Consider the following 72089-nt stretch of genomic DNA (forward strand, 5'->3'; position numbering starts at 1 on the left):
ATGTTTATTCTGCACAAGGTACGGACAAGTCCTGTGGGATCCCTGCCTGGTTCATTTTAATGAACACGAGCTTGTCCACATTGGCTGTGGACAGGCGGCTGTGCATCTCTTTGATAGCCCCCTCCTGCCGTGCTAAAGTGTTCCCGACAATACACTGGCTGCAGGGCAGGCCAGCACCTCCAAGGCGTAATGGGCAAGCTCAGGCCATGTGCCCAATTTGGAGACCCAGAAGTTGAAGGGGGAAGACCCATCAGTCAGTACATGTAGGCGTGTGCACACATGCTGCTCCACCATGTTGCGCGTTCCCCTGATGTCCACGATCCAATTGGATATCTTCTCTATTAACTTTTGATGTTCTTTTATGCGCCTACCATGGTGATCACGGGTAACAGGTTATCAGGGTTCAATGCCGGAGAGGGAGCATGAGAAAGGGATATGACATTCAAGGGAGGTCAATGGCTGAAATGTGATCGAGCGGAAATGTGGGACAAGTTATTGAAGAAGAAGTATCCAAGTAAAGGAGGGGGCCCGCGGCAATTACCCACTCCCGGCTCGGGGGGGTAGTGACGATAAATAACAATACTGGACTCTTAAGATGCCCTGTTATTGGAATGATTAATAACAAGTTACAGGGAATGTCACTGGGGTATTTTGGATTTGGAAACTTTAGACAGGAGAGACGGGGTTCCATGCCGGAGAGGGAGTGTGAGAAAGGGATACCACATCCAAGGGAGGTCAATGGCTGAAATGTGATTGAGCGGAAATGTGGGATAAGTTGTTAAAGCGGAAGAATCGAATGAAAGGAGGTGGCGAGCGTCAATTAAAGACGAATTTTAGAAATGTAAGTCCCTGTCACCTATGCAGAGCAGAGGTTTTTCATCGGCAAAAATGGGTTAATGTCACCCATCAATGGAACAAACGATTTTTAAAAATTTTGGTCCCTGTCAACTATGCAGAGCAGGGGTTTATTCACGCCAAAAATGTTAAAACTTCACCCAGCAATTGAACAGATGATTTTACAAAAATGTATTCCCTGTCACCTATGCAGAGCAAGGGTTTGTATACGGCACAAATTATAAAAAGGCACCTGAGAATGTGACAGACCATTTTTTGAAATTTAGGTCCCTGTCACCTATGCAGTGCAAAAATTGTAAAATGTCACCAAGAATGTAACAGACTCTTTTGCACCCTGCTCTCTCTTTTGCTATGCTGGTGCCTCTGTGCGACCACCGCCTCTTCCTCTAAACGTTTCACGTCACTCGTATGACCTTGATTCCATGTGGGGTCTTGTACCTCATCATCCTCCACATCATCCTCCACCGACTCTTTACCCCTGCCATCCCTGTCGGTCTGCAGACTGTTGGCACGTGTGTTTAATCATCATCCAAGACATGCTGCCGTGGTCCTCCCATGTACTCATCCTGAACCATAAGTTGTTGGGCATCAGTGAACTCAATCTCTTCCCCTTCTGGGGCAGGGCTATGTGGATGGCGCTGGAAAACCCTGCTAGCAGAGTCATCAAAAAGCAGAAGAGACTGCTGCATGACTTGGGGCTCAGACTGCTTGGCTGATTTGCAAGGGGATGAGGTGAAAGATTGATGGACATGGGCTGCAGGTGCCAACTCGGATCTTCCAGCAGAAGACTGGGAGACAATGTGAAGGAACTGGAGGCACTGTCAGCCAACCAATCTACTATTGCCTGTACTTATTCATAGAGCCGATTTCGACCCTTACAAATAACGCTAAAGGTTCTGTTGCCTACTCGCACCTGAGTAAGGGGTTTCACTTGTGTGTGTAGCTGGCACAGATCGACTACGTCCTCTCCCTGCAACATGAGCTCCACCAGCAGCACCACGACCGGGGCCACGTCCCTTATTTGACACTTTCCTCATTCTTTGCATTCACAAACCAAACTAACAGATGGTTTATGTCAGGGGACAATGTAACAGCCAATAGTCAACAATTAAATTCACTGACAGTAAGGGAGTGTAGGTGTCATAAAGGGGAAAATTTTTGTGAGGTCACACAACAGTGTGACATGCGAATTTTATGCAATTTCTAAGCGGTCACGCAAAATGTTAATTTGTCAACAAACAATGTAACAGCAGTATTGACTGGTTGTATTGGACTGTCACAAATGCAGCAAAGGCCCCAAATGTAGTATCTTGAACAAAATGGGTGTTTTTTTTTTAAACCAGAGTATAACAACAATACTTAAAGCTTGTATTGGACTGTCACAAATCCAGCAAAGGCTGCAAATCTAGTGTCTTGCACAAAGTTGTGTTTTTTTTTAAGCCCAGAATATAACTGCAGTATTTAAAGCTTGTATTTGACTGTCACAAATGCAGCAAAGGGTGCTAATCTAGTGTCTTGCACAAAATGGGTGTTTTTTTTTAAACCCAGAATGCAACAGCAGTATCTAATGCTTGTATTGGACTGTCACAAATGCAGCAAATGCCACAAATGTAGTGTCTTTCACAAAATGGGTGGGTTTTTTTTGAACCAGAATATAATAGCAGTATCTAACGCTTGTATTGAACTGTCATAAATGCAGCAAAGGCTGCAAATGTAGAGTCTGTCACAAAATGGGTGTTTTTTAAACCCAGAAATAATTGCAGTATTTAAAGCTTGTATTTGACTGTTACTAATGCAGCAAAGGCCCCAAATGTAGGGCCTTGCACAAAATGGTTGTTTTTTTTAAATGGCTTCTGTCACCCCCCAAAAGTCATTTTTCATTTTTGGGCTAATTAAGATCCTTATAGTGCGATTATTCAATATATAGTGCTCTTACATTTTTCCGTGGCTTAGTTTCTTTAAAAAACACACTTTTATAATATGTTAATTACCTGGCTACCAGCAAGTAGAGCGGTTGCTTGCTAGTAGCCGCCGCATCCTCATAAAAAAAAAAAAAACGCCCCCTCCTCCTGTTGATTGACAGGGCCAGCGAGCGCTCTCCTCCTCCGGCTGCCCCTGTCTACGTTCCAAATCTCGCGCCTGCTCCGTACCAGACAGGGCCAGCCAAAGGAGGAGTAATTAACATATTATAAAAGTGTGGTTTTTAAAGAAACTAAGCCACAGAAAAATGTAAGAGCACTATATATTGAATAATCACACTATAAAGATTTTAATTAGCCCAAAAATGAAAAATGACTTTTGGTGGTGACAGAAGCCCTTTAACCACTTCAGCCCCGCTAGGTGAAACCCCCTTCATGACCAGAGCACTTTTTACACTTCGGCACTACACTCTTTTCACCGTTTATCGCTCGGTCATGCAACTTACCACCCAAATGAATTTTACCTCCTTTTCTTCTCACTAATGGAGCTTTCATTTGGTGGTATTTTATTGCTGCTGACATTTTTACTTTTTTTGTTATTAATCAAAATGTAACGATTTTTTTGCAAAAAAATGACATTTTTCACTTTCGGCTGTAAAATTTTGCAAAAAAAAACGACATCCATATATAAATTTTTCGCCAAATTTATTGTTCTACATGTCTTTGATAAAAAAAAAATGTTTGGGCAAAAAAAAAAAATGGTTTGGGTAAAAGTTATAGCATTTACAAACTATGGTACAAAAATGTGAATTTCCGCTTTTTGAAACAGCTCTGACTTTCTGAGCACCTGTCATGATTCCTGAGGTTCTACAATGCCCAAACAGTAGAAAACCCCCACAAATGACCCCATTTCGGAAAGTAGACACCCTAAGGTATTCGCTGATGGGCATAGTGAGTTCATAGAACTTTTTATTTTTTGTCACAAGTTAGCGGAAAATGATGATGATTTTTTATTTTTATTTTTTTCTTACAAAGTCTCATATTCCACTAACTTGCGACAAAAAATAAAAAATTCTAGGAACTCGCCATGCCCCTCACGGAATACCTTGGGGTGTCTTCTTTCCAAAATGGGGTCACTTGTGGCGTAGTTATACTGCCCTGGCAATTTAGGGGCCCAAATGTGTGAGAAGAACTTTGCAATCAAAATGTGTAAAAAATGACCGATGAAATCCAAAAGGTGCTCTTTGGAATGTGGGCCCCTTTGCCCACCTTGGCAGCAAAAAAGTGTCACACATCTGGTATCGCCGTACTCAGGAGAAGTTGGGGAATGTGTTTTGGGGTGTCATTTTACATATACCCATGCTGCGTGAGAAAAATATCTTGGTCAAATGCCAACTTTGTATAAAAAAATGGGAAAAGTTGTCTTTTGCCAAGATATTTCTCTCATCCAGCATGGGTATATGTAAAATGACACCCCAAAACACATTCCCCAACTTCTCCTGAGTACGGCGATACCAGATGTGTCACACTTTTTTGCTGCCAAGGTGGGCAAAGGGGTACATATTCCAAAGTGCACCTTTCAGATTTTGCAGGCCATTTTTTACACATTTTGATTGCAAGGTACTTCTCACACATTTGGGCCCCTAAATTGCCAGGGCAGTATAACTACGCCACAAGTGACCCCATTTTGGAAAGAAGACACCCCAAGGTATTCCGTGAGGGGCATGGCGAGTTCCTAGAATTATTTTTTTTTGTCACAAGTTAGCGGAAAATGATGTTTTGTTTTTTTTTCTCTTTTTTCCTTACAAAGTCTCATATTCCACTAACTTGCGACAAAAAATAAAAAATTCTAGGAACTCGCCATGCCCCTCACGGAATACCTTGGGGTGTCTTCTTTCCAAAATGGGGTCACTTGTGGCGTAGTTATACTGCCCAGGCAATTTAGGGGCCCAAATGTGTGAGAAGTACTTTGCAATCAAAATCTGTAAAAAAATGGCCTGCAAAATCTGAAAGGTGCACTTTGGAATATGTGCCCTTTTGCCCACCTTGGCAGCAAAAAAGTGTAACACATCTGGTATCGCCGTACTCAGGAGAAGTTGGGGAATGTGTTTTGGGGTGTCATTTTACATATACCCATGCTGGATGAGAGAAATATCTTGGCAAAGACAACTTTTCCCATTTTTTTATACAAAGTTGGCATTTGACCAATTTTTTGTCAAACTCGCCGTGCCCCTCACGGAATACCTTGGGGTGTCTTCTTTCCAAAATGGGGTCACTTGTGGCGTAGTTATATTGCCCTGGCAATTTAGGGGCCCAAATGTGTAAGAAGTACCTTGCAATCAAAATCTGTAAAAAATGGCTGGTGAAATCCGAAAGGTGCACTTTGGAATGTGTGCCCCTTTGCCCACCTTGGCAGCAAAAAAGTGTCACACATCTGGTATCGCCGTACTCAGGAGAAGTTGGGGAATGTGTTTTGGGGTGCCATTTTACATATAACCATGCTGGGTGAGAGAAATATCTTGGCAAAAGACAACTTTTCCTATTTTTTTATACAAAGTTGGCATTTGACCAAGATATTTCTCTCACCCAGCATGGGTATATGTAAAATGACACCCCAAAACACATTCTCCAACTTCTCCTGAGTACGGCGATACCAGATGTGTGACACTTTTTTGCAGCCTAGATGCGCAAAGGGGCCCAAATTCCATTTAGGAGGGCATTTTTAGACATTTGGATCCCAGACTTCTTCTCACACTTTCGGGCCCCTAAAAAGCCAGGGCAGTATAAATACCCCACATGTGACCCCACTTTGGAAAGAAGACACCCCAAGGTATTCAATTAGGGGCCTGGCGAGTTCCTAGAAATTTTTTATTTTTTGCATAAGTTAGCGGAAATTGATTTTTTTGGTTTTTTTCTCACAAAGTCTCACTTTCCGCTAACTTAGGACAAAAATTTCAATCTTTCATGGACTCAATATGCCCCTCAGCGAATACCTTGGGGTGTCTTCTTTCCAAAATGGGGTCACATGTGGGGTATTTATACTGCCCTGGCTTTTTAGGGGCCCTAAAGCGTGAGAAGAAGTCTGGAATATAAATGTCTAAAAATGTTTACGCATTTGGATTCCGTGAGGGGTATGGTGAGTTCATGGGAGATTTTATTTTTTGACACAAGTTAGTAGAATATGAGACTTAGTAAGAAAAAACAAAAACAAAAAAAAATTTCCGCTAACTTGTGCCAAAACACATGCGGACGTCTGAATGGAGCCTTACAGGGGGTGATCAATGACAGGCAGGTGATCACCCATATACACTCCCTGATCACCCCCCTGTCATTGATCACCCCCCTGTAAGGCTCCATTCAGACGTCCGCATGTGTTTTGTGGATCCGATCCATGTATCCATGGATCCGTAAAAATCATGCGGACGTCTGAATGGAGCCTTACAGGGGGGTGATCAATGACAGGCGGGTGATCACCCATATACACTCCCTGATCACCTCCTGTCATTGATCACCCCCCTGTCATTGATCACCCCCCTGTAAGGCTCCATTCAGACGTCCGCATGATTTTTACGGATCCATGGATACATGGATCGGATCCGCAAAACACATGCGGACGTCTGAATGGAGCCTTACAGGGGGTGATCAATGACAGGCGGGTGAACACCCATATACACTCCCTGATCACCCCCCTGTCATTGATCACCCCCCTGTAAGGCTCCATTCAGACGTCCACATGTGTTTTGTGGATCCGATCCATGTATCCATGGATCCGTAAAAATCATGCGGACGTCTGAATGGAGCCTTACAGGGGGGTGATCAATGACAGGCGGGTGATCACCCATATACACTCCCTGATCACCCCCTGTCATTGATCACCCCCCTGTCATTGATCACCCCCCTGTAAGGCTCCATTCAGACGTCCGCATGATTTTTACGGATCCATGGATACATGGATCGGATCCGCAAAACACATGCGGACGTCTGAATGGAGCCTTACAGGGGGTGATCAATGACAGGCGGGTGATCACCCATATACACTCCCTGATCACCCCCCTGTCATTGATCACCCCCCTGTAAGGCTCCATTCAGACGTCCGCATGTGTTTTGTGGATCCGATCCATGTATCCATGTATCCGTAAAAAATCATGCGGATGTCTGAATGGAGCCTTACAGGGGGGGGTGATCAATGACAGGGGGGGTGATCAATGACAGGGGGGTGATCAATGACAGGGGGGTGATCAATGACAGGGGGGTAATCACCCATATAGACTCCCGGATCACCCCCCTGTCATTGATCACCCCCCTGGTAAGGCTCCATTCAGACGTCCGTATAATTTTCACGGATCCATGGATCGGATCCGCAAAACACATGCGGACGTCTGAATGGAGCCTTACAGGGGGGTTATCAATGACAGGGGGTGATCAGGGTGATCACCCCCCTGTCACTGATCACCCCCCCTGTAAGGCTCCATTCAGACATCCGCATGATTTTTTACGGATCCATGGATACATGGATCGGATCCACAAAACACATGCGGACGTCTGAATGGAGCCTTACAGGGGAGTTATCAATGACAGGGGGTGATCAGGGTGATCACCCCCCTGTCACTGATCACCCCCCCTGTAAGGCTCCATTCAGACATCCGCATGATTTTTACGGATCCATGGATACATGGATCGGATCCACAAAACACATGCGGACGTCTGAATGGAGCCTTACAGGGGGGTGATCAATGACAGGGGGGTGATCAGGGAGTGTATATTGGTGAACACCCGCCTGTCATTGATCACCCCCTGTAAGGCTCCATTCAGACGTCCGCATGTGTTTTGCGGATCCGATCCATGTATCCATGGATCCGTAAAAATCATGCGGACGTCTGAATGGAGCCTTACAGGGGGGTGATCAATGACAGGGGGGTGATCAATGACAGGGGGTGATCAGGGAGTGTATATGGGTGATCACCCGCCTGTCATTGATCACCCCCCTGTAAGGCTCCATTTAGACGTCCGTATGCGTTTTGCGGATCCGATCCATGTATCCGTGGATCCGTAAAAATCATATGGACGTCTGAACGGAGCCTGACAGGGGGGTGATCAATGACAGGGCGGTGATCAATGACAGGGGGGTGATCAGGGAGTTTATATGGGGTGATCATGGGTGATCAGGGGTTTATAAGGGGTTAATAAGTGACGGGGGGGGGGGTGTAGTGTAGTGTGGTGTTTGGTGCGACTGTACTGACCTACCTGAGTCCTCTGGTGGTCGATCCTAACAAAAGGGACCACCAGAGGACCAGGTAGGAGGTATATTAGACGCTGTTATGAAAACAGCGTCTAATATACCTGTTAGGGGTTAAAAAATTCGGATCTCCAGCCTGCAGCGAACGATCGCCGCTGGCATGCTGGAGATCCACTCGCTTACCTTCCGTTCCTGTGAGCGCGCGCGCCTGTGTGCGCGCGTTCACAGGAAATCTCGCGTCTCGCGAGATGACGCATATATGTGTGACTGTGCGCCAGCCTGCCACCTCCGGAACGCGAATCTGCGTTAGGCGGTCCGGAGGTGGTTAAACCCAGAATATAACTGCAGTATTTAAAGCTTTTATTTGACTGTATCTAGTGTCTTGCACAAAATGGGTGTTTTTTGAAAAAGCAGAATATAACAGCAGTATCTAACGCTTGTATTAGGCCTCTTTCACACTTGCGTTGTCCGGATCCGGCGTGTACTCCACTTGCCGGAATTACACGCCGGATCCGGAAAAACGCAAGTGTACTGAAAGCATTTGAAGACTGATCCGTCTTCAAAATGCTTTCAGTATTACTATGGCAGCCAGGACACTATTAAAGTCCTGGTTGCCATAGTAGGAGCGGGGGAGCGGGGGAGCGGTATACTTACCATCCGTGCGGCTCCCGGGGCGCTCCAGAATGACGTCAGAGCGTCCCATGCGCATGGATGACGTGCCATGCGATCACGTCATCCATGCGCCTGGGGCGCCCTGACGTCACTCTGGAGCGCCCCAGGAGCCGCACGGACGGTAAGTATGCTGCTCCCCCGCTCCCTGCTACACTTTACCATGGCTGCCAGGACTTTAGCGTCCCGGCAGCCATGGTAACCACTCTAAAAAAGCTAAACGTCGGATCCGGCAATGCACCGAAACGACGTTTAGCTTAAGGCCGGATCCGGATCAATGCCTTTCAATGGGCATTCATTCCGGATCCGGCCTTGCGGCAAGTCTTCAGTTTTTTTGGCCGGAGCAAAAAGCGCAGCATGCTGCGGTATTTTCTCCGGCCAAAAAACGTTGTGTTCCGGAACTGAAGACATCCTGATGCATCCTGAACGGATTTCACTCCATTCAGAATGCATTAGGATAATCCTGATCAGGATTCTTCCGGCATAGAGCCCCGACGGCGGAACTCTATGCCAGAAGACAATAACGCAGGTGTAAAAGAGCCCTTACACTGTCAGAAATGCAGCAAAGGCCGCAAATGTAGTGTCTTGCACAAAATGGGTGTTTTTTTTAAACCCAAAATATATAAGCAGTATTAAAAGCTTGTATTTGACTGTTACAAATGCAACAAAGGCCCCAAATGTAGGGTCTTGCACAAAATGGCTGTTTTTTTTTTTTAAACCCGGATTATTTCTGCAGTATTTAAAGCTTATATTTGAATGCTTGAAATGCAGCAAAGGTCGCAAATCTAGTGTCTTGCACAAAATGGCATTTTTTTTTTTTTTTTTAAACCCGGATTATTTCTGCAGTATTTAAAGCTTATATTTGAATGTTACAAATGCAGCAAAGGCCGCAAATCTAGTGTCTTGCTCAAAATGGGTGCTTATTTTTTAAAACCAGGATATTTACCAACAATATTTACATCTTGTATTGGACTGACACAAATGCAGCAAATCTAGTGTCTTGCACAAAATGGGTGTTTTTTTTTTTTTTTAAACCAGAATATAACAGCAGTATCTAAGGCTAGTATTGGACTGTCAGAAATGCAGCAAAGACCCCAAATGTAGGGTATTGCACAAAATGGGTGTTTTTTGAAAACCATAATATAACAGCGGTATTTAAGGCTTGTATTGGACTCTCAGAAATCCAGCAAAGGCCCCAAATGTAGGGTCTTGCACAAAATGGGTGTATTTGTAAACCCAGAATATAATTGTAGTATTTAAAGCTTGTATTTGACTGTCACAAATGCAGCAAAGGCCCCAAATGATGGATTTACTTGGATTGCACTTTGCAGAAAAAAAATTGAATATTTCACCCCCTGGGTCCCTGAACTCACAGAACGATTCCCTAGATTATTTTGCCTTCCCCTGGCACAAATGCAGAGCAGGTGCACCTAAAAAAATGGGTATATGTTGCCCACTGAACTAAAAGATCAGGGTTAAATTATTGTCCCTGGCACATATGCAGAGCTGGTGCACTGAACTTGCACAAAATGCCTGCCGACGCCCACCTAACTAACAAACGGATGTTGCACTGCACCCACAAAACAAAATTGCTGCAGATCGCAGAGTTAACAAGTTCTGATAACAGATAAATTATTTCCTATTCTCTCCCTCACAGCAGCAGCACCCTATCCCTACACAAGTTAGAACAGAGTGACGTGCAGGGCTACGTGTCTCCAGCTTATATAGAGGCTGGGTCACATGGTGCACTGGCCAATCACAGCCATGCCATTAGTAGGCATGGCTGTGATGGCTTCTAAGTGCACAAGAGTTAAATGCTTGTTGATTGGCTGCTCTGAAGTTTGTACCCAATTCTAAATTGGTCAAATTAATTTGCTCATCTCTAATTTAAATTTCTGTTCTATTGGTGTTCAGTAGCCCAAATGGGTTGTTTTTCTCAGTGACAGCCTTCCCTATACCCACTTACACAGGGAAGTTTGTTAATCACTGATTAGGCTGCCCACATGGCTATTAAGCTCAGAGAAAGCAGAGATTCAAATTCATGCATTACAGGTTATACCTAATCTTTTCCTATAAAACTATGTATGAATCTGCTCATCTACTTCTGTTAAATAAAATGCTGCCTGCACATTTCACTGATTTTCATGGTGATAGGTTCCCTTTAACTCCTTTCCGCCCAGTTCTGTACATGTACGCCACTTACTGAGTTATTAAAGATGGATCCCGCTCACAAGCACCCAGACAACATAGCTTACAGGTGCTTGCTGTTTTAAACAGCAGACCCCCAGGCTAATGTCTGTGATCAAAAACCAACATGGTCAAATTTGACCATGGCATCTGGGAACTTAAAAACTCAGGAGTGTGCACTGCTAGGCTTGCAACGATTCCCCCTTGCAGGGATTGGGTTAGCTGGATACAGTGTGCAGCAGTCTAAGTCCTCCTAAATGATCCATGGCTGCCACAGATATGTCCCTATGCATTGGAGTCTGTGAGAGTAGCAAGCTAATTACTGCATATTCAAGTGAGAGAATTTTTACAAAGTGTAATCAAATGTTTTTAAAAAAAAAGAAAGCCACTTAATTTCCCCCCAAAAAATGAATTAAATGTGATCTAAAGGACACACACCCTAAAAGGGTATCAATGAAAAGTACAGATCATCCCACAAAAATGAGCACTCAAACAGCTCTGTACACATACCTAACAAAAAGTTATAGGGGTCATAATATGTTAATTAAGTTTGTTGAATATTAAAACACAAGAAAAACTATACAAATGGGGTATTGCCACAATCACACTTACCTGGAGAATGAAGGTAACTAGTCAGTTTTATATAACGCTGTAAAATCTAAACCAATAAAACAGTGAAGGAACTTTTGCCAATTCCATACCATTTGGATTTTTTTTCCGGTTTCCCACCACATCATATTCAATAGTACATGGTAAGTTAGAAAGTTCTATCATCTCACGTAACTTGCCAAATACAGAATCCCCCTCATTGCTATATTTTCAAGAGTGGGAAATGGATCTGGACATGAAATTCACAGACTTTGACCTACACAATATGTTATTAGCGACCAAGCTCACCTCGAGGTTCACCACCATCCAAGAGAATGCCTACAAAGTGTTGTCTAGGTGGTATTTAACCCCAGTCAAGCTAAAATGATATACGGATTAACTTCTGACCTATGCTGGAGGTGTAAAGTAAATTAGGGATCCTTCTTACACATATGGTGGTCCTGCCCCTTGCTGGTGACTTTTTGGAAAATAATCTTTGACAATATGAACCACATCTTAAAATTAGGCAACTCAAGACTCCCGATATGTACTAAAATAGCTTTACTATCTTTGTTCTTTGTTTACTTTCTTTGTAGTGTTACCTACATTTACACTGCTGGTTTACCAGACCCACTGTACTGTATACAGTGGATATAAAAAGTCTACACACCCCTGTTAAAATGTCAGGTTTCTGTGATAAAAAATAATGTGGTTGCATAAGTGTGCACACCCTCTTATAACTGGGGATGTAGCTGTGTTTGGATTTAAGCAATCACATTTAAAATCATGTTAAATAGGCGTCAACATACACCTGCCATCATTTAAAGTGCCTCTGATTAACCCCAAATAAAGTTCAGCTGATCTAGTTGGTCTTTGCTGAAATTTTCTTAGCCGCATCCCAGAGCAAAAGCCATGGTCGACAGAGAAATAACTGAAATAAAGTGGCCTAAATGGGAGGAAATTCTCAAAGCCCCCAAACACTGTGGTGTGTTTATAACCGGGGAAGCAATTCCTCTGCATGTGATCCGTTGCTAATGGCAATCCCCAGCAAAAATGCATACAATGGAGGATATCGGCAGCGGACCACATTCACAACAATGGCATCCTACACAAGATGGGATAAAGTGTGGATGCAAATGTACAAATACATAAATCACTGCAAAAAGTGCACTAATGTGGTGCACCTTTTGCAGTGATTTATGGTCCACAGAGAGTTTCCAAAGCATCAGAGGGATCTCATTGTTATAAGGTATCAGTCAGGAGAAGGGTACACAAGAATTTCCAAGGCATTAGATATATCATGGAACACAGTGAAGACAGTCATCATCAAGTGGAGAAAATATGGCACAACAGTGACATTACCAAGAACTGGACGTCCCTCCAAAAATGATGAAAAGACGAGAGAGAAACTGTTCTGGGAGGCTACCAATAGGCCTAAAACAACATTAAAGAAGCTGCAGGAATATCTGACAAGTACTGGCTGTGTGGTACATGTGACAACAATCTCTCATATTCTTCATATGTCTGGGCTATGGGGTAGAGTGGCAAGACGAAAGCCTTTTCTTACGAAGAAAAATATCCAAGCCAGACTACATTTTGCAAAAATACATCTGAAGTCTCCCAAAAGCATGTGGGAAAAGTTGTTATGGTCTGATGAAACCAAGGTTGAACTTTTTGGCCATAATTCCAAAAGATATGTTTGGCGCAAAAAAACACTGCAAAAAGAACACCATACCCACAGTGAAGCATGGTGATGGCAACATCATGCTTTGGGGCTGTTTTTCTTCAGTTGGAACTGGGGCCTTAGTTAAGCTAGAGGGAATTATGAAGAGTTCCAAATACCAGTCAATATTGGCACAAAACCTTCAGGCTTCTGCTAGAAAGCTGAAAAACTTTCAGCATGACAACAACCCAAAGCATTCATCCAAATCAACAAAGGAATGCCAGAGCCCAGACCTGAAATCTGATTGAAAATCTGTAGGGTGATCTGAAGAGGGCTGTGCATAGGAGATGCCCTCGCAATCTGACAGATTTAGAGTGTTTTTGCAAAGAAGAGTGGGCAAATCTTGCCAACTCAAAATGTGCCATGCTGATAGACTCATACCCAAAAAGACTGAGTGCTGTAATAACATCAAAAGGTGCTTCAACAAAGTATTAGTTTAAGGGTGTGCACACATTTTCAACCATATTATTTTATTTTTATATTTTTTCTTCCCTCTACCTAAAAGATTTCAGTTTGTTTTTCAATTGAGTTGTACAGTTTATAGGTCACATTAAAGATGGAAAAAGTTCTGAAATGATTTATCTTTGTGTCATTTTCTTACATCACAGAAATCTGACATTTTAACAGGGGTGTGTAGACTTTTTATATCCACTGTATGTCTTCTTTGTCGAAAATCAATACAAATATTTTGAAAAGAAAAAAAATAAAGTACAACTTATCCTGCAAAATCAAGCCCTAATACAGCTGAGCGAACAGAAAAAAATAAAATAAAATTATGGCCCTGAGAAGGCAGGGAGTGAAAAACAAAAACACAAAAATGGAAAATGCTCCAGGGTTAAAAGGGTTAAATAGTTAGCGATGTAAATTATTCCTTTTAGCTTGTGCTTAACTATACATCATAAACAGATACATGAACAAATCATTTTAAAAATGAAAAAGAAAATCATGAGTCTACACAAACATAATTCAGCATATTTGAAAGACAGGTTCATGTTAATTAGTGTTGAGTGAATTGAACTGCCCGAAGTAGACTTTCAGGGAAAATTTTATTTGCCACAAAGCCAAATTTCTTTGAGCTTTGTGAATCGATTTTCCCTTAAAAAGGGTAAAAAAAAAATCAGATTCACCTCATCAGTTTGGGCGTGAAGATCCCACGCAAAATCTCGGACGATGTTTTGATGTCATCATGTGCCGCACGATTAGTCAAGATGGTGGCGGCAGGCTCTGCGTCATCAAATGAATGATGTAATTATGATTTATTTTATTTTTATATATTTACAGGTGAAACTAAAAAAATTAGACTATTGTGCAAAAGTTTATTTCAGTACTGCAACTTAAAAGGAGTTGCATTAATGTAACTTAACATTAGAATATTCTGAAAAGGTTCAATATTCTAGGCCCAAAGTGTCACACTCTAGTCAGCTAAATAATCCATACCCCCTGAGCAAAGGGTACCTGAGATTGTGACTTTGGGGTTTTCATAAACTGTAAGACATAATCATCCAAATTCTAACAAATAAAGGCTTGAAATATCTTGCTTTGCATTTAATGAAACTATCTCATATATTAGTTTCACTTTTTAAGTTGCATTACTGAAATAAATGAACTTTACACAATATTCTAATTCTCACCTGTATTTATATTATAGACCTTACTATTGGTGCCATATGCTACGATCAACAATGATCCTGGCATCTGAAAGGGTACAATGACAGGGAGCGGCACAATCACTGTTCCCTGTCATTGTAACCACTAAATTACAAAGAAATGCACTTTTAGTAATTGGGCAAAGCAGCCAAATCAAATTCATTCATCTCTAATGTGAATGACACATTAAAGTACAATACAGATTATGGTTATGTTTGTGTGTGGGCATGTAAGTATTTTTATTTTATTTTACATTTGTGAAACTATTTTTCATTGTATATACAGTATTTGGTGTCAGTACATAGCAGGAGGTGAAAATATTTCAATTATCTGTCTGCAAGAAAACTAAAAGCAATTTTGGTCTTCCCATGTGGTCACTTGAGGTGCTTGTCATGTTCAAGCTAATGATATCAGGCACCCTCAGGTTCTTTAAGTATTCATGAAGTAATTAAATTCTCATTAACATATAAATAAAAAAAGCCAAAAAACAAATTTAGCATAAACCTAACATCTGTTCTAATATTTTTTTGTAGTACATCTTTTGGTCAAATAACCATATAATAGATATATTTTTAGAATCATAATCAAACCCATGTAAGACAATTACAATATTTATCATTGAGGTCTCATTTTACACCTATGATTAAAAACTCAATTTGTCAAAGTTTTTTTGATTAAACAGTTTTCGGATTTATATACAGTAGCTATTGTAGGTGCATCTCAATAAATTTCAATTTCATTGAAAATATAATTTATTTCAGTAATTCAATTTAAAAAGTGAAACTCATATATTATGTAGTCATTACTCACAGAGTTACCGTATTTTTCGCCCCATAAGACACATTTTTATTCCCTCAAAAGTGGGGGAAAAATACTCCTGCATTTTATGGGGCAAATACTAATGAAGGGCTTCCATTTTGGAAGCGCTCATTAGTAATGGAGGACCAGGAAGCAGTGAAGGCTCTGTACTCACTGCTTCCTGGTCCTCCGCTGTCGGCTGTGCAGGTTGTGCACAGCGTGAGGACGCTCTGTGACCTCACGCTATGCGCTCCGGGTCACAGCACAGCAGACAGAAGAGGAGGAAGACCGAGCGTGATGGAGGTGAATGGAGGCAGCGTCCAGGAGCATGAGAAGTAAGTGGGTTTTTATTCTATTTCCTCTGTGGCACGGGGGGCATCTGAAATGGCACTGGGGGCATCTGAAATGGCACTGGGAGCATCTGAAATGGCACTGGTGGCATAATAAATGGCACTGGGGGCTCATAAATGGCATGGGGGTCATAAATGGCACCTGGGCTCATAACTGGCATGGGGCTAATAATGGGGGCTCTTAATTGGCATGGGAGCTCATAATGGGGCTCATAAATGACATGGGGTGCTGATCTGATGCACGGGGGTCTGATATGAGGTCTTACTGGGGTCTTATTAACATTGGGGGTATGATCTGAGGTCTGATTAAGGGGCTTATTAACATTGGGGGTCTGATTGGGGCTGTCAGATGAGGTCTGATTAACTTTGGGGGTCTGTTTGCTGGCCTGATCTGAGATCTAATGAAAAATATTTTTTTCTTATTGTACTCCTGTAAAACCTATGTGCGTCTTTTGAGCCGGTGCGTCTTATAGGGCGAAAAATATGGTATCTGTTTCAACCATTCTTTAATGTTGATGTTTATGGCTTACAGCTAATGAAAACCCAAAAGTAAGTATCCCAGAAAATTGGAATATTATATCACCAATTAAAAAAAAGATTTTTAATACAGAAATGTTGGCTTACTGAAAAGTATGTATGGTATATGCATTCAATACTTGGTCAGGGCTACTTTTGCATGAATTACTGCATCAATACAGTGTGGCATGGAGGCAAACAGCCTGTGGCACTGCTGACATGTTATGGAAGCCCAGGTTGCTTTGATATTGACCTTCTGCATTGTTTGGTCTGGTGTCTCTTATCTTTCTTTTGCCAGTACCCCATAGATTCTCTATGGGATTTAGGTCAGGCGAGTTTGCTAGCCAATCAAGCACAGTGATACTGTGGTTATTAAACCAGGCGTTGGTGCTTTTGGCAGTGTGGGCAGGTCCCAAGTCCTGCTGGAGAATTAAGTCTGCATCTCCATATAAGTCAGTGGAGGGAAGCATGAAGTGCTCTAAAATTAACTGGTAGATCGTTCCGCTGACTTTGGACTTGATATAACACAGTGGACCAACACCAGCAGATGACATGGCTGCTAAAGATGAGTGAATTTATGAAAAGTTTGATTCAGCTGATTCATCAAATTTAACAAAATAAATTTGCTTTGTAACAAATTACTTCATCACAAAGTGCATTTTTTTGTAAGTTGTTTTTTTGTGCTGCTGAGCTGATTTCCATCCAGGTGAGGTCAAATACTGGACCGGTGTTTTAAATGCCGGGTCGGGTTTTGGCAGCTGGGCTCAGAAGCCATGTCTGTGTGCTGGGATCTGAGGCCTGTGCTGGGCTAGAGAGCGGAGACCTGTGTGTCAGAGGAACAGGCCGCCTAAGGGTACTTTCACACTAGTGTTTTTCTTTTCCGGTGTTGAGTTCTGTCACAGGCGCTCAATGCCGGAAAAAAAATGGTCAGTTTTATCCTAATGCATTTTGAATGGAGAGCAATCCATTCAGTATGCATCAAGATCCATCAGTTCAGTTCCTCTTACACTTTTTGGCAATAAAAAATACAGTTTTTCCAAATGACACCCGAGAGATGGATCTGGTATTTCAATGCATTTGTCAGACGGATCCACACATTGTTCCCCTTAAATGCCGCTTTCATACATAATCACATAATCCGAGTGTAAAAACAGTGTAAAATTAACATTAAATAAAAAATTCAATCAAACTTACCCCCTCCATTTGCTCACGACGGGCCAGCCGGTACCATCTTCCTTGAAGATCTGGCGCAAAATCTTATGTGTTGCAAGATTGCGTCATCACGCTGGCTGTGATTTCTGCAGAGATCATCAATCAAGAAGGCGGCCTGTGGGAGCAAAGCCGTCAGAACCCACAAAGCCACAATCCTGGTGCTCCACGTCCTGCCTCTTTCCCTTCTCCTCTCTCCTCCCATTTGTCCTCCACGCCACCTTCCACCATGCTGACATTACGTTCATGTGGCACAAGGCAGGTTTCCCAGGCCCAAATGTTTGAGCGTAAAAAAAATGATGACGCCGGATAATCCGCTTGCCCAACAGCTGACCGCTGGCTTGTCGGAACTGCTAGCCCGCCAACTACTGCCATATAAATTGGTGGACTCGGAGGCCTTTAGAAAATTTGTGGCAATTCGCACACCACAATGGAAGGTCCCTGGAAGGAAATATTTCTCCAAAAAGGGCATCCCAGAGCTATATGGCCACGTTCAGTGGCAAGTGAATGTATCTCTGGCACACAGTGTTGGTGCCAAGATACATCTGACCACAGACACGTGGTGTATCAAACACTGGCAGGGAAGGTACATAACTTTTACTGCCCACTGGGTGAACCTTCTGATGGCCGTCAAGCAGTTAACCAGCGGCACCCATGTGAATTTGGTGTAACCGCGACGGATTGCATGTGTAGCATCCCAGAGTATGTCACTAAACTCTGTCTCCCTGCTACAATATGTCAAGTGTATATGTATTGTCATTTGGTGTAATTTAACTGTGCATTTTCATCATATGTTCTTTCCAGGCTTGTATTATGTATTTGCTGTAATTTCCCTGTCCGCCAGCAGGTGGCAGAAATATGTAGCAGACCATAGCTAGGTTAGTATATCTAGTCTGGACAAGTCCATTCCAGTCTAGCATCCCCTGTGTGAGCAGAAGTGGGATGTTCCCATGTCCTGTCCATGAGGAGGAGAGGAAGTTTAGTTAGTGTACCAGCCACCCCTGCCAGGGGTAGGCTGTGTTGGTAGGAGCTCAGCTGGTGACAAGCAACAACCTCCAGAACTTCAGATCTCCAGGATGACATCATTCCCTGCGAGCAGTGCTGTGAGTACATATCCAGAGTCCAGGAGAAGCCAAATTCATCCTCAGCTAGTCAGGCCCACTACAAGCAGAAGATAGACAGAGCAGAAGATAAATACCTGCCAGATTCACTCACTATGCATATGATCACAAGCAGAATAGATATAAATTCCTGCCACATATTACCAATACCTGCTGGAACCCAAGACTATTGCTGTAACTCGTATGGATATCTGTTGCCATTAAGTAAATACAAGTTGGATTATATCTCCTGTCTGGATCTCAATCATTCCACCATTACTCCTACTGACCACACTCAATTTTATTGCAAGTGAGCCAGGATCCAGGAGTCCAGCCATACCAAGGTAGGAGACACCGTTGACACTACCATATCTGCTATACAGAGACATTATCCCCCTCTGGCATTCCTCACTTGGTACGTGAGTTACAACATCTTAAAGGGCCCTGCTACAGTCCCTGTGCAAGCTGCAGTTGGTGTCACAAACAAACTATAAACTATTACACATATCTATCCTGACCCACTGCATTGTACTAGTGTCCTGCTCATTGCACATGCAGGCCTGCCTCTTCTCCTCCTCCTACTCCATCCTCAGTCTCCTCCTCAGCTGTCTCCTCCTTTTCCACTGCTACCACCTATTCTGCTGCACCCCCCAAGCTCCCCGGAACCTATTTGACGTGCCAGGTGAGACGTTGCCATGCTGTGCTGCGGCTGTTATTCCTGGAAGCCAAGAACCACACCGATCCTGCACTGCTTTAACCTCTGTGGTCACTGTCCAAACAGTGGCTAACCCCACTCAGTTGGTAAAGTGGTGTGCGACAACAGTGCAGTGATTCATTTCCAAATACCCCGGGGTCCAGGACGTCTTGTGGCAAGGAAAATCTCTAGCCATTTTAGAAGATCTAATATGGCTATGGCTCGCCTTGCTGACGTTCAGCGGCGACACCACTTGCCCGTCAGACGTCTAATTTGTGACTGCCCGACGCGCTGGAACTCCACCTTGTATATGCTTGATAGGCTTCTCCAGCAGAAATTTGCCAATAACGACTACCTGTACAAATTCAGCAGCAGGACAGGTTCTGGGGAGCTTGGATTTTTTTCACTGCACCAGTGACTGCTCATGAGCGATGCATGCAGACTTCTGCGGCCATTTGATGAGATCACCTAACTTATCAGTCGCAGCCAGGGCGACATCAGTGACATCATACGTTACGCCTTCTTTGTGGAGAGTGCATCGCTTCGTGCCATTGATCAAGCCATCGAGAAGCAGGAAGAAGAGGAAGTCTCAATGATGAATGAATTCCCAGGGGGGCTACTCCATCTGAGACAAGTCAGTAGGAGTCTGAAGAGGAGCCAGAGAAGGATGTTGCGGGGGGGGGGGGGGGGGAGAAGGAGGAGCAAGAAGAGCAGGCTTTAATCTTTTCTGGGATCCCTGGTGTTGTTCGTGGATGGGGGGGAGGAGACCAAGGATGATATTCTCCTTGGCTATGAGCAGGAGCCAGGCCGCTCCACCGCTTCCAATTTAGTGCAAATGTGGTCCTTCATGCTCCAGTGTTTGAAGAGGGACCCCCATATAAAAAGCATAAAGGGAAAGGACCAGTACAGGGTTGTAACGTAACGTAACATAGAGCCCGGTACAAACACAAAATGTCCAAAAGAACGTTCAGAGCAGCAGAGGGGATCGTGACCAATAAGAGCACTCGCTTAGCTCACGACAGTATGGACTACCGCACATTTCTAACAATGAATGAGGCATGGATCTCCGAGGAATTCAACACCTGTGACGACCACGTTTAATAAAATTTCCTAATGACAGCCCACAAATATCCGCCACCACCCAGAACAAATAATGTTCCCTGTCTTAGGTAAATACACGGCATAAAAGGCCTTTTGGGTCCGGTGAATGCCTTGGTTTGGGACCTCGGAGTAATTCAACACCTGTGATGACCATGTGTTATCGAATTTCAACTATTATCATTTGGTTTTTTTTCAAGAGGAGGGATTTCGTTAGCTATGTTTTTAATCAAATTTTATATTTTTTTGTTCTTTTAAACATATGTATTTGACATCTATTTGTACTGGCCTGCTGTAAAATTGATATCTAATGACCGTCTAATATACTTCCAGCCACATAATCACTTGATCTTTTATGTACGGTGAATGCATATTTTTTGGGGCCTGTAATCTAACTGGCCAACAGTAACATTTTTATATGGTGACCGCCTAATGTACCTCCAGCCACATTATTAATTGTTCTTTTCTGTACTGTGAATTAATAATTTTGGGGGTCTTTAGTCCCCTGGCCTGCAGTAAAATTGATATCCATTGACCGTCTAATATACCTCCATCCACATAATCACATGATCTTTTCTGTACGGTGAATGCCAAATTGTTGGGGCATCTGAGGAATTTGACACCTGTGACGTTAACATGTTAACAAATTTCAACTATTATCATTTAGGGTTTAATTAAGAGGGGGGATTTCGTTAGCCATGTTTTTAATAAAATGTTATATTTTTAGTTCTTTTAAACATATGTATTTGACATTTATTTGTACTGACCTGCAGTAAAATTAATTAAATACAGCGGCATAAAAGGTGTTTTCTGTCCAGTGAATGCCTAATGTTTGGGACCTCGGACGAATTCAACACCTGTGACGACAATGTGCTATCGAATTTCAACTATTATCATTAGTTGTTTTTTTTCAAGAAGAGGGATTTCGTTAGCTATGTTTTTAATCCAATTTTATATTTTTTGTTCTTTTAAACATATGTATTTGATATCTATTTGTAATGGCCTGCGGTAAAATTGATATCCATTGACTGTCTAATATACCACCAGCCACATAATCACGAGTTCTTTTCTGTATATTGAATGAATAATTTTTATGGCCTGTATTCCACTGGCCTAAAGTAAAATTGTTATCCAATGACCGTCTAATATACCTCCAGCCACATAATCACTTGATGTTTTCTGTCCGGTAAATGACTAATATTTGGTGCCTGTACTCCCGTGGCCTAAAATAAAAATGTTCTAGGCTACAGCAGGCTACATTTTTGACAGTTTCCCTTTAAGACACATAAAAATGGCCCCTGATTAAAATACATATTTTTTGTGCGAATTTTTGCCATTGATCCCCCTCTGGTATGTCACTTTCCATGTCGTGGGACGATTTGTGCACTTTATGTAAGTATTTGGTGGCTGCAATAATGACCTGAAGGTTTTTCAGGTTCGCCTGCTATAATAGTGATTGGTGCCCATCGCGAACTTGCGGTTCGCAAACATTTGATTGCGTTTGCACGTTCATAAATCGTCCTAGCCGATGTTCATCCATCACTAGCCCTCACCCATAATGTTTTTAAGGGTCACCAGTAGGCCCTCATCCATATTGTTTTTGAGGGTCACGAGCAGGCCCTCAACCATAATGTTTTAGATGGTCAACTTAGCATCAGGCCCTTGCCCACAATTTTTTAGACAATCAGCTTGGCAGCAGACCCTCACCCCCAATGTTTTAGATGCTCAGTACAGCAAGAGATCCTCACCCCTAATGTTTTAGATGGTCAGATCAGCAGCAGGTCCTCGCCCCTAATGTTTTAGAGGGTCACCAGCAGGCCCTTGCTCGTAATGTTTTTGAGGGTCCCCAGCAGGTCATCAATCATAATTTTTCAAGGGTGTGTATGATGCCCTCCTTTATGTGTAATAAAGGGTGTATTGGAGTACCCCAATGTGAATGAGGCCCTCCTTTATGTGATATACAAGTTTTATTGGAGTGCCTCTACCTTGTAATTTTTGGCCACACTTGCGCTTTATATACAAGTAAATATACAGGAAAGAATGTTTTCTAACATTTTTTCCTCTAAAATCAATGTTATCTTTGGTTTGGTGGGTATTATTGTCAGTCTGTAAAATTGTCGTACTACTCGGACAACTTTGTTTCCCAGCAGCGACCTAGGAGTCGAAGTTGCATCCAGACATCCTCCCCATACTGTTGTCGAACCATTGATATGTTTCTTTTATATTATGGTTTTACATTTTAAATTTGGCATTGCATGCATGTTATTTATCAATAATTTCCAACATTTCTGAAGTAAATAGGATTCCTAATGATAGTTTGCATCATTAATAGGTTTATAATATGAACATTTTTAATACTATTGATTTTAATTCTGTCGCACTTGCTCTTTTACAATTTTACTCCCAAGTAAAATGACTCACCAAACAAACATGATTGTGTCTCCTTTACACAATCTAGCAGGTTCTTAGCAGCAGTGATCCGTGACTAAGAAATCATAAATTGATTGATGGCTGCCCACAGGTCAGATAATGACATTGTCTGCAATGAAAATACAATTCATTTGGTGTGAAAAATACTCAGATCCCTGGAGTCACTAGCATGTCAGGTGGCTACTACATCTGGGGAAAAATAATGCTTTATGGAAGCCTTAATGCCTGCCACAGTTAAATTTAAACTGTGACAACTTATTTATTATGGTCTTCAGCATTTTACATTATAGTAGCCATAAGCAGAATTTATAACCCTAAAGTAGGAGAGAACAAACTTTTAACTTAATTTAGCAAGTTTTAAAAATTAATGAGTAGTCTAGGGGATTATGATTTACTATCAGTCTACTTGGAAATGTCAGCATCCAAGAGCAACTTATAACAAATAACACATGGCAGAATTTTGCAGTGCTACAATAGTGAAAAAATAAACCTAAGAATTGTGATTTTGTATGATTGATTTCAAATATAAAAATTAGGCTTTACCTAAATGTGCATTTGAATACTTTAACAGGCACATTGTAGACATTGTTGATGTTGTAAACAGACTGACATTTTAAAAGCTGTTTAATATATTTATAATGAGCGCAAATATCGCTATTTTATGATAATTTGCCTATCCCTATAATGTTAAAATGAATATAAAATGCAATAAAAGACCTAATTGATCAATGTTTTACATTATTTATTGTACTTGCTTATAAAACACAAGTATATTCTGCAACAATTTCCCCACTGGAGCTCACAATTAGTGAATTGAAGTGAAACTAATTGAATTTAATCCGTATTTCAGGAAAACTTTGATTCACCATGATTCAGAGTTTCCTTTTGCTTAATTGTAAGGAATGAATTTTGTTCTAAAATGGCGGCTACATGTGTTATAAAGTGAAAGTAAGAAGTCCGGGAAGGAGATCTATAATGGCATGCAGCCAAGCAGATAGTCATCCCCTGTGATGTCACAGCCCTATAAAATGCCTAATCCCACCTGCTCTCCTCCACTTTACAGTGCACTTAGCATAAGGACAGATATGGCAAGTGCTAGGGACAGATTTTAATAAATCTTAAATTGTAGAATCTTAGATAGGGACAGTGTAGGGAGATCATAAGATCATAAGGAGTGTTTTAAGATATTGTAGGGATAACATAGGGAAAGCATAGGGAGACAGGGACAGTGCAGGCTCTATGTAATAACCCTGTGCATCTTGTTCTATTGCTGTGCCATTCATTCTTAATCTTTTTTGTTTATACATAGACTGAATGTGCATCAGACTTAGAAACAGACAATCTAATATACAGTACAGACCAAAGGTTTGGACAGACCTTCTGATTCAAAGAGTTTTCTTTATTTTCATGACTATGAAAATTGTAGATTCACACTGAAGGCATCAAAACTATGAATTAACACATATGGAATTATATATATCACAAAAAAGTGTGGAACAACTGAAAATATGTCATATTCTAGGTTTTTCAAAGTAGCCACCTTTTGCTTTGATTACTGCTTTGCACACTCTTTGCATTCTCTTGATGAGCTTCAAGAGGTTGTCACCTGAAATGGTCTTCCAACAGTCTTGAAGGAGTTCCCAGAGATGCTTAGCACTTGTTGGCCCTTTTGCCTTCACTCTGCGGTCCAGCTCACCCCAAACCATCTCGATTGGGTTCAGGTCCGGTGACTGTGGAGGCCAGGTCATCTGGCGCAGCACCCCATCACTCTCCTTCATGGTCAAATAGCCCTTACACAGCCTGGAGGTGTGTTTGGGGTCATTGTCCTGTTGAAAAATATATGATGGTCCAACTAAACGCAAACCAGATGGAATAGCATGCTGCTGCAAGATGCTGTGGTAGCCATGCTGGTTCAGTATGCCTTCAATTTTGAATAAATCCCCAACAGTGTCACCAGCAAAGCACCCCCCACACCATCACACCTCCTCCTCCATGCTTCACGGTGGGAACCAGGCATGTAGAGTCCATCCGTTCACCTTTTCTTCATCACACAAAGACACAGTGGTTGGAACCAAAGATCTCAAATTTGGACTCATCAGAGCAAAGCACAGATTTCCACTGGTCTAATGTCCATTCCTTGTGTTATTTAGCCTAAACAAGTCTCTTCTGCTTGTTGCCTGTCCTTAGCAGTGATTTCCTAGCAGATATTCTACCATGAAGACCTGATTCACACAGTCTCCTCTTAACAGTTGTTCTAGAGATGTGTCTGCTGCTAGAACTCTGTGTGGCATTGACCTGGTCTCTAATCTGAGCTGCTGTTAACCTACAATTTCTGAGGCTGGTGACTCGGATGAACTTATCCTCCACAGCAGAGGTGACTCTTGGTCTTCCTTTCCTGGGGCGGTCCCCATGTGAGCCAGTTTCTTTGTAGCGCTTGATGGTTTTTGTGACTGCACTTGGGGACACTTTCAAAGTTTTCCTAATTTTTTGGACTGACTGACCTTAATTTCTTAAAGTAATGATAGCCACTTGTTTTTCTTTACTTACCTGCTTTTTTCTTGCCATAATACAAATTCTAACAGTCTATTCAGTAGGACTATTAGTATCCACCTGACTTCTCCACAACACAACTGATGGTCCCAACCCCAATTATAAGGCAAGAAATCCCACTTATTAAACCTGACAGAGCACACCTGTGAAGTGAAAACCAATTCAGGTGACAACCTCTTGAAGCTCATTAAGAGAATGCCAAGAGTGTGCAAAGCAGTAATCAAAGCAAAAGATGGCTACTTTGAAGAACCTAGAATATGACATATTTCCAGTTGTTTCACACTTTTTTGCTATATATATAATTCCATAAGTGCTAATTCATAGTTTTGATGCCTTCAGTGTGAATCTACAATTTTCATAGTCATGAAAATAAAGAAAACTCTTTGAATGAGAAGGTGTGTCCAAACTTTTGGTCTGTACTGTATATTCACCTAGGTAATCTGCTGCGCCATCAAAAATATATTCATTTATGCATAGACGTTCGTCAACAGGCGGTGTAATATATAGGCATGTTTATATAGTACATCTGCTGGGCCATTTATACTTAATCTGTGCTGTTATACATACCGTAGACAGACTGTGCATCACACTTAGTCTCAAAAGCTGGTCTGATACGGTACATAGGCACGTGTACCTAGTTAATCTGCTGCACCATTAATAGTTAATCTGTTCTGTTAAACATACAGATGCAGCTGAGGTAAACTTGAAAGTTAATGAGTTAAGTAAAGAATGGCAAGAAAAAGTTAACTAACTTTTCAATGGATTTCAATGGCCTTTGTGATGAGATAACCAAGATAGAACTGTGACTAGAGATGAACAAATCAGAGTTGACAAAGTGGAATTCGATTGAAATTTCAGGAAACATGTGATTCATCCCGAAGTTGAATTTCCTTGCGCTTGGTGGTAATAAATCATATTTTTTCTAAATTGGCTGCTGCACATGTTGGAAAGAGGTAGTAAGAATCCAGGGAATGAGGCGTCATCCATAATGTCGTTCAGCCAGCCAATCAGCAGATAACCAGCCCCTGTAATGTCACAGCCCTCCTGCCTGGTCTCCGCCAGTGAACTTAATGCAGGCAGGCAGAGATGTTATAGGTACTAGGGACAGTGATTAGGAAAGACTATAGTAAAAAAAAAAAAAAACTTTTCAACACTTCAGGAACAGCTTACAGATAGGGATATAATAGGGATGCATCATCCACACTATAGGAAAGACAGCAGAGACCAATTGAACAGTGTAAAGCATGGCTAATAAGAGCTATTCTATTGCATGTTGCTGCACTAATGGGGGTTTAAAAGTGTTCTAATTAAGGATTAGCAAACCGATGGATGTTTGGGTTCGATGGGTTTGGCTGAACTTTGTTCCAAAGTTCGGTTTGGGTTCCCAAACATGGCCCGAACCTGAACCCCATTGAAGTCAATTGGGAGCCGAACATTAAGTCTGAAAAATGGTCGTAAAAAAGTTATAGAAAGGGCTAAAAGGCTGCAAAATTAACTAAAATGGGGAAAAGAGCAGGAAAATTGCCCTGCAAACAAACATGGATAGGGAAATGAGTTAAAATAACAGATTAGAAAACAACTCTAAATTAATCATTTTGAACCAGGAGGCAGAGGTCCAAGTGGAGTAAGAAGTTGAAGAGGCTGTAGACATGGCATTGTAGGTGAAAGAGGTGGAAGAGGAAGCCAACACTGTTATTGTGTTTTTATTTTTATTTTTTTATTTGTCTGTTAATTCTGTGTGTGACCTTTTGCCATTTTTTTGGGGTACGGGCGGTATACTTCTCTTCTCTGCCAATATAAGAAATAATAATCTTGAGCCAGGAGGTGGAAATCCGAGTGGAGGAGGTGGATCTGGTAGTGTAGGTGGAAGAGGCAGAAGAGGTAAACCACATTTTTTTTTTCTTTTGTTTTGTGGAGGCCCTAAAACATTGGGAAATGGCAAACAGAATGCACTGCTGGAGTATAGCAATGGCTGGGTGCGGCCAATATACCTCCATACTCTGGCCAAGGTACGGACAAGTCCTCTTTGATCCATGACTGGTTCATTTTAATGAATGTGAGCTTGTCCATGTTGGCTGTGGACAGGCAAATGTGCCTGTCTGTGATCACACTCCCTGCTGCACTAAACAAACGTTTGCACAATACCATGTGAGGAATTTGAAAACCCAGAAGTTAAATGAGGGCGACCCATCAGTCAGTATGTGCAGACATGTGGACACATACTGTTTCACCATGTTGCTGAAATTTTGCTTTCTGCTAAGATGGTCCATATTAGATGGTGGTGCTGGATGTTGTGGCGTGCTTACAAACTTTTTACATATTTCGGCCATGGTAACCCTCCCCTTTGAAGTGATGGTGGTGCCTCTGCTATCAGGTGGGAATACCATCAGTAGTGCATCTACCAGTGTGTGTTTGTACTAGCACATCTTCAGATCATGCTCCAATGACAGAAGTAAGGGTGGCACATTATCCTTGTAGAGAGGATCCAGCAGGGTGGATACCCAGTAATCAGCACTGGTAACAATGAGAGCTACTCGGTGGTCTTTGTGCAAGCACTGCAGCATATAGTCGCTCATGTGTGCCAGGCTGCCCAGAGGCAATGACAAGCTGTCCTCGGTGGAGGGTGCATTGTCTGTGTCCTTTGTATCCTCTCAGTCACGCTCCATTAATGCCCATGAGTAGAGTTGAGCGAACACCTGGATGTTCGGGTTCGAGAAGATCGGCCGAACATCCCGGAAATGTTCGGGTTCGGGATCCGAACCCGATCCGAACTTCGTCCCGAACCCGAACCCCATTGAAGTCAATGGGGACCCGAACTTTTCGGCACTAAAAAGGCTGTAAAACAGCCCAGGAAAGAGCTAGAGGGCTGCAAAAGGCAGCAACATGTAGGTAAATCCCCTGCAAACAAATGTGGATAGGGAAATGAATTAAAATAAAAATTAAATAAATAAAAATTAACCAAAATCAATTGGAGAGAGGTTCCATAGCAGAGAATCTGGCTTCCCGTCACCCACCACTGGAACAGTCCATTCTCAGATATTTAGGCCCCGGCACCCAGGCAGAGGAGAGAGGTCCCGTAACAGACAATCTGGCTTCATGTCAGCAGAGAATCAGTCTTCATGTCATAGCAGAGAATCAGGCTTCACGTCACCCACCACTGTAATAGTCCATTTTCATAAATTTAGGCCCAGCACCCAGGCAGAGGAGAGAGGTCCCGTAACAGACAATCTGGCTTCATGTCAGCAGAGAATCAGTCTTCATATCATAGCAGAGAATCTGGCTTCCCGTTACCCACCACTGGAACAGTCCATTCTCAGATATTTAGGCCCCGGCACCCAGGCAGAGGAGAGAGGTCCCGTAACAGACAATCTGGCTTCATGTCAGCAGAGAATCAGACTTCATATCATAGCAGAGAATCAGGCTTCACGTCAGCCACCACTGCAACAGTCCATTGTCATAAATTCAGGCCCAGCACCCAGGCAGAGGAGAGAGGTCCCGTAACAGACAATCTGGCTTCATGTCAGCAGAGAATCAGTCTGCATGTCATAGCAGAGAATGAGGCTTCACGTCACCCACCACTGCAACAGTCCATTTTCATAAATTTAGGCCCAGCACCCAGGCAGAGGAGAGAGGTCCCGTAACAGAGGATCTGGCTTCATGTCACCAGAGAATCAGTCTGCATGTCATAGCAGAGAATCAGGCTTCACGTCACCCACCACTGCAACAGTCCATTTTCATAAATTTAGGCCCAGCACCCAGGCAGAGGAGAGAGGTCCCGTAACAGAGGATCTGGCTTCATGTCACCAGAGAATCAGTCTGCATGTCATAGCAGAGAATCAGGCTTCACGTCAGCCACCACTGCAACAATCCATTGGCATATATTTAGGCCTAGCACACAGGCAGAGGAGAGAGGTCCCGTAACAGACAATCTGGCTTCATGTCAGCAGAGAATCAGTCTTCATATCATAGCAGAGAATCAGGCTTCACGTCAGCCACCAATGCAACAGTCCATTGTCAGATATTTAGGCCCAGCACCCAGGCAGAGGAGAGAGGTCCCGTAACAGAGGATCTGGCTTCATGTCACCAGAGAATCAGTCTGCATGTCATAGCAGAGAATCAGGCTTCACGTCAGCCACCACTGCAACAATCCATTGGCATATATTTAGGCCTAGCACACAGGCAGAGGAGAGAGGTCCCATAACAGACAATCTGGCTTCATGTCAGCAGAGAATCAGTCTGCATGTCATAGCAGAGAATGAGGCTTCACGTCACCCACCACTGCAACAGTCCATTTTCATAAATTTAGGCCCAGCACCCAGGCAGAGGAGAGAGGTCCCGTAACAGAGGATCTGGCTTCATGTCACCAGAGAATCAGTCTGCATGTCATAGCAGAGAATCAGGCTTCACGTCACCCACCACTGCAACAGTCCATTTTCATATATTTAGGCCCAGCACCCAGGCAGAGGAGAGAGGTCCCGTAACAGAGGATCTGGCTTCATGTCACCAGAGAATCAGTCTGCATGTCATAGCAGAGAATCAGGCTTCACGTCAGCCACCACTGCAACAATCCATTGGCATATATTTAGGCCTAGCACACAGGCAGAGGAGAGAGGTCCCGTAACAGACAATCTGGCTTCATGTCAGCAGAGAATCAGTCTTCATATCATAGCAGAGAATCAGGCTTCACGTCAGCCACCAATGCAACAGTCCATTGTCAGATATTTAGGCCCAGCACCCAGGCAGAGGAGAGAGGTCCCGTAACAGAGGATCTGGCTTCATGTCAGCAGAGAATCAGTCTTCATGTCATAGCAGAGAATCAGGCTTCACGTCACCCACCACTGCAACAGTCCATTTTCATAAATTTAGGCCCAGCACCCAGGCAGAGGAGAGAGGTCCCGTAACAGACAATCTGGCTTCATGTCAGCAGAGAATTAGTCTGCATGTCATAGCAGAGAATCAGGCTTCACGTCAGCCACCAATGCAACAGTCCATTGTCAGATATTTAGGCCCAGCACCCAGGCAGAGGAGAGAGGTCCCGTAACAGAGGATCTGGCTTCATGTCACCAGAGAATCAGTCTGCATGTCATAGCAGAGAATCAGGCTTCACGTCACCCACCACTGCAACAGTCCATTTTCATAAATTTAGGCCCAGCACCCAGGCAGAGGAGAGAGGTCCCGTAACAGACGATCTGGCTTCATGTCAGCAGAGAATCAGTCTGCATGTCATAGCAGAGAATGAGGCTTCACGTCACCCACCACTGCAACAGTCCATTTTCATAAATTTAGGCCCAGCACCCAGGCAGAGGAGAGAGGTCCCGTAACAGAGGATCTGGCTTCATGTCACCAGAGAATCAGTCTGCATGTCATAGCAGAGAATCAGGCTTCACGTCACCCACCACTGCAACAGTCCATTGTCATAAATTCAGGCCCAGCACCCAGGCAGAGGAGAGAGGTCCCGTAACAGACAATCTGGCTTCATGTCACCAGAGAATCAGTCTGCATGTCATAGCAGAGAATGAGGCTTCACGTCAGCCACCACTGCAACAATCCATTGGCATATATTTAGGCCTAGCACACAGGCAGAGGAGAGGTTCATTCAACTTTGGGTAGCCTTGCAATATAATGGTAAAATGAAAATAAAAATAGGATTGAATGAGGAAGTGCCCTGGAGTCCAATAATATATGGTTATGGGGAGGTAGTTAATGTCTAATCTGGACAAGGGACTGGACAGGTCCTGTGGGATCCATGCCTGGTTCATTTTTATGAACGTCAGCTTGTCCACATTGGCTGTAGACAGGCGGCTGCGTTTGTCTGTAATGACGCCCCCTGCCGTGCTGAATACACGTTCAGACAAAACGCTGGCTGCCGGGCAGGCCAGCACCTCCAAGGCATAAAAGGCTAGCTCTGGCCACGTGGACAATTTAGAGACCCAGAAGTTGAATGGGGCCGAACCATCAGTCAGTACGTGGAGGGGTGTGCACACGTACTGTTCCACCATGTTAGTGAAATGTTGCCTCCTGCTAACACGTTGCGTATCAGGTGGTGGTGCAGTTAGCTGTGGCGTGTTGACAAAAGTTTTCCACATCTCTGCCATGCTAACCCTGCCCTCAGAGGAGCTGGCCGTGACACAGCTGCCTTGGCGACCTCTTGCTCCTCCTCTGCCTTGGCCTTGGGCTTCCACTTGTTCCCCTGTGACATTTGGGAATGCTCTCAGTAGCGCGTCTACCAACGTGCGCTTGTACTCGCGCATCTTCCTATCACGCTCCAGTGCAGGAAGTAAGGTGGGCACATTGTCTTTGTAGCGTGGATCCAGCAGGGTGGCAACCCAGTAGTCCGCACAGGTTAAAATGTGGGCAACTCTGCTGTCGTTGCGCAGGCACTGCAGCATGTAGTCGCTCATGTGTGCCAGGCTGCCCAGGGGTAAGGACAAGCTGTCCTCTGTGGGAGGCGTATCGTCATCGTCCTGCCTTTCCCCCCAGCCACGCACCAGTGATGGACCCGAGCTGCGTTGGGTGCCACCCCGCTGTGACCATGCTTCATCCTCATCCTCCTCCACCTCCTCCTCATCCTCGTCCTCCTCGTCCTCCAGTAGTGGGCCCTGGCTGGCCACATTTGTACCTGGCCTCTGCTGTTGCCAAAAACCTCCCTCTGAGTCACTTCGAAGAGACTGGCCTGAAAGTGCTAAAAATGACCCCTCTTCCTCCTCCTCCTCCTCCTCCTCCTCCTGGGCCACCTCCTCTTCCATCATCGCCCTAAGTGTTTTCTCAAGGAGACATAGAAGTGGTATTGTAACGCTGATAACGGTGTCATCGCCACTGGCCATGTTGGTGGAGTACTCGAAACAGCGCAACAGGGCACACAGGTCTCGCATGGAGGCCCAGTCATTGGTGGTGAAGTGGTGCTGTTCTGTAGTGCGACTGACCCGTGCGTGCTGCAGCTGAAACTCCACTATGGCCTGCTGCTGCTCGCACAGTCTGTCCAGCATGTGCAAGGTGGAGTTCCACCTGGTGGGCACGTCGCATATGAGGCGGTGAGCGGGAAGGCCGAAGTTACGCTGTAGCGCAGACAGGCGAGCAGCAGCAGGATGTGAACGCCGGAAGCGCGAACAGACGGCCCGCACTTTATGCAGCAGCTCTGACATGTCGGGGTAGTTGTGAATGAACTTCTGCACCACCAAATTCAGCACATGCGCCAAGCAAGGGATGTGCGTCAAATTGGCTAGTCCCAGAGCTGCAACGAGATTTCGCCCATTATCACACACCACCAGGCCGGGCTTGAGGCTCACCGGCAGCAACCACTCGTCGGTCTGTTGTTCTATACCCCGCCACAACTCCTGTGCGGTGTGGGGCCTGTCCCCCAAACATATGAGTTTCAGAATGGCCTGCTGACGTTTACCCCGGGCTGTGCTGAAGTTGGTGGTGAAGGTGTGTGGCTGACTGGATGAGCAGGTGGAAGAAGAGGAGGAGGAAGCCGAGAAAGGAGGAGGTGGCAACAGGAGGCAAAGAATGTTGCCCTGCGATCCTTGGCGGCGGAAGGACGTGCGCCAAACAGCTCTCCGCCTGGGGCCCAGCTGCCACTACATTTACCCAGTGTGCAGTTAGGGAGATATAGCGTCCCTGGCCGTGCTTACTGGTCCACGTATCTGTGGTTAGGTGGACCTTGCCACAGATGGTGTTGCGCAGTGCACACTTGATTTTATCGGATACTTGGTTGTGCAGGGAAGGCACGGCTCTCTTGGAGAAGTAGTGCCGGCTGGGAACAACATACTGTGGGACAGCAAGCGACATGAGCTGTTTGAAGCTGTCTGTGTCCACCAGCCTAAATGACAGCATTTCATAGGCCAGTAGTTTAGAAATGCTGGCATTCAGGGCCAGGGATCGAGGGTGGCTAGGTGGGAATTTACGCTTTCTATCAAATGTTTGTGAGATGGAGAGCTGAACGCTGGCGTGTGACATGGTTGAGACGCTTGGTGACGGAGGTGGTGGTGGTGGTGTTGGTGGTACATCCCCTGTTTGCTGGGCGGCAGGTGCCAACGTTCCTCCAGAGGCGGAGGAAGAGGCCGAGGCGGCAGCAGCAGAATAGGCCGAGGCGGCAGCAGCAGAAGAGGTAGCAGGGGGAGCCTGAGTGACTTCCTTGGTTTTAAGGTGTTTACTCCACTGCAGTTCATGCTTTGCATGCAGGTGCCTGGTCATGCAGGTTGTGCTCAGGTTCAGAACGTTAATGCCTCGCTTCAGGCTCTGATGGCACAGCGTGCAAACCACTCGGGTCTTGTCGTCAGCACATTGTTTGAAGAAGTGCCATGCCAGGGAACTCCTTGAAGCTGCCTTTGGGGTGCTCGGTCCCAGATGGCGGCGGTCAGTAGCAGGCGGAGTCTCTTGGCGGCGGGTGTTCTGCTTTTGCCCACTGCTCCCTCTTTTGCTACGCTGTTGGCTCGGTCTCACCACTGCCTCTTCCTCCGAACTGTGAAAGTCAGTGGCACGACCTTCATTCCATGTGGGGTCTAGGACCTCATCGTCCCCTGCATCGTCTTCCACCCAGTCTTGATCCCTGACCTCCTGTTCAGTCTGCACACTGCAGAAAGACGCAGCAGTTGGCACCTGTGTTTCGTCATCATCAGAGACATGCTGAGGTGGTATTCCCATGTCCTCATCATCAGGAAACATAAGTGGTTGTGCGTCAGTGCATTCTATGTCTTTCACCGCTGGGGAAGGGCTAGGTGGATGCCCTTGGGAAACCCTGCCAGCGGAGTCTTCAAACAGCATAAGAGACTGCTGCATAACTTGAGGCTGAGACAGTTTCCCTGGTATGCATGGGGGTGATGTGACAGACTGATGGGGTTGGTTTTCAGGCGCCATCTGTGCGCTTTCTGCAGAAGACTGGGTGGGAGATAATGTGAACGTGCTGGATCCACTGTCGGCCACCCAATTGACTAATGCCTGTACCTGCTCAGGCCTTACCATCCTTAGAACGGCATTGGGCCCCACCATATATCGCTGTAAATTCTGGCGGCTACTGGGACCTGAGGTAGTTGGTACACTAGGACGTGTGGATGTGGCAGAACGGCCACGTCCTCTCCCAGCACCAGAGGGTCCACTAACACCACCACGACCATGTCCACGTCCGCGTCCCTTACTAGATGTTTTTCTCATTGTTATGGTTCACCACAACAACAAATATATTATTTGGCCCAATGTATTGTATTCAAATTCAGCGGGATATAAATTTGAGGCCTAGTATTTAGGCGCTGGGTGACCGGTATGGATTTAGTGACAGAATTAGACTTGGAAATGCACAGAAGCGTGTGTGTGAAGTTATTCTGAATGACCCTATGTGCACCTTCAATATGATCTACCCTTTTAGGGATAGATTTCAAATAGCTCTGATATAGCAGAAACGACTAAATTATGAAATTGCTAAATTGGGAATTGTATTTCAACCCAGAACAAAAAATGTGCTTTGACGGACACTAAATAACTTTCCCAGCCACAACAGGACAGCGGTAACGAGAGATTTAGCGGGATATAAATTTGAGGCCTAGTATTTAGGCGCTGGGTGACAGGTATGGGTTTAGTGACAGAATTAGATTTGGAAATGCACAGTAGCGGGTGTGTGAAGTTATTCTGAATGACCCTATGTGCACCTTGAATATTATATACCCTTTTAGGGATAGATTTCAAATAGCTCTGATATAGCAGAAACCACTAAATTATGAAATTGCTAAATTGGGAATTGTATTTCAACCCAGAAGAAAAAATGTGCTTTGACGGACACTAAATAACTTTCCCAGCTACAACAGGACAGCGGTAACGAGAGATTTAGCAGGATATAAATTTGAGGCCTAGTATTTAGGCGCTGGGTGACAGGTATGGGTTTAGTGACAGAATTAGACTTGAAAATACACAGTAGCGGGTGTGTGTGAAGTTATTCTGAATGACCCAATGTGCACCTTGAATATTATATACCCTTTTAGGGATAGATTTCAAATAGCTCTGATATAGCAGAAACCACTAAATTATGAAATTGCTAAATTGGGAATTGTATTTCAACCCAGAAGAAAAAATGTGCTTTGACGGACACTAAATAACTTTCCCAGCTACAACAGGACAGCGGTAACGAGAGATTTAGCAGGATATAAATTTGAGGCCTAGTATTTAGGCGCTGGGTGACAGGTATGGGTTTAGTGACAGAATTAGACTTGAAAATACACAGTAGCGGGTGTGTGTGAAGTTATTCTGAATGACCCAATGTGCACCTTGAATATTATATACCCTTTTAGGGATAGATTTCAAATAGCTCTGATATAGCAGAAACCACTAAATTATGAAATTGCTAAATTGGGAATTGTACTTCAACCCAGAACAAAAAATGTGCTTTGACGGACACTAAATAACTTTCCCAGCTACAACAGGACAGCGGTAACGAGAGATTTAGCGGGATATAAATTTGAGGCCTAGTATTTAGGCGCTGGGTGACCGGTATGGATTTAGTGACAGAATTAGACTGGGATATGGCCAAAAAATAACCACACTATTGCTGGTTAAATGCACTTGGTGACGGGCGCAGCTTGCCCCTGATGTAGTATATGGCCAAAAAATGAACAGACTATTGCTGGTTAAATGCACTTGGTGTCACAGCTTGACCAACCACACTACTGAGGGTTAAATGCACTTGGTGACGGGCGCAGCTTGCCCCTGATGTAGTATATGGCCAAAAAATAAACAGACTATTGCTGGTTAAATGCACTTGGTGTGACAGCTTCACCCTGATGTAGGCTTTAGCCAGAAAACAACCACACCATTGAGGGTTAAATGCACTTGGTGACAGGCGCAGCTTGCCCCTGATTTTGTATATGGCCAAAAAATGAACAGACTATTGCTGGTTAAATGCACTTGGTGTGACAGCTTCACCCTGATGTAGGCTTTAGCCAAAAAACAACCACACCATTGAGGGTTAAATGCACTTGGTGACAGGCGCAGCTTGCCCCTGATTTTGTATATGGCCAAAAAATGAACAGACTATTGCTGGTTAAATGCACTTGGTGTGACAGCTTCACCCTGATGTAGGCTTTAGCCAAAAAACAACCACACCATTGAGGGTTAAATGCACTTGGTCGCAGCTTGTGCTGGCGCACCACAAGACACAAAATGGCCGCCGATCACCCCAGAAAAATGTGACTGACAAACGGTCTGGGCAGCCTAAAAACAGTGAGCAATTGAGGATCAGCAGCTCAATGATCCACAGCTGCAGATCGATCAGTTAATCAAGTCCTTTGGAGGAGTTAATCTGCCTAATCTCGCCCTACTGTCGCAGCCGCAACCTCTCCCTACGCTAATCAGAGCAGAGTGACGGGCGGCGCTATGTGACTCCAGCTTAAATAGAGGCTGGGTCACATGGTGCTCTGGCCAATCACAGCCATGCCAATAGTAGGCATGGCTGTGATGGCCTCTTGGGGCAAGTAGTATGACGCTTGTTGATTGGCTGCTTTGCAGCCTTTCAAAAAGCGCCAAGAAAGCGTCACAAAAGCGCCAAGAAAGCGACGAACACCGAACCCGAACCCGGACTTTTACGAAAATGTCCGGGTTCGGGTCCGTGTCACGGACACCCCAAAATTCGGTACGAACCCGAACTATACAGTTCGAGTTCGCTCATCCCTACCCATGAGCTGATTTGGGTGCCACCTTGTGGTTCCTCCAGCCCCTCCTTCTCCTCATCATCATCCTCTAAAACTGTGTCCTGGCTGGACAGTTGTGGACCTGGCCACTGTTGGTGCAGGGACCAACCATCCGAGCCACATGTGGACGACTGGCCTGATGGACGTGGGAATGATTCCTGTTCCTCCTCCTTTTTCTCCTGTGCCACATTCTCATTCATTATGGTGTTTATGAAGGAGGAATAGAAGTAGGATAGTAACTGGTGATGAGCGAAGCGACTTCAGATGCTACAGTCAAAGTCGCTTCGCTAAAAAAAATTGGTATAATGCTGTATAGAGATTCTTCTTCGTACAGAATTAGAATGTACTAAGAAACATTTCTTATCTCTCTTAGATTAATATTTTACCAATAATAAAACACCAGACATTTCCCTTCAAACCCTAAGGGATGCTCACAAAGTGTTTATCAGGGGCCACTTTATTAGCAAATGCTCTTTTTTAAAAGAAACAATCAGATAAACACATTTCCTCCTTATTAGACGATATTCACAACCTAGAATCGCTTGATAAAAGATCCCTAGCAGCCCAACATCTGTCTAAACTAACTGCCCTTAGGACAGAACTTAAAAAAACATTTAAATGCAAAATCAGCTAAATATTACTTATCCTCTCAACAAAAATATTTTGCCCATGGCAATAAAGCATTAAATTTCATGATGCAACGCATAAAGCATAGACGACTGTCACGGATGGTGTAACAGAAAACAAGAAGTTACAAATAAGGATCCGACTGGCTTGATCCGAAACTAAGGAACAAAAGGGTGACCCCTATTTAAGCCCTGAAACTCTCCCTGTCTTCTCAGCCCATGCAAAGATCTCTATGATAGAAAATTGCATGCCCTTGTGCCTCGACTGTATGACAACTGAACACCCTATAATAGTGAGGGGACACGACCACCGGCTCCCTACACTTAATACGGAGGGAGTCAGGGTCACCTAGGATCAAGCAAACAGGAAAACACAAATCAATGAACAGACTTATCTGTAGAAGGATCAGTTGTAGCATCCAGCATGTACACACTCCAGGAAGTTGTATAAACCGCAAAGTGATGCAGTATGGGAAGAGATTTAAAGGGATGCAATCAGTGCAACTACATGACAGCTGAGAGAGGCTAACGAGATGACAAAACAAAAGCAAAACAAAAGAACCTCAAGCAGGAGGTTCTGAAGAACGTCTGTCAGAGCTTCTCAGATGTCTGGTGGTGACAACGACTGGCGAGATATGTAACTTCCATCAAATCCCCTCTGGGCCATCAACTCTTTTCATCTGAAGCTATCGCTTTAAATTTCCCTACCTTGTCCAATACCCAACATTATGCTTTGGCCAAACCTTTTTCACTCTTAGAACTTAAAAATGCTCTCAAGTCAACCCCCAAAGACAAGTGCCCTGGCCCTGATGGCTTCCCAACCACATATTATTCCTCTTTCCAAGATTCTCTGCTCCCTCATTTACTCTCTGTGTGCAACTTAGCATTAAAAGACCAGCCCTTGTCATCTGACATGACCATAGCACTAATCACAATAATTCCCAAAGATGGGAAAGATCTAACATCTTGTGCTAATTACCGTCCCATATCTTTATTAAATATAGACCTGAAAATCCTTGCTAAAATGTTGGCCATTAGACTTCAATCCTTACTTCCTAACCTGATCCATTCTGACCAGGTAGGATTTGTGAAAGGTCGAGAAGGTAAAGATAACACCACCAAGATCCTGGATGCCCTCTTCTTTGCCTCATACAAAAAAATACCCCTAGTATTACTTGGCACCAATGCCGAAAAATCATTTGACCGTATTGACTGGTCCTTTATCAAGCACACCCTTCATAGGTTTCACTTTCAAACTCCATATATCCATGCAGTATTTGCTATGTATGTGAATTCTTCTGCCTCGGTGTTAGTGAACAATCTCATCTCAGATCGATTTTCTAATAATAATGGAACAGGTCAAGGTTGCCCACTTTCCCCCTTACTATTTGTCCTCGTAATGGAAACTCTATTACAAGCCTTGAGGCAAGAGGAGGGCATCATTGGACTTAAAATTGGATTGCAGGAATACAAGTTAGCAGCCTTTGCTGACGACCTTCTAATTCTTACCACCAATCCTACCAAATCTATGCCAATAATAACCTCCCTCCCCACCAAACTTATAAAAGATCTTCAAAGAGATTCCCCTTTCAATTGGTCATCAAGACATTTAACTTATCTAGGCATCAAACTAACATCTCATCTACAGGATTTATTCCATCTTAATTACACCCCTCTTTTAGCGGCCATTGTTGCTCAGTTGGACTCCCTGGATCTTCCTTACCTTTCATGGTTCGGTAGGAAAAATATGATCATGTACATGGTAATTCCCAGACTCACATATCTCCTTCAAGTCCTCCCTATTGCCATTCCAGGATCTTTCTTTAGATCTTTAAACTCCCGCAGTTTATTTGTCAGAAAAAGAGACCTAGACTCTCTTTTTCAACCTTAACTAAGCCCAGACATCTAGGTGGCATAGGCCTACCGGACCCCGAAGTATATATGAAAGCTATCCACCTAAGTAGGGCGGTAGATTGGCTCAGACAGTCTAACCACAAACAATGGCTTTCAATAGAGTCTGTGTTTCTTCCCAACTCCTTTAGGGCTCTTTTTTTGGTGGATAGACCACCCCCCGCTAGCTCTTCTATTCCAAACCCTATTATTTGCTCCACCTTAAAAGTGTGGGGGTGGTTCTCCTCCAATCATTAAGCCTTGACCCTACCCTCACCCCTCCTTCAAATCAGAGACATCATATCTCTGGCTCCCAAGGAAATAAGGGATTCATGTCCCTCAGGAATCAAATACTCTCAGCTCTTAATAACTGATTTACTAGACGCTGATGGGTGCGTCCCACCAGAACTCTCGCTAAGAACTCACTTTAATATTTCTAGCCCTCAGGTTTTGCTCCTTAACTTTCTCAAAAAAGAGATTGCTTTATGGAATAAAACATTGAGCGTTGGATCTCCCTAACAGTGGTTTGAGAAACTTATATCTAATACTAAATACCCCCCCAAATTGATCTCCACTTTGTATAAAAAACTAAACCTCCCCTCTGTGGATGCCAAACCTGCAATAATAGGTTTATGGGAGAAAGATCTGGAAAGACAATTTTCTCAACAAGAAATTACCATTCCTCACAAACTTTCACGTTGTGTCCGGGTACAAGAAAACGGATACAAAGTGCTGTCTAGATGGTATAGAACTCCAGATAAAATAGCTCGTTTCAGACCAATGCTGGAGATGCGGAAAAAGTAGAGGTACATTCCTCCATATTTGGTGGAGTTGTCCATTGATACTTACCTGGTGGGACAACATCTTCCGCATAAGTAATAATATCTGTAGATCTAAGTTTCCCTGTACACCTGAGATTGCTCTCTTATCCTTTGGCATCCGCGGAGGAGACCCCCATAAAGCTCTTCTTTTCTCCTATATGATATCCGCAGCCCGCATCCTGATTCCCACTATGTGGCGTTCAATAGAGACCCCCCACTATAGAACAATGGAGCAACAAAGTGGATCAATTTTGTAGATTAGAGGAGCTTTCCCACTGGGAGCTTAAAACTAGGAGCACCTTCATCCATGTTTGGTCTCTCTGGAAAAACTACAGACAATTTACATAAAATTATATACACATGCTGTACATCCTATTGTACCTACCCATATGCTACTCTTACAAAACTTTTACACATGTTTCTGTACAAGTTATCTATGCAATGTAACTGTGATATACATGCTACCTGTTTTATTTCTTTCACCATTGTATACTTGAGTCTTTCACATCAAGAGATAAGATATATTATCAACATAAATAACATTGCTCTTAATCATAAAAACAATAAAAAATGTTTATTACAAGAAATAATTAGAGTGTACTGCCTCTACTGAGGTGCACAACTACATTGAGTAACTTCGGTAACAGATTATTACTCGGCTTCGGTTCCAAGGTACCACTGGGAACTAAGTCTGAGTTCCGTTCCAAGTTTAGAAGTGGTTATTGACTGTAATGATTAAGAAAATTATTCAACTATGTCACATGTGACTTCATGAATAACGGACGTCACCTCATTGGAGGCAGTACATTCTAATGCTGTACGGAGAAGGATCTCCATACAGCATTATAAAGAATTTTTAAGTGAAGCAGCATCAGATTTAAGCAAATGCGATCAAATGTTCTCGAACCGTAAGTTTGCGGCTGGTCCCATTCATTTTAATGGCAGGCGAACCTGAAAAACATTCAGCTCATATTTGCAGCCACCAAATACTTAGTAGAACTGTACAAATAGTCCCACAACACGGACAGTAATATACTAGAGGGGGATCAATGACAAAAATTCCGACAACAAGTATGTATCTTAATCAGGGGACATTTTTATGGGAAATTCTCTGAAAAGTGCCCTGTTGGAGCCTAGAAATTTTTTATTTTAGGCAACAGGAGTACGGGCCTTAAAAATTAGGCATTCACCTGATATGAAATAAATTGTGATTAAATGTCTCGAGGTACATTATGCGTTCACTGAATAACAATTTTACTGTAGCCCACTTTTTTATCACTTTTTTGGGGGCAACTGGTATTTTATACCAGTGGAAATTATTTGTTCCAATAGCATTTGTCACTCTGTGAGAAGAGGTAACGCAGCAAAACCGCAAACAATTGCTCCACTACCCAAATGCACAATATAGAAAGTATATAATTGGTATATAACACCCCTGCTTCTGTCAGTTTTTTTGGGGGGGCAACTGGTATTTCACACCAGTAGAAATTATTTTTTCCAATAGCGTTTGTCACTCTGTGTAGCTGCAGTATTGCAGCAGAACCACACACAACTGCTGCACAATACAAATCCACTATAATATGCTTTCTATGTTAGAAAGTATATTATAAGTATATTACACCCCTTAGTAAGTCACACCTATCGATAGCACACCTATATCAGTCCTTAAAAAGACTTTTGTAGCCATATCAGCTAGTGTTTGGTGTCCCTGACAGTCTGTCCCTGCTGCACACAGCAACCTCTCCCTACACTGGCAAAAGACTGAATGTAAAATGGTAGCCAGATCAGGTTTATTTATAAGGTAGGTATGTCCATGTTCTGAAACGTCTCAATTGGCTATCCTGTACCACCTGATAAATGTGTCACGGGTCAAAGTTCTTCACAATGTAAAAGAATATGGCGAACCACGAACTAGCAAAGTTCGCCGCAAAATGACCGCCGGGCGAATCACAAGGCCATCTCTAGCCGAGAATGCAGCAGAAGAGGGAGAAAGAGGAGCCTGAGATCATCTGTGCTTTTTCAAGTGTCTATTCCACTGCAGCTCGTGCTTTGCAGTTAGAAACCTGGTCATGCAAGTGGTGCTCAGGTTTAGAACATTTATGCCCCATTTCAGGCTCTAACTGCACAGAGTGCAAACCACCAGTGTCTTGTCATCAACACATTTCCTGAAGAACTGCCATGGCAGGGAACTCCTTTGAGCTGGCTTTGGTGTGCTCTGTCCCTTGGCATGGTGGGCAGTAACAGGCATACTGGTTACGCGCTGGCAGCTATGGTTTTGCATCATGCTCCTCTTTTTGCTGTTTGCCTGTGCTGTGTGACCCCCACCTCTTCCTCCAAACTGCAAATGTCACTCGGATGACCTGAATGCCATGTGATATCTATGACCTCATTATCCTCCACATCATCTTCCACCAACTCTTCACCCCTGCCCTCCTTGCCGGTCTGCACAATGCAGAAAGCCCATCATCATCAGAGATGTGGTCCTCCCACGGCTTCATCCTCAAACATAAGAGGTTGGGCATCAGTGCACTCAATCTCTTCCACTTCTGGGGGAGGGCTAGTTGGATGGCCCGCGTAAACCCTGCCATCAGAGTCATTAAAAAGTATAAGTGACTGCTGCATGACTTGGGGCTCAGACTGCTTAGCTGATGAGCAAGGGGTTGATGTGGAAGATAGATGCCCGTGGGCTGCTGGTACCAAACCTGCACTTTGAGCAGGGGACCGGGTGGGAGACAATGTGAAGGAACTGAAGGCACTGTCAGCCATCCAATCTGCTACTCTCCTTGTTCTGGCCTCACAATTCGTAGAGCGGTATTTGAGCCTACAAAATGTTGTAGAATGTCCTGTTGCCTGCGTGCACCAGAAAAAGGTGTTTCATTTAGGCACATAGCTGGCACAGATCGAAACCATCCTATCCCTGAAGCACGAGTTCCACCACTACCAAACACCAGCAACAGCACGACCATGGCCACGTTATTTCTTTGTCACAGGTGCAAATGAGGTGCTTTGCACCCCAACAATTACTATAGGTCATTGACAGTTTCTGTCACCTTATCTGGTAATAGCTTTGGAACATTTTTATTTAGCCAAACGATTCTGAGATTGTTTTCTTATGACACATTGTACTTCATGATAGTCATAAATGTGAGTCAATATATTTCAACTTTATTTATGAAAAAATTCCAAATTTACCAACAATTAAAAAAAAAATTGCAATATTCAAAATTTCTATTTCTCTGCTTTTAAAACAGAAAGTGATACCTTATTTTGATTTTTCAATCATTCCTTATTACACTTTATGGGGCAAGGTGACCAAAAAAATGGTTGTTTTGGCATAGTTTTTATTTATTTCTTTTTACAGCGTTCACCTAAGAGGTGAGTCATGTGACATTTTTATATAGCAGATCATTACGGACGTGGAAATACCTAATATATATATGTAATATGTAATATGTATACTTTTTCTAATTTATTTAAGTTTTATACAATAATAGCATTTTTGAAACAAAAAAAAAAGATGTTTTAGTGTCTCCATAATCTAAGAGCCATATTTTATTTATTTTTTTGACCTATTGTCTTAGTTAGGTTCTCATTTTTTGCATGATGAGGTGACGGTTTTATTGGTACTATTTTGGGGGGGCGGCATATGCCTTTTTGATCACTTGGTGTTGCACTTTATGTGATGTTAAGTGAGAAAAAATGGCTTTTTTGGCACTGTTTTTCTTTTTCATTTTTTACAGTGTTCACCTGAGGGGTTAGGTCATGTCATATTTTTATAGAGCATGTTGTTACGGTTGCGGTAATACCTAATATGTCTACTTTTTTTTATTTATTTCACTTTAGCACAATAATAGCATATTGAAGCAAACAAAATCATATTTTAGTGTCTCCATTGTCTAAGAGTCATAGTTTTTTTTTTTTTTGACTGAATGTCTCAAATAGGATCTAATTTTTTGCTGGATGAATTGACGGTTTGATTGGTACTATTTTGGGGGGCATACACCTTTTTAATCGATTGGTGTTGCAATTTTCTGTGATCAAAGGGGACAAAAAAATAGCTTTTTTGGCACTATTTTTTTTTTTTTTTTACTGTGTTCAGCTGAGGGGTTAGGTCATGTGATATTTTTATAGAGCTGGTTGTTACGGACGTGGTGATAACTAATATGTATACTTTTTTTAATTGATTTCACTTTAACACAATATCATATTTGAAACTCAAAAAATATGTTTTAGTATCTCCATGTTCTGAGAGCTATAGTTTTTTTTATTTTATTTGCAATTTTTTTTTTTTTATGGAGGTGCCCATTTTTTGCGGGATGAGGTGACAGTTTTATTGGTACCATTTGGTTGGACATATGCCTTTTTGATCGCTTTGTGTTGCACTTTTTGTGATGTAAGGTGACAAAAATTATTTTCTTTTACACAGTTTTTATTTTTTTATGGTGTTTATCAGATGTGGTGGATCATATGATATATTTATAGAGTCGGTCGTTACGGACAGGTGATACCTAATATGTGTGCTGTTTGCTTTTTTATCTATTTTTTTATTATAAAATCTGGGGAAAGGGGCTGTTTTTTTTTTTTTCTTTTTTTACTTGAAACTTTTTTTTTCATTAAAAACACTTTTTGCTTTTTTTTTTAACTTTATTTCTGTCCTACTCTGGGACTTCAACTTTTGAGGGTCTGATCCTCTCTGCAGTGCATTAAATAGTTACATAGTGTAGTAATGTGCACAGTGCTGGAAGGCATGTTGTCCCACTCAGGTACCTCAGATGGGTGAGACAGATAGAATCCAGAGAGTGGCAGTGGTCTCAGCAAAAGCATAGTTTGCTGACACAGTTTTGTATACATTTTCTGGGCTGGATTTTACTTGGACAGGCAGTTAGGCTTGGCACTGGGAGCTGCCAGTCCACACCCTTCCTGCACGGGTATTCCCTTTCACCTGAGGGGATGGCAGGTGAGTCCTGCTATGACCAGGAGGGCATAAAGTACCTCCCAGGATGTCAGTGTGGGGGAGAGAGATTATTTGTGCAACAGAGTCCTGCTGGAGGTTCTGTAAGAGTGGTCTCAGCTGGGCTGGCTGAGGGGCCCTGGGCTAGGTGATAGCCTGAACTTTTGGGGACTCTGCAAGGTCTGGGAAATGACAGTCGCAAGGTCAGAGTCAGCAGGACTGCTAGACCACATACCCAAAAAAGGTACTGGACTTACTACTGCCTGAGAGGCTGGAAAAGCTGCATGTTATTACCATGTGTGAACGGTGTTTTAAGTGAGGTAGGGATATTTCATGTTTAGTTAGAGCCCAGACAGGCAAGGTGTTGATTTATGTTTGATTTGTGAAAATAAAGCTCACGTTTGGACCTTGAACTTGGTGTCTGGCGAAGATACTTGTGAGAGTGACCCCCGGAAGAGAACTAATCCCTTACAATGGTTACATATGAAAAAAGACATAAGTCCATCAAGTTCAACCAAGGGATAGGTTTGGACGCAAATCCCAGAAGGAATTCAGACTCAGATTTCTACACGTTTTCATAAACATTAATGCTGTTTACTTTTAAGAATTAATCTAAACCCTTTTTAAAACTGTCCACTGTTCCTGCTGTGACCACGTCCTGAGGAAGTCTATACTACAGCTTCACCGTTCTTACGGTAAAGACATGATGTTTCTGGAGACTCAACTTTTTCTTCTCCAGTCGGAGGCAGTGCCCCCTTGTCTTTTGAGCACATTTTACAGTTTTATATTTGTATAGGTTAATCATGTCACCCCTTAGATGTCTCTTCTCAAGACTAAATAAATTTAATTCTTTTAATTTTTCTTCATAACTAAGACCCTCCATGCCCCTTATCATTTTAGTTGCTCTCTGTAATTTTTCCAGCTGTAATGCGTTCTTTCTATGGACTAGTGCTCAGAACTGAACTGCATATTCCAGATGAGGCCACACCAACGCTTTGTAAAGTGGTAATATTACACCACTGCCCCACGAGTCCATGCCACATTTAATGCATGACAGTATCCTGGTGGCCTTAGAAGCAGCTCTTGACATTGTATAGAAACATAGAAACATAGAATGTGTCGGCAGATAAGAACCATTTGGCCCATCTAGTCTGCCCAATATACTGAATACTATAAATAGCCCTTGGCCCTATCTTATATGAAGGATGGCCTTATGCCTATCCCATGCATGCTTAAACTCCTTCACTGTATTTGCAGCTACCCCTTCTGCAGGAAGGCTAATTCCATGCATCCACTACTCTCTCAGTAAAGTAATACTTCCTGATATTACTTTTAAACCTTTGCCCCTCTAATTTAAAACTATATCCTCTTGTAGCAGTTTTTCTTCTTTTAAATATTCTCTCCTCTTTTACCTTGTTGATTCTCTTTATGTATTTCAAAGTTTCTATCATATCCCCTCTGTCTCCTCTTTCTTCCAAGCTATACATGTTAAGGTCTTTTAATCTTTCCTGGTAAGTTTTATCCTGCAATCCATGTACTAGTTTAGTAGTTCTTCTCTGAACTCTCTCCAAAGTATCAATATCCTTCTGGAGATATAGTCTCCAGTACTGCGCACAATACTCCAAATAAGGTCTCACTAGTGCTCTGTAGAGCATCATGAGCACCTCCCTCTTTCTACTGGTAATGCCTCTCTCTATACACCCAAGCATTCTGCTAGCAATTCCTGCTGCTCTATGACATTGTCTGCCTACCTTTAAATCTTCTGAAATAATGACCCCTAAATCCCTTTACTCAGATACTGAGGTTAGCACTGTATCACTGATTTTATATTCTGCTTTTATGTTTTTACGCCCCAGTTTTTCCTCTAGTTTTCCTAAATCCCTTTCTATTTGGTGTATCCCTTCAGGAACATCAACCCTGTTACAAATATTTGTGTTACCAGTAGAATTGAGCGGACACTTGGATGTTCGGGTTCGACGGGTTCGGCCGAACTTCGGAAAAAAGTTCGAGTTCGGGACCCGAACTTGAACCGAACTTTACCCTGAACCCGAACCCCATTGAAGTCAATAGGGACCCAAACTTTTGAGCACTAAAATGGCAGTAAAAATCTAATGGAAAAGGCTAGAGGGCTGCAAATGGCGTCAAAATGTGGTTAAGAGCATAGTAAGTGCTCTGCAAACAAATGTGGATAGGGAAATGACTTAAAATAACATAAAATACGTAAAAATAGAAGAAAATAATCTTGATCTAGGAGGACCAGGTCCATATGGAGAAAGAAGTTGAGGAGGCGGTGGATGTGACAGTGTAGGTGGAAGTGGTGGTGGAGGAGAAGGAGGAGGTAGCCTATCTTTTTAAATTAGGGTACACCCCAAAACATTGGGAAATATAACCCTCCAGTCATGCTAAACACACGTTCAGACAATACACCGGCTGCAGGGCAGGCCAGCATCTCCAAGGCGTAAAGGGCAAGCTAAGGCCATGTGCCCAATTTGAAGACCCAGAAGTTGAAGGGGGCAGACCTGTCATTCAGTACGTGTAGGCGTGTGCACACATACTGCTCTACCATGTTGGTGAAATGCTGCCTCCTGCTAAGACGTTCCATATCAGCTGGTGGTGCTGGTTGTTGTGGCATGCTGACAAAGCTTTTCCACATGTCGGCCATGCTAACCCTGCTTACTAATGCGCTGGCAGTGCCCCAGCTGCGTTGGCGACCTCTTCCTCGTCCCCTGCCTTCACCTTGTGCTTCCACTGTGCCCCCGCTGTCAGGTGGGAATGCCACCAGCAGCGCATCTACCAGTGTGTGCTTGTACTCGCACATATTACGATCACACTCCAGTCAGGGAATTAAGGATGGTATGTTGTCCTTGTAACGGGGATCCAGCAGCGTGGTCACCCAGTAATCAGCACAAGTTAGAATTTGGGCAACTCGGCGGTCGTTGCGGAGACACTGCAGCATGTAATCGCTCATGTGTGCCAGGCTGCCCAGAGGCAACGAAAAGCTGTCCTCTGTGGGAGGTGTATCATCTGTGTCCTCTGTATCGAATGACCTTGATTCCATGTGGAGTCGAGGACTTCATAGTCCTCTACATCATCTTCCACCCAGTCTTCACCTCTGCCTTCCTTGTCAGTCTGCACACTTTCGAAAGCACCAGCAGTTGGCACCTGTGTTTCATCATCATCCGAGACATGCTGCGATGGTCCTCCCATGTACTCATCTTGAAACATAAGTGGTTGGGCATCGGTGCACTCAATCTCTTCAAATTCTGGGGCAGACTTTAAAGCCACATTAAAACCTTCTCACTGTCCCTCACTCAGGCTGCATTCTGTCCCTACACTAGTTAGAACAGGGTGGCAGCGCAACACGTGATCCAGCATTTATGCATGCAGGGTCACGTGCTGCACCTGCCAATCACAGCCTTGCCAATAATAGGCATGACTGTGATGGCTTCCAAGTGCCCACAGACTGAAAGCTTGTTGCTGCAGCCTTTCAATAAGCTTTATTTAAAATCCAAAAACAGACTTTCGTGCCAATGTCAGTCTTCGAGTTTGGGTACCCGGACACAGTAATGCTCAATACGTACCCGAACATTCTGGTCCAGGTTCGTTCATCCCTATACATGACTTATCTAAGCCTTCAGGACTGGGCATAATTATTTTTTGGGGGAAGGGGGTCCATTTTCTGTCTAATGTTTTAGTACACAAACATTTTTGTTTTATTTGTATTAACTATTTAATGCAGAATTAGAAAAAAAGTTAAATGTCACTTGGTTTTTTATCTCATACATCCTGTTTTAGAACACTATGACTAGAAAAAAAGAATTCTTAATAATGCTTTTAATAAAGTCTAAAACTCAGTTTAGCGTTTTGAATGTGCTGATTAGATGAAGCCGCTTTGGGCTTCATTTTTTTTTTTATGTCAAAACACATTTCTTAATAATTATTGGATTATTCTTTTATGCGATTAGATGCTTGACTTCCATAAATGTATCATTGTTTTCATAGATAATGTAACATCAACCTGTCAAGTTTAGTGTTCAGGACTAAAGCCTACAGGTATTGCAGCTCATAACTGTGTTTTACTTCCCACATCACCAGGGTCTTCTACAGAAAAAAAAAAAAATCAGTGTGAATAAGCCTAAGGATGACAATGCTTAATTTTCTTTTGAAAACTATTATTTGAGGAGATGTTTTGTGTTGGTTAAAAGCAAGGCAGACTATGTCTTTGTAATATGATGATTATATTACCACTTGTTTTTCTGCAATCCCTACTATTATAGTTCATGAATGTACTCAGGACAAAAACTTACTAAACATGCAGAGGCCATTGCACGCGGCGTGATGACGTCATTGCACTACCTGAGCCATACAGCGCCAAACACAGGCTGGAAAAGGCCGGCATTGCATTGCTGAAAGCTGCATAGAGGTAAGTATATGTGTTTATTTTTTATATAGCACAATGCAGTAAAGGAGTTCTATGGGGGCATCTATGGCCACTTCTTATTGGCACATTATGGGGGGCACAATGTGGACGTCTACTGATGGCACATAGAAGGGATATTTTATATGGGGAAGGAGAAGAGATGCACTATGCAGCAATCTATTGGGGGCACTAAGAGGGTATTTTATACTGGCACATTATGGGGGCACTATGGGGAATGGGGAGGAGCACTATGGGGGCATCTATTGGGGCACTAAATGGGTAATTTATACTGGCACATTGAGGGCATCTACTGGGGGCTCTGCATGGGGGCATTTTATACTGGAACACATAATGGAGGCACCATAGGGAAGGGGAGAGTGATTTTATACTGGCAAATTATGGGGAACACTGAAGTCATCTAGTTGGGCTCTATATAGGGGCATTTTATACTGATACATTATGAGGGCACTATGAGGAAGGGGAAAGAGAAGCACTATAGGGGCATTTACTAGGGACAATGTATAGGGATATTTTATACTGGCACATTATGGGAGCAATATGAGGAAGGGGAGAAGAGCACTATGGGGGTATTGACCTGGGGCATTATATAAGGGTATTTTATATGTGCACACATTATGGGGGCACTATGGGGACATTAGCGAAACTAAAGGCACTAAAAGGGGGTGTTTTTTTGTATTGGCACACAGAACAGGCCAGAGCAGCATGTGACCCAGCCTCTATATAAGCTGGAGTCACGTAGCGCTGCACGTCACTCTGCGGTTACTAGTGTAGGGAGAGAATAGGACTGAATCTTTGTTCAAAACGTGAATCTAACTCAGCAATCTACATACATTTTGTTGTGTGGGTGCAGGGCACAATTTTTTTATCCTGCCCTGAGCCCAGTGACCCCAAAAAAAAAAAAACTTTTATAAATCAGTTAGGTGGGCGGCGGCCATTTTATGCAAGATCAGTGCACCAGCGCTGCATCTGAACTTTTGTGACATTGAAATCCAAGCTTGAAAAAGAGCACTAAAAATCTGGTTGTAAAAAATCACCCTTTTTTTGGCAATATACAACATATTGTGCATTTGCAGGATTAGCCAGTGTGCATTTTAAGCTAGAAATACAGCCATAATTCTCTTTTTTTTTGGGGGGGGGGGCAGAGCCTAGCCGGGACTGTGGATGGCTGTGTGAGAGCTCGGCTCCTCTGCACTCAGGCGAACTAAACCACTTAATCAGCAGTGACCCATCTGAAAATGGTCAAATATGGGAGAGACAGGGGTGCTGACACCCCAGACACGCCGAGAACCCAAAAGAGCCAGCAAGCAATGCAGCGCTTCCTCAAGAAGAAAGTGCTCCTCTCACCAGGCGCGGGCCCTAAGATGGCGGCGGCAGCTGCATGCGCTGAAGAAGGAGAGGACTCTGATGCCGACAGCTCCCAGGGGGACACAGTGGAATCTCGTGACCCCTCACCAGTTTCGAAATCCTTTCTCACCAAGGTACTAGGGCAAGCGCTAGAAAAGGCTATAAAACCAGTACTGGTAGAACTATCAGATATAAAATCCGAAATAACACAAATGGGGCACAGAGTAGAATCGCTGGAGACTTCAGCGCACGAACTTGTGTCGCATGCCACGGGGGTAGAGGAGTACCTGAACTTCCACACCACAGAGCTAAACAAAGCAATGCTGATGTTGGAGGACCAGGAAAACAGAAGTAGGCGACGGAATATCCGAATAAAGGGCCTGCCCGATTCCTGGGCCTCTGAAGCACTGCAGAAAGTGGCCATGGAAATTTTCGCCGACCTACTAGGCCAGGAGTCTGCCGCTCCGATTATAATAGAGCGAATCCACAGGGCCCTGAGACCAACTCCTAAGCCAAATGAAAGACCTAGAGATGTGGTCTGTGGATTACTATCATACGTGGACACTGCCCGAATAATGGCCGCAGCCAGAGAGAAAAGACAAGTGGCGTACGATGGTGTGGACATTGTGATTTATCAAGATATATAGCGTCATCCACGCTTGCGAAAAGGCGCATTATGAAACCCCTATTGGATGCGCTGAGAGACCAGAAAATACAATATGCCTGGCTCTACCCCTCCGGTATCGCGATCATAAAAAACGGCAAACGTATTGCGATACATAGCCCGGATGATCTCGAAAGGGCCTGGGAAGTCATAGGAATCCATCCGCTGGAGGTGCCTTCATGGATGCCGATTGTTCAACCCACAGACCTGCCGCAGCTCACTAAAGTTGATCCATGGAGGAAGGTATCTAAGGGGAAATCCAAGATGGCTAGAGATGCAGCAGGCGTGCGATCCCCACCACCCTGAAGACAGCTCCAGAGATCGTGTGCTACAGTCTCTTGAAGGACAGCTGTAATAGTGAAAGTTGTCTACTAACCTACAAGGATCCTTTGTTAATCCTAAGGTTTGATGTTTGGGACTTGTGGGACTTAATGTGATTTACCTGCAGTTAGTCACAAAGTTGATTTTGATGAAAAAAAAAAAAAAAAAAAAAAGAGGTACAGCTGCTAAAGCTCCAATATAATATCAGAAGAGCTTCAATAGATATCATATGCTCCCAACTTGACTAGAACTGTTTAAAGCTTGATTATGGTTCTCCTTACCTACATAGATAATACTGCTGTCTCCCCTTTAAATAATCCAGTCTACCTGCTATGGGACTGGGGTCGACCCTCCCCCCTCCACCCCCACAGCTTTCCCCCTGGCCATTTCATCTAATCCTTAGGATATAGGAAAATAAGAAAAGTTAGGGATAGCAATATTGGAATCTCAGTATACTCACATGGTACAATATTTATGTCAACAGAGACCCTACGGGGCCTTTGGAAATAGTAGGAGTTGACAAACATCACTAGACCATGATGTAACCATTAACGTAACCCCTACTTTCCAGCAAGAGAACATCCACTCACCTCCGTATATCCCCCCCTCCCCCCCCCCATTTCCTATTCCCCCATAGCACCTTATTCCACAATAAGAAAAGGCAACAAGTCTGGAATATAGTAGATGTGTCACCAACCAGATAGCTAGACACAACCTGGTTTATGAACGTGAGTGTATGGGTGACACGAATCTCATTTATCCTCACGATCACCCTCACTTTCCCCCCTTCATTTATTTCCCCTCCTCTAGTATTCGTCCTGACTTGATTATAGTCTACGAAATTAGTAGAAAGAGCTACTGTTATATTGTTTAACACTTGTATTCTTCTTTTTGTCTTTTCTCCCCCACTTATCTCTTTCTGTCCTACCCGCACTTCACCCTGTCTTACGCTCTTCCCTCACTCCTTTTTGTCCTGCTTGTCAAACAGCTTAGAACGTCTTTTTTTTTTTGCTCCAGTACTGCAACAGAGAATGTTTCCATCCGATAAGATATGGCAGAGGTCAAAGTGACAACCTTTAATGTAAAGGGCTTCAATTCACCTCAGAAGAGAGGTCAGGTGACCTTAGCTTTGAAGAAAATGGGCTCCCATATTGTCTTCCTACAGGAGACACATCTGCGCCAGAACAAAATACCAAAGCTGCCATCCCGACCATTCAACCAGTGGTTTCATAGCGCTCACCCTACCTCAGCCTCTAAGGGAGTTTCCATAGCTATTCACCAGTCCATACCTTTCTCACTATCTCAACAGCTTATGGATGAGGAAGGGAGGTTCCTGATTTTAAAAGGGGAGATAGCGTCCAGAAAGTATACGCTAGTTAACTTATACGCCCCGAATACAGCCACTGTGCAATGGCTCCTTAAGACCCTAGACATAGTCAAACACTTTGCAGAGGGTCAGGTGATTTTGGGAGCAGATCTTAATCTGGTGCTGGAACGTGATCTTGACTCTTCCACATCCAAGTCACACATAGCGCAGAAACACATAAGTAGGTTGCACAGAAAATTGCAGGATCTCCAACTGATAGACATATGGAGAATTAGCAATCCGACAGTGAGGGACTACTCCTTCTTTTCTAACCCACACGGCTCATATCAGAGGCTTGATCACATTTTAACATCTGCTTCTCTTTTGCCTGTTTCCAGCAGTACAGAGATCGGGAATATTACCATCTCCGACCATGCACCATGCCATTTGACCCTCGCTCTGGCCTCACTACCAAGGAGAGAATGGAACTGGAGACTTAACGAATCCCTGTTGAACAACAAACTACACCTCAATCAGGTTAGGTCTCAGCTAGAGTTGTACTTCAAGATCAACTCCTCTGCACACAGCACCTCACCCATGGAGTGGGAGGCACATGAGGCCTACATCGGAGGCTGCTTCATATCCATAGGCACTAGGGTAAAGAAGGAACACCAGAAGAAGGTTGACTCCATACTAGCCCAAAAATTTTAACTAGAGAAATTAGACAAAATGTCTGCCTGCAGACAGAAGCAGGGGAACTAGCAGATCTTAGACTCCAACTCAAAAACCTCCTGGCTCAGAAAGTAAGGAAACAAATGTTGAATTTTTAGCATAAAGTACATGCACACGGAAACAAAGGCGGTAAGTTGATGTCCACACTGCTAAAAAAGACAAAAAACGTAACTTACATTCCCAAAATAAAACAGCCTAATGGTAGAGTTACCCAGGACACACCTGAAATAGCAAGAGTCTTTCAACAATTCTATGAGGGATTATACAACCTAAATAAGCCTTTGTCTACAGACCAACCTGTCCCCAGACAGACTAACATTAGCAAATTTTAAACTCCCTCAGGCTCCCGACAGTCCGCCAAGAGGACATGGCTCTTTTAACTTCCCCGGTCACTCTAGAGGAAGTGTCTTCGATTATCCGCAGTTTCCCCCCGGGTAAGAGCCCAGGTCCAGACGGTCTACCCCTACTGTACTACAGAAGTTTCCAGGATATCTTAACCCCCCGGTTCACAGACGTATGCAATATATTACTGCAAGGAGGTTCGTTGCCTAGACAGACACAGGAATCGTCACCCTCCTTATTTATCCTAGTCGTAGAGACACTCATACAACTAGTCAGACTCAAGAAATACAGGGCATAAAGCACACAAGGGGAGAACTAAAATGTACCGCCTTCGCAGATGACCTTCTATTCCTGGTGACCAACCCAGATAAGGGGCTTGACCACCTGGTCAAAAAGATTGAGATGTTTAGCCAGATATCTGACTTTAAAGTCAACCACTCTAAATCTGAAATCCTGAATATCTCACTCACTGTCTTCAAAGCTACCTCTCTACAAAACAGTCTTCCTTTTCATTGGTCCAAAGGACCAATAAAATATCTAGGAATAATGATCCCAAAAAATCTAGATGATTTATTCAAATGTAATTACACTCCTCTCAAAAAGGATATCACGCAACTGCTGCTGAAATATAACCTGCCTTATTTATCTTTGATTGGTAGAAAGAATGTGATCAAAGCTTATATTTTTCCCAAGATCCTATACACTATGCAACTTGTACCAATTCACTTACCAAAAACATTCTTTCTGGAAATCAGGAAACTTTTCCTGAAATTCCTGTGGAATGGGAAAAAACCCAGACTGGCTCACGACCTGTTAGTCAGGAGCAGAGCGGTTTAGAATTTCCAGACGTCTCAAGATATTACCAAGCAATCCAACTAAATAGATGGCTGGAATCTGTAGACCCCCAGAGACAACCAAATGTATTGGAGCTTATGAAATTTAGTGTTGGACCTACACTTCAACGGCTTCTCTGGCTAAGTGATACTGGTCAAAATAAGAGTAGCACTATGGACCCCCTATTGAAAGGAATAAGAGAGACATGGAAGGAGCTAGGTAGAAAGCTAGCACCCGACCCGTCCCCCATAATGCCTGCAACCCTCATTCCAGACCTCTTAGGTATCAACGGGGATATCCACCAGGAAATATGGTCGCTTCTAGATCAGGTCCGACTAGGGGAGTTAACACCAGACACAGAAACGTCAATTTTAAGCAAGCAGGGTTCCAGAACGATTAAAAAACTATCCTAGCTTTTTTCTCACAAGGGCATATATAGGTGCTGTGTGTGGAGGATTGAGAGAGAAGCTCATCTCAGCGAGGCAACTGACAGAGTTTGAAAAAACGCTCCTATCCTCAATTCGTAAACAGAGAAAAATCTCAGCAATCTACACCTTGGTAGGAGCCGAGGGTGAGGCGAAAAAACCCTTATATGTCAGAGAATGGGAAAGGGAGCTTGACGTGGTCTTCTCAGAGAATGAACTTAAAAAGCTCCTAGCTTTCTCGCATGGTTCATCGCCGTGCACAAGATTACAGGAGAATTATTTCAAGCTCCTATCTAGATGGTATAGGACCCCTGAGTTCTTATACAAGTGCGGTCTATCCCCAGATCGGGTCTGCTGGAGATGTGGCGAGGGAGAGGGATCTTTGTCCCACATATGGTGGACATGCCTCCTAATCACTCCCTTCTGGGACGATGTTAACAAGACCATAAATAAAGTCTTGCCTATTGAGCTTAAAATTACACTTAAGATGGTACTTTTCTCACTCCCAACCAAACTTTACAGACCATCAAAGCACAACCTAATAACCCATCTCATAGCTGCAGCCAAAGCCATCATACCTCTTCACTGGAAAGACGCCAACGCTCCCGCAGTAAAAGAATGGATAGCTAAGGTAAACCAAATTTGCCAATTTGAAGAAATGTCCAGTTGGATTAACCGGAACCACGAGGAATTTATGAAAACCTGGTTCCCTTGGAGGCTGATGGGTGATGGGCAGGGTATAAATCAACCTGGTGACCACATGGCCAATTAATAGTAAGTTAGCATCGCCTGACCGGTGCCTCAATTTAGGGGTTGCCCTTTCACCTACATATAATCTCATTGCGTACTGAAGCTATATGACCATAGCCTATACTCCCCCTGGGTCAGGGCATGTGAGATACACCCCGTATATAAAGGGTTATATTCTTCTATTAATAAAACACTTTTTTGGGGCAAAATAAACAATTGTTGCGCCCTTGCAGTATCAAGACGTTTGAAATTCCAGGGTTATATACTGCTGTCATAATTATTTATTAAACAAACACACGTTGGGGCAAAAAACAATTGATTAGGCAGCCTTTGCTGCAGATGTCATTGTGAGATACACCCTTTATATATTTGGGTTATATTCAGATATTTGAAATACAGCCATTTTGTGCACAAATCTTTAATTGCGGCCTAGTGTGGATCAGGGCGTGCGAGATACACCCTTTTTATACAGGGGTTATATTCAGTTATTTGTAATACAGCCATTTTGGGCATAAATCTTTAATTGCGGCCTAGTGTGGGTCAGGGAGTGTGAGATACACCTTTTGAGTACAGGGGTTCTATTCAGGTATTTGAAATACAGCCAATTAGTGCACAAATCTTTAATTGCGGCCTAGTGTGGGTCAGAGCATGTGAGATACGCCCTGTCTATAAAGGGTTATATTCTTCTATTAATAAAACACTTTTTTGGGGCAAAATAAACAATTTTTGCGCCCTTGCAGTATCAAGACGTTTGAAATCCCAGGGTTATATACTGCTGTCATAATTATTTATTAAACAAACACACGTTAGGGCAAAAAACAATTGATTAGGCAGCCTTTGCTGCAGATGTCATTGTGAGATACACCCTTTATATATTTGGGTTATATTCAGATATTTGAAATACAGCCATTTTGTGCACAAATCTTTAATTGCGGCCTAGTGTGGATCAGGGCGTGCGAGATACACCCTTTTTATACAGGGGTTATATTCAGTTATTTGTAATACAGCCATTTTGGGCATAAATCTTTAATTGCGGCCTAGTGTGGGTCAGGGAGTGTGAGATACACCTTTTGAGTACAGGGGTTCTATTCAGGTATTTGAAATACAGCCATTTAGTGCACAAATCTTTAATTGCGGCCTAGTGTGGGTCAGGGCATGTGAGATACACCCTGTATATACAGGGGTTATATTCTTCTATTAATAAAACACCCTTTTTTGGGCAAAATACCCAATTTTTGCGCCCTTGCAGCATGAAGACGTTTAAAATTCCAGGGTTATATACTGCTGTCATAATTAGTTATTAAACAAACACATGTTTGGGCAAAAAAACTATTTATTTGGCAGCCTTTGCTGCAGATGTCATTGTGAGATACACCCTTTATATATTTGGGTTATATTCAGATATTTGAAATACAGCCATTTTGTGCACCAGTCTTTAATTGCGGTCTAGTGTGGGTCAGGGTGTGTGAGATACACCCTTGAAATACAGGGGTTCTATTCAGGTATTTGAAATACAGCCGTTTTGGGCAAACACATTTAATTGAGGCCTAGTCTGGTTCAGGGCGTGTGAGATACACCCTGTACATACTGTCGTTCTATTCTACTAATAATTAAACACCCATTTAGGGCAAGATCCTAAATTCCAGAAATATGAGGAGAGCGTCAAATAAGGGATGTTGCCCAGGTCGTGGTGCAGGTGGAGCTCCTGCTGCAAAGAGAGGACGTGGTCGATCCGTGCCAGCTACACGCACAAGTCAAACCCCTTCCTCAGGTGCGAGTAGGCGACAGAACCTGCAGAGGTATTTTGGTCGGGCCTTATGCGGCTTTACGAATGGTGAGGCCTGAACTTGCTGGGGCTTTCAAAAGAGTGCAGACCAACAAGGAGGGCAGGAGTAAAGACTGGGTGGAAGATGATGTGGAGGACGATGAGGTCCTCGACCCCACATGGAATCAAGGTCATGCGAGTGACCTATGTAGTTCGGAGGTAGAGGCGGTGGTCACACAGAGCCACCAGCACAGCAGAAGAGGGAGCAGGCCGTCTTCTAGCCAGTATGCCTGCTACTACCCACAGCAGCAAGGGACCAAAGCCAGCTCCAAGGAGTTCCCTGGCGTGGCAGTACTTCAGACAATGTGCAGATGACAAGACACAAGTGGTTTGCATACTGTGCAATCAGAGCCTGAAGCGAAACATAAACGTTCTCAACCTGAGCACAACCTGCATGACGAGGCATTTAAGTGCTAAGCACAAGCTGCAGTGGAGTAGACACCTCAAAAAACAAGAAAGGTCTCCTCCTGCTTCCTCTTCTGCTGCAGTCTCGGACTCTTCATCCACCTCTGGAGTGACAGTGCCACCTTTCCCCCCGCAAACAGAGGATCTTCCAGCAACACCACCACCTGGGTCACCAAGCATCTCCACAATGTCCCATGGAAGCGTTTAGCTCACCATCTCCCAAACACTGGAGAGGAAGAGGAAGTATCCCCCTACCCACCCGCGATCCCTAGCCCTGAATACCAGCATTTCTAAATACCTGGCCTTTGAAATGCTGTCATTCCGTCTGGTGGAGACGGACAGTTTTAAAGGCCTTATGGTGGTGGCTGTCCCACAGTACGTCGTGCCCAGCTGCCACTATTTTTTCAGGCGAGCCATCCCTTCCCTGCAGAACCAAGTAGGGGACAAAATCAGGTGTGCACTGCGTATCACAATCTGTGGCAAGGTGCACCTCACTACAGATACATGGACCAGTAAATACGGTCAGGGACGTTATATCTCCATGACAGCACACAGGGTAAATGCAATGGCGGCTGGGCCTGAGGCAGATAGCAGTTTGGTGCATGTCCTTCCACCACCAAGGATTGCAGGGTGCTTCAGTTTGCCTCCTGTTGCTTCCTCCTCCTACTCTGCTTCCTCATCCTCTACCAGCTAATTATACGGTCAGCGTAACACCTTCACCACCAACTTCAGCACAGCCAGGGGTAAACAACAGCAGGCAGTTTTAAAATGTATCTGTTTGGGGGACAAACCCCACACCGGGCAGGAGCTGTGGACGGGCCTTGAACAACAGACCGATGAGTGGTTTGTGCCATTGAGCCTCAAGCCCAGCCTGGTGCTGTGCGATAATGGGCAAAATTTCGCAGTTCTGGAACTAGCCGGTTTGACGCACATCCCTTGCCTGGCGCAAGTGCTTAATTTGGTGGTGCAGAGATTCCTTAAAAATTACCCCGATATGTCAGAGCTGCTGCATATAGTGCTGGCCGTCTGTGCGCGCTTTAGGCGTTCTCACCCTGCTGCTGCTCGCCTGTCAGCGCTGCAGCGTAACTTTGGCCTTTCCGCTCACCGCCTCATATGTGACGTGCCCACAAGGCGGAACTCCACATTGCACATGCTGGGCAGACTGTGCGAGCAGCAGCAGGCTATAGTGGAGTTTCAGCTGCAGCACGCATCAGTGATTCGCTCGGCAGAAAAGCACCACTTCACCACTAATGACTGGGCCGCCATGCGAGACCTGTGTTACTTGTTGCCGATAACGCCATTCTCAGCGTAACTATCCCACTTCTATGCCTCCTTGAAAAAAGGCTGCTGGCGATGATGGAAAAGGATATGGCACAGGGGGAGGAGGAGGAAGAGGGATCATTTCGTAGGGTGTCCAGCCAGTCATTCACAAGTGGCTCCGAGGGCGGGTTCCTGCACCCACAAACGCCAGGTACACAATTTTCCAGCCAGGGCACAGTTCTGGAGGATGACGAGTTGGAGGATTAGGAGGAGGAGATGGAGGAGGAGGACCCTTGTTCACAGCAGGGTGGCGCCCAAACCAGCTCATGGCAATCACTAGTGCGTGGCTAGGGGGATACAGGGAACACAGACGATACACCTCCCACAGAGGACAGCTTTTTGTTGCCTCTGGACAGCCTGGCACACATGAGTGATTTCATACTGCAGTGTCTCCACAACGACCGCCGAGTTGCCCACATTCTAACTTGTTCTGATTACTGGGTGGACACGCTGCTGGATCCCCGTTACAAGGACAACGTACCGTCCTTAATTCCGTCAATGGAGCATGATCGTAAGATGCGCAAGTACAAGCGCACGCTGGTAGACGTGCTGCCAGTGGCATTCTGACCTGACAGCGGAGGCACAGTGGAAGCACAAGGCGAAGGCAGAGGAAGAGGGTGCCAACGCAGCTGGGGCACCGCAAGCACCTCAGAAGGCATGGTTAGCATGGCCGAAATGTGGAAAAGCTTTGTCAGCACGCCACAACAACCAGCACCACCGGCTGATATGGAACTTCTTAGCAGGAGGCAGAATTTCACCAACATGGTGGAGCAGTATGTGTGCACACGACTACACGTACTGAATGACGGGTCTGCCCCCTTCAACTTCTGGGTCTCCAAATTAGGCACATGGCCTGAGCTTGCTCTTTACGCCTTGGAGGTGCTGGCCTGACCTGCAGCCAGTGTATTATCTGAACGTGTGTTTAGCATGGCAGGGGGCTTTATCACAGACAAGTGCAGCCGCCTGTCTACAGCCAATGTGGACAAGCTCACATTCATTAAAATGAACCAGGCATGGATTCCACAGGACTTGTCCGTACCTTGTGCAGAATAGACATGCATACCGTCCATTCTTATACTGCAGCGCAATTGCTCATTCTTGTATTTTGGATATTTCACACTCTTATGGAGTGTACCATAAAAATAAAAAATAAAAATGTAAACAAAAAAACAGTGTTGGCTACCTCGTTCTCCTCCACCTCCGCTTTCACCCACACCGCTGCATCCACCGCCTCCTCAAACTCCTACTCCATATGGACCTCCACCCCATAAATCAAATTTTTATTTTTTTATTCATATGTATTTTATTTGATGTCATTTCACTACTTTGTCAGTTACATTTTCGGGTGTGATGTACCACTGCTATACCTATTAGACCGTTAAAAAATAAAATAAAATTTGTCAGTTACATTTTCGGATGAAATTCACAAATTCTTGGGTGTGAAGTACTACTGCTATAACTAGTAGACAGGTTTAAAAAAAAATTCAGTTACATTTTCTGGTGAAATTCACCAATTTTTGGGCGTGATGTACAACTGCTATGCCTATTAGACCGTTAAAAAAAAAATTATTGTCAGTTACATTTTCGGGTGAAATTCACCAATTTTTGGATGTGAAGTACCACTGCTATACCCAGTAGACAGGTTAAAAATAAATAAATTGTCAGTTACATTTTCTGGTGAAATTCACCCATTTTGAGGTGTGATGTACCACTACTATACCTAGTAGACAGGTTAAAAAATAAATTTATTGTGAGTTACATTTTCGGGTGAAATTCCCCAATTTTTGGGTGTGAAGTAACACTGCTATACCTAGTAGACAGGTTAAAAAAAATATATATTGTCAGTTACATTTTCGGGTGAAATTCACAATTTTTCGGGTGTGAAGTAACACTGTTATACCTAGTAGATAGGTAAAAAAAAAAAAAAAAATAATTGTCAGTTACATTTTCAGGTGAAATTCACCAACTATGGGTGTGATGTACCACTGCTATACCTATTAGACCGTTAAAAAAATAATTATAATTGTCAGTTACATTTGCGGGTTAAATTCACCAATTTTTGGGTGTGAAGTAACACTGTTATACCGAGTAGACAGGTTAAAAAATAAATTGTCAGTTACATTTTCTAGTGAAATTCACCAATTTTTGGGTGTGATGTACCATTGCTATACCTAGTAGACCGGTAAAAAAAAAAAAATTGAATTTGTCAGTTACATTTTCTGGTGAAATTCACTAATTTTTGGGTGTGAAGTAACACTGCTATACCTAGTAGACCGGTAAAAAAAAAAAGTTTTATTTGTCAGTTACATTTTTCTCATGAAACTCAGCAATTAGACGGTGAAAAAAAAAAATTGTGAGTTACATTTTCTAGTGAAATTCATAAATTTTTAGGTGTGAAGTACCACTGCTATACCTTAGTAGACAAGTTAAAAAAAAAATAATTGTCAGTTACATTTTCTGGTGAAATTCACCAATTTTTGGGTGTGATGTACCATTGCTATACCTAGTAGACCGGTAAAAAAAAAAGTTTTATTTGTCAGTTACATTTTTCTCGTGAAACTCAGCAATTAGACTGATGTGGCGGTCACGTGATGGCCAGTCACGCGACCGCCCGCGTTACATGTCAGAAAGGTCCTTAAACCATAGTACAGGAAATATTCCTGCACCAAGAACATCCTCAAACCCGATGAATAATGTGATGAATAATAATGCATACAGTGAATAATAATTATAATAAGCAACATATATATATATATATATATATATATATATATACATAATAATAAGCAGTAAACAAGATACATGTAATGAATGATGAGAGACGTGAAACATCACATCTCCCATCCATATCTAATACCATATATGTGATGAATAATAATATATTGCATAATAATGCATACAGTGAATAGTGTATGTGATTAATAAAAGGATGTTAAACGTCACATCACCCATAAATACTCCAAGATTATGCATGGAGTACAAAACCTGTGATATAATCAATAATACGTAAAAAATATCTTTTGGGAGACACCTATGTCATTTTCCGTCAAAAAAATTACTTGCTGGTTGAATAAAAGTAACTTTAAGTCAAAATTTGCCTGGGGTATATATATATATCATCCCACAAAAAAATACATAAAAAATAAAACAAGCCAGCACACAACTATGCTGACTGAAAAAGAGCAACCCTGGCTACCATTGTTGTAATGTAGCTGTGAGTTAAAATCTTTGCAACATTGAAAGAACTACAGTATGCCTTTCCACAGGAGATTATTGTGCCATTCTTATTGTGCCAGATGGCTACTGCTCCCGAAGACAAACAAAAGTTTAATGGGAGTGAAATATGAATAGGTAGGAACTGAAAAGGCAATTTCAATAAAATTGCAAATTATAAGCTTAAATGGTCAAACATGTTCCTATAATCAATAATGTAGGCTAGAGGTGAGTGAATTTCTTGAAATTCATTTTGTGTCTGACTCAGCAAATGTTTAACCCCTTAAGGACCAGGCTCATTTTCACCTTAAGGACCAGGCCATTTTTTGCAAATCTGACCAGTGTCACTTTAAGTGCTGATAACTTTAAAACGCTTTTACTTATACAGGCCATTCTGAGATTGTTTTTTCGTCACATATTGTACTTCATGACACTGGTAAAATAAAGTAAAAAAAAAAATTTTTTTGCATAATAAAATACCCAAATTACCAAAAATTTGGAAAAATTTGAAAATTTCAAAGTTTCAGTTTCTCTACTTCTGTAATACATAGTAATACCCCCAAAAATTGTGATGACTTAACATTCCCCATATGTCTACTTCATGTTTGAATTATTTTGGGAATGATATTTTATTTTTTGGGGATGTTACAAGGCTTAGAAGTTTAGAAGCAAATCTTGAAATTTTTCAGAAATTTACAAAAACCCAATTTTTAGGGACCACTACAGCTCTGAAGTCACTTTGCGAGGCTTACATAATAGAAACCGCCCAAAAATGACCCCATTCTATAAACTACACCCCTCAAGGTATTCAAAACTGATTTTACAAACTCCGTTAACCCTTTAGGTGTTGCACAAGAGTTATTGGCAAATGGGGATGAAATTTGAGAATTTCATTTTTTTCCCTAATTTTCCATTTTAACCCATTTTTTCCACTAACAAAGCAAGGGTTAACAGCCAAACAAGACTGTATCTTTATTGCCCTGACTCTGCCGTTTACAGAAACACCCCATATGTGGCTGTAAACTACTGTACGGCCACACAGCGGGGCGTAGAGTGAAAGGTGCGCCATATGGTTTTTGGAAGCCAGATTTTGCTGGACAGTTTTTTTGACACCATGTCCCATTTGAAGCCCCCTGATGCACCCCTAGAGTAGAAACTCCATAAAAGTGACCCCATCTAAGAAACTACACCCCTCAAGGTATTCAAAACTGATTTTACAAACTTTGTTAACCCTTTAGGTGTTGCACAAGATTTAATGGAAAATAGAGATACAATTTCAAAATTTCACTTTTTTGGCAGATTTTCCATTTTAATATTTTTTTTCCAGTTACAAAGCAAGGGTTAACAGCCAAACAAAACTCATTATTTATGGCCCTGATTCTGTAGTTTACAGAAACACCTCATATGTGGTTGTAGACCGCTGTACGGGCAAACGGCAGGGTGCAGAAGGAAAGGAATGCCACATGGTTTTTGGAAGGCAGATTTTGCTGGACTGGTTTTTTGACACCATGTCCCATTTGAAGCCCCCCTGATGCACCCCTAGAGTAGAAACTCCATAAAAGTGACCCCATCTAAGAAACTACACCCCTCAAGGTATTCAAAACTGATTTTACAAACTTTGTTAACCCTTTAGGTGTTGCACAAGATTTAATGGAAAATAGAGATACAATTTCAAAATTTCACTTTTTTGGCAGATTTTCCATTTTAATATTTTTTTTCCAGTTACAAAGCAAGGGTTAACAGCCAAACAAAACTCATTATTTATGGCCCTGATTCTGTAGTTTACAGAAACACCTCATATGTGGTTGTAGACCGCTGTACGGGCAAATGGCAGGGTGCAGAAGGAAAGGAATGCCACATGGTTTTTGGAAGGCAGATTTTGCTGGACTGGTTTTTTGACACCATGTCCCATTTGAAGCCCCCCTGATGCACCCCTAGAGTAGAAACTCCATAAAAGTGACCCCATCTAAGAAACTACGCCCCTCAAGGTATTCAAAACTGATTTTACAAACTTTGTTAACCTTTTAGGTGTTGCACAAGATTTAATGGAAAATAGAGATACAATTTCAAAATTTCACTTTTTTGGCAGATTTTCCATTTTAATATTTTTTTTCCAGTTACAAAGCAAGGGTTAACAGCCAAACAAAACTCATTATTTATGGCCCTGATTCTGTAGTTTACAGAAACACCTCATATGTGGTTGTAGACCGCTGTACGGGCAAACGGCAGGGTGCAGAAGGAAAGGAATGCCACATGGTTTTTGGAAGGCAGATTTTGCTGGACTGGTTTTTTGACACCATGTCCCATTTGAAGCCCCCCTGATGCACCCCTAGAGTAGAAACTCCATAAAAGTGACCCCATCTAAGAAACTACACCCCTCAAGGTATTCAAAACTGATTTTACAAACTTTGTTAACCCTTTAGGTGTTGCACAAGATTTAATGGAAAATAGAGATACAATTTCAAAATTTCACTTTTTTGGCAGATTTTCCATTTTAATATTTTTTTTCCAGTTACAAAGCAAGGGTTAACAGCCAAACAAAACTCATTATTTATGGCCCTGATTCTGTAGTTTACAGAAACACCTCATATGTGGTTGTAAACCGCTGTACGGGCAAACGGCAGGGCGCAGAAGGAAAGGAATGCCACATGGTTTTTGGAAGGCAGATTTTGCTGGACTGGTTTTTTGACACCATGTCCCATTTGAAGCCCCCCTGATGCACCCCTAGAGTAGAAACTCCAAAAAAGTGACCTCATTTTAGAAAGTACGGGATAGGATGGCAGTATTGTTGGTACTAGTTCAGGGTAGATATGATTTTTGGTTGCTCTATATTACACTTTTTGTGCGGCAAGGTAACAAGAAATAGCTTTTTTGGCACGTTTTTTTTTTTGTTATTTACAACATTCATCTGACAGGTTAGATCACGTGGTAATTTTATAGAGCAGGTTGTCACGGACGCAGCGATACCTAATATGTATACAATTTTTATTTTTATTTATGTAAGTTTTATACAATAACTTCATTTTTAAAACCAAAAAATTGTTTAGTGTCTCCATAGTCTGAGAGCCATAGTTTTTTCAGTTTTTGGGCGATTATCTTGAGTAGGGTCTAATTTTTTGCGGGATGAGATGACAGTTTGATTGGCACTATTTTGGGGTGCATATGACTTTTTGATCGCTTGCTATTACACTTTTTGTGACGTAAGATGGCAAAAAATAGCTTTTTTTACACCGTTTTTTTTTTTTTTTTTTTACGGTGGTCACCTGAGGGGTTAGGTCATGTGATATTTATATAGAGCCGGTCGATACGGACGCGGCAATACCTAATATGTATACTTTATTTTTATTTATGTAGGTTTTACACAATGATTTTATTTTTGAAACAAAAAAAATGATGTTTTAGTGTTTCCATAGTCTAAGAGCCATAGTTTTTTCAGTTTTTGGGCGATTATCTTGAGTAGGGTCTCATTTTTTGCGGGATGAGATGACGGTTTGATTGGTACTATTTTGGCGTACATGCGACTTTTTTGATCACTTTTATTACCTTTTTTGGGAAGTAAGGTGGGCAAAATTTCAATTTTCTCATAGTTTTTATTTTTTTATTTTTATGGCGTTCACTGTGCGGGGAAAGTAACATGGCCGTTTTATAGATCAGGTCGTTACGGACGCGGCGATACCTAATATGTGTAGTTTATTTTATTTTTTTAATTTTTATTCAGTGATAAATATTTTTTTTTTCTCTTAACTTTTTTCACTTATTCTTTTTATTTTTTGACCCAGACCCACTTGGTTCTTGAAGATCCAGTGGGTCTGATGTCTGTATAATACAGTACAGAACCTATATAGGGTTCTGCACTGTATTTTACTTACACTGAACAGATCTATGCTTTCAGCACAGATCTGTTCAGCACCATGGACAGCAGGACGCCTGAGCAGGCGTCCTGTTGCCATGGGAACCTTCCCCGTCTGCTCAGTTATGGTCAGAACTTCGCAGACGGGGAAGGGTGAGGACGGGGCTTCGGGGGGCTCTCTGGGGGCTCTCTCCCTCTCCATCGGGGGGCTGCAAAGGCACAGCAGCCCCCCGATCGGTGAGGGAGGGAGCTCCCTCTTACTGTTAACCTTTTCCATACAGCGGTCCGTACGGACCGCTGTATGGAAAGGGTTAAACGGCTGACATCGCATCAACGATGTCAGCCGTTTATACCAGGGTGCCAGCAATGTGCTGGCACCCTGGTATACCCACTGTACACCAACGATTACGCAATAGGAGGCGGGCGGGGGATCGCGATCCCGCCTGCCGCACCGCCCGCCTCCCGCACCACCCGCCGCCATCAAATCATGCAGGGGTGCAGGGGGGGGTGTACTATATTGATTTTAGGCACTCTAAAGTTTCTGATCCCCGCGGTCAGGGACCGCGGGGATCAGAAACTGCAAAAAGCGCAGCAAACCGCAGGTCTGAATTGACCTGCAGTTTGCTGCGATCGCCGACACGGGGGGGTCACATGACCCCCCCTGGCGTTTTAACAGGATGCCGGCTGAATGATTTCAGCCGGCATCCTGTTCAAATTAACCCCTGCGGCGCCGGAATGCCGATTTTAAAGTCAGGACGTACCGGTACGTCCTTGGTCCTTAAGGACTCGGGAAATAGGGCGTACCGGTACGTCCTATGTCCTTAAGGGGTTAAAAAGAAAATTGATTCAGGTCCGAATTGACTGTACCCAAATCAAATTTGCTCCATTCACTCAGAAAGTTAATATATAACAGTCTCCTTGGACTCACAAAGATGTAGCAGAGTTTACAGTCACAGTCATAGCTTATTAACTAGATGTGATAACTTACCAAGTTTGACTATTAAAGGGGTATTCCCATCACATACAATGGGGGCATATCGCTAGTATATGCCCCCATTGTCTGATAGGTGCGGGTCCCAACTCTTGGATCTGCACCTACAACGAGAACGGGGTGGGGGGAGCTTTGGCTGGAGGTCCCCGGGTTTCCCTCGGTTCGTCCCCAACCAAGCGCTGCTCCCCACTGCTCCCATACAAGTAAATGGGAGTGCACCGCGCACATGTGGCCCCTGCTCCCATTCATTTCTATTTTTGGCAGCCTCATTGAAATGAATAGAGGGTGGCTGCGCATGTGCAGTGCGCCCTACACTCATTTCCCTGCTCTCTTCTTGTTATAGGTGTGGGTCCCATCAGACAATGGGGAAATATCCTAGCTATATGACCACATTGTATGTGATGGTAAAACCCCTTTAACTCTGCTGCATTTGCATAGACTTGCATAAGAGACTCAGATACCGCAGTCACAGTCATAACATATTAACTAGATATGATCATCAAGTGTGCCTGTTATCTGTACATTTTTATTTTTTTGTGAAAAAAGTATAAATATGAGTCCTAGAAACTGAGAAAGAATGCTCCTTCTAAATGGACAAAAGGACTTGGTGTCCCAGTTTTACATGTGTCTAAATGAGACATACAAGATAGTTTTGCTTCCTAAAGGACCTAGTTTGTTGAGACGCACTATCGTTTTAATCGCTACCCCAACATGCAGTACTCCTATTATTCTAATTGGTATCACTGTGGCGGTAACTCCTCTGCGTCAAGTGGGGTGAGCATAGGTTTTCACAAAAAGATCCCATTCAAGCTTGCTGACCAAGTACTTGACCCAGAGGGGAGATATATGCTGATTAAGGGTTCCATTGGCCAACAAATTTACACCTTCATTAACATCTATGGTCCTAACTCCAACCAATCCCAATGGATAGCCAATTTAGTCCCAATCATCAATCCTTTTAGAGAAGGGATTGTAATAGTGGGAGGAGACCTGAACATTGCCTTATTCCCACAACTCGACATATCTTCACATAGATCATCCCACTCTGACAAATCCCTCCAATTTATCAGGAAAACCCTCTGGGATCTCCACTTGGTTGACTCCTGGCGCTCCTTTCACCCCAATGACCTTGACTACACCTTCTACTCTCCAGTCCACGGCACATATCACCGGCTGGACTACCTTTTTATCTCTAAGGAACATCTTCATCTATGTAGTGCAGCGTCGATAGGATCCATTCACTTGTCTGACCACTCCCCCATATTTCTTAAAGTTCTAGCCCCTGCTAAAAATCCTACATGTTTTAATTGGCGATTAAATGAGACCCTATTAGGCTCCCAAGATTTAGTAGACCAAGTCTCCAAACACCTAGCAGATTATTTCTCTTTGAATGAAGGCGCAGACATCTCTTTTAACACCCTCTGGGATGCCCATAAACCGGTTATTAGGGGTCACTGTATTAATATTGGGTCCTATAGGAAAAAACTACAAGAAAAAGCCATAGACGAAGTCCTGAAAAAAATACAAAGTCTTGAGTCTAGCCATAAATCTTCACCCACTGAATCCCAGTTAAGAGAACTCTCTGAATACAGAGCGAAACTTAAATCGCTTTTATCATCTAAAGCTGCTAAATACTTCATGAGCATGCAGCATAAGTTTTTTGCCCACGGAGATAAGGCCACTAAATTTCCGATGAGTAGAATCAGGGGTAGGAGGTCCTCTAATTATGTTCATCAGTTATCTTCTCCTGGTGGTAAACCGATCTTTTCTATTACCCAGATCGCTGCTCAATTCCGGGAATATTATAATAATTTATATAACCTTAACCCCCCTGACTCTGCTGACAAGAGAACGTCCGCTATAAAAAGTTTCTTAGACTCATCCAAAGTGCCTTATCTCTCCCCTGAGCAGAGATTAAAGCTAGAAGCCCCTTTCACCACTCTGGAACTCAAGAACGCAATGTTACAAATGCCTGTAGGAAAGAGCCCAGGCCCAGACGGGCTTCCACTCTCATATTATAAGACCTTTCAGAACCTCCTCCTCCCCCATCTCTTGAAGGTTTGTAATCAGTCTCTGCTAGGCAGCCCACTATCCAGAGACATGACGGTGGCGCATATCTCCCTTATACCAAAGGAAGGGAAAGACCCCAAACAATGTTCCAACTACAGGCCCATACCCCTCCTAAACATAGACCTCAAGCTCCTAGCCAAGATGTTAGCCAATAGGCTTGCCATCCTCCTCCCCCTCCTCATACATGGTGATCAGGTTGGCTTTGTCCGGGTCAGAGAAGGCAAAGACAACACTTCCAGAGTGATTAATGTCCTCTGCCATGCCAAAAGGCTTTCTTCCCCCCTGCTTCTCCTTAGTACAGATGCGGAGAAAGCATTTGATAGGGTTAATTGGCAATACCAAAAATACACTTTGCTTAAGTTTGGCCTTCCTGATCCCTTTATAAGGGCAACTTTTACCATGTATGAGCAGGCGTCAGCTAGGGTTCAAGTTAACGGAAGCCTATCTGCCCCATTCTCGATAAGCAATGGGAAAAGATAAGGCTGCCCCCTGTCACCCCTCCTATTTATCTTGGCACTAGAACCGCTTCTTGCTGGCATTAGGCGGGATGAGGAGATTTCAGGTCTATGTTTGGGAGGCAGGGAGCAGAAAGTTGCAGCATTTGCCGACGACGTTCTTATGATGACGACTAACCCTAAAACCTCTCTACCAAGGATTCAAACCCACCTGACTAGTTTCAGTTTAGCCTCGGACTTCAAAATCAATGCAAGCAAATCCCTTGTCCTATGCAGGGGAATTCCCCAATCCACAAAGAACGAGTTGATGAGAGACTCACCTTTCAACTGGTCTTTGCCTACTATTACATACTTAGGGGTCAAACTCAGTCCAAACATACACGACCTTTTTTCTCTTAACTATATCCCCCTTAGAAAATACATATTTGAGGCCATTGACAAACTGGCACAATCCAACCCAACTCTTTCTTGGTTCGGCCGCAAGAATCTCCTTGCATCACTAATCCTCCCTCGTCTAACCTACTTACAACAGGTGTTACCTATCCCTGTTCCCAAACAATATTACGTACAAATTACCAAAAAGTTTAGAACTTTTATTTGGAATAGCAAAAAAGCGAGACTGTCGTTTTCCCTACTCACTAGGCCTAGAGATGCTAGAGGGATTGGAATGCCAAACCCCGAAACTTATGGTAGGGCTATCCTCCTTACCCGAGCGGTAGCCTGGTTGCGGCCTCCCCCACACTCTTCCTCAGTGGAAACTGATATAGATATCTTGAAGAAACCCCCCAGGGCCCTGCTCCTTGGTTCACAAATGGTTTTCCCAGGGCAATATTCCCATTACCCAATAATAAAAGCCACGTTACAGGCCTGGAAATGGTTCTCGTCCTCGCACTGCTCTGTTCCATTCCCCTCTCCCCTCCTGACAGTAAAGGATATTGTTGATACAGCTCCTTCCCCCATAAGATCTGCGACCTCCCAAGGGCTTAAGTCTTCCTCCATACATATCAACACTCTGGCACTCCCCTCGGGAGAGTGGATGGATCATCAAACAACAAACGCTCTTTTAAACCCCCATCCTTGTGATATCTTCACTATCGTATATATTAGAGCTTATCTGAAACAACATATAAATATAGGGGACTTGTCTAGCCCTATAATGTGGTTTGAGTCGTTTATGTCTCACCACTCCACCCCTAGGAAACTCATTTTGTTGATCTATAGCAGACTTCGCTTGCCTCCTATGCTCGCTAAGCCATCATTTGTTAGTAGTTG

Source organism: Bufo gargarizans, chromosome 3 (genome assembly GCF_014858855.1).
Source record: "Bufo gargarizans isolate SCDJY-AF-19 chromosome 3, ASM1485885v1, whole genome shotgun sequence".
In the NCBI taxonomy this organism is placed as follows: domain Eukaryota; kingdom Metazoa; phylum Chordata; class Amphibia; order Anura; family Bufonidae; genus Bufo; species Bufo gargarizans.